This window comes from Papaver somniferum, chromosome 6, assembly GCF_003573695.1.
Source record: "Papaver somniferum cultivar HN1 chromosome 6, ASM357369v1, whole genome shotgun sequence".
In the NCBI taxonomy this organism is placed as follows: Eukaryota; Viridiplantae; Streptophyta; class Magnoliopsida; order Ranunculales; family Papaveraceae; genus Papaver; species Papaver somniferum.
Window position 1 is genome coordinate 122,382,764 of NC_039363.1, and position 72,089 is coordinate 122,454,852.

The window sequence follows — 72,089 nt, forward strand, 5'->3', positions numbered from 1 at the left end:
TTGAGACCTGAATGCCCTTTTGACCATTTAGCATGTAGACGAAATTTGATGGTTTTGTTGACTCATTTCTTTAGGTGAGTTAAGAAAAAAAACATAATCTCAGCTATTAGGATTCAGTCAAAAGAGGAGAATGCGTTGATGTGCATTTGGGTGATTTCCACCTCCTGTCAGGTGGGTTAGATTTCTTTTTCACCTTAAGTGCACTTTGTACCAAACATTCAAAATTTGCTTCTCCCTATGGGTTAGATTATTTTTCATGATAAATAAGTGGGTCTACTAAGTTGGGTTAGGCATGGGTGGAAGATGCTCTTTGGATAGCACCAAGCCACCCACTACTTAGAATATATCCTAGTTGAAAAATAAATTTCGTCTTTTAAAAATTTTGTGTGTAACATATTTATGATTAAATTTATAATTATATGGGAGTATCAAAAGCAATATCATGCAGGATTTAACCTTTTCTCTTTCCTCAAAATGAGGCCGTTGCGGTTGACTATGGTCAAGGAACCCAAAAATTTGCATATCACTTGAGCAATTGTGTTCTTGCTTAGAAGATTAGATTATGTTTGTTTTATTTACTCTTCACCAATCCTCCAAGAAGCATCGCCAAGCTAGATCACTGGATTTTTGAACCCATCAAACCTTCACTTGTCATACCCCCACACGATCTTCATCCAGTGGAAAAAGAAGCACCGCCATCACCATCCAATGCACGGAAGAATCCCACAACCACTCAATCACTTCCACCGTAATAAAAAAATCTCATGCCTGATTCACTTTCACAACCTTCTAGACCCCATAATCCTCCCCCTAACAATGATTACAGAAATACAAACACTCCACCTAAAGAATCCACTACCGATTTTATTATTCAAGGAAAAACTTCGGTATCATCAACATCCTCTTCTTTTTTTCTTTCATCTGCTTCAAACTTTGCAAAAGAAGATTTTCCACCTTCCCATGCTTTGTGCAGAACAGAAAGTTCCACTCAAATCTCCTTTTACTCACAAAAACAAAACCCTACTTTCCCATGTAAACCAAATCTCACTGTCAACAAAAGTAAGTCGAACCAACATCAAAAAGAGAATCATCGCGAAACTCAACTTTTCCAGCTTACCCAAAGAATGACGGAACTCATGCAAGCCCACCATAGCCAATGCCTAGATGTGCAAGTCCTAGCAGGAAACTTACCTTACACTTCCCTGAAGACTGCACTGAAAGATCTTTGGGCACCTCTCGCTTACAAACATGTCCAAACAATCCCTAACTCTAATGCTAAGGTGTTTCGAATCATTATGCATCATGTGAGTGATAAGGAGATGATTCTGGCTCATCGTCCATGGATTGGAGACAACCAGTTATTTTTGTTTGAAGACTATGGTAAGTACATATCACACCCTGATGCTTGTTTCATACTTGCTGTTTTCTGGATACAACTTCTGCATCTCCCTGTGTTCTTTGAAGATGAAACGTCTGTAAAACAACTTCTAACTGAAACTGGTAAAATTTTAGAGGTCGACCTAAACTGCAGACCCATCAGAGAAAAAGTAGAAATGGATCTAAGAAAACCCTTCATGCCTGGTATTTTATTAGATATAACAGGACCCACCTGGATTCAGTTTGCCTATGAGTTTCTACCAACTACATGTTTTCGATGTGGATTTCTGTGCCATGTTGCTAGGGATTTCCCAAATTTTGAGAGCACAGAACATGCCATTATGAGTACCCCATACCCTTTGTTTCCGTATCACAAGCTCAACAACAGGATGCGTGCAATCAATCCTCGCGCTAGGTTGTTAGCCAACAGAGTACCACCACTAGCAACACCACCAACCATGGCCAACAGGGCTCCACCACGACCATCACCACCATCTATGGCATCTGCAGGCGGAACATCATCATCCTCTCAGCCATCCTGCTATCAGCACAACCACCAAACTCAACCTACATCACAACAGCAGAATGAATGGCAGAGATTAACCGAGATGAACCAACCAGGTCCGAGCCAACCAGCAAAAAAGACGGTGATCAGGTCGATCCCATCCAGGCTGTCCAACATCACGACTCAACAAGGTCTTCACTGGACCCCCGGTCCCGCAGAAAACCCAACAATATGACATGGCATCTGAAAAGGCACCTTAAAATGGCACTGCGGTAACAGACATAGGAACTTGTGCAAGCACGCTGAGGGCGACACGTATTGCTGAAACCACTACAAAAACTCAAGAATGTCGGCACTGACACTGGACCCTCCATATTCTCTGAACCTCCCCTACAGGAGAAATTCCAGATCCGAACCTATTTTGGAGTACCTCTGACAAGTTATATTATTTCAGATGCAGGTACATCAGGCCCAACCCACTTAAACCAGCCATCTAAAATAAGGAAGGATCCAGCAAAACCCAATGAAACTACAATACCCATAAACCAAGCAAGCTTACCACCCAACTCCCAGATACCCCCAAAACCTTTGACTCATTTCTTCTCACCTCTCTACAGTCAACAACTTGAAACTTTTTTGAACAACAACAATGCTCAGGTTAATATAGTGATAACAAAGGAAGGAGGTATCCCACAAGTCCGAATAACCCACAATCATTTCATTACAACCACCCTAACAACACCCCCTCCCCCTCCACCTCTACCAATCTCAAGCTATCCTCCACCAACCTCAAACTCACCAACCCCTACAACACCCATCCAGACATATAGGAGGAAAGCTAGGCACCAAAGAAAAGGTATTCCCCTTCACCTAAACATCCCCAACACCCCGGACTTTGGTGCTTACCCACCACCCCAAAAGCTCAGAAAGTACATATCCATGACTTCCCTAAACCCTCTGTCCACCAGATATCTCCAACCCCAACATGAAATCCCAACTACCCGTACTCGGAAACAAGATCAACAAGATATCTCCACCCTGAAAAAACCGTCCGTCCCACTAAACCAATCAACACCATTCCAACACAACCACCACCCAAAACAACCAAACCAGCATGGCATCTTTCTCTAGAAGACGAGATTGACGAAGCTGCAGATTACTCGAACAAAGGAAAGCGAGTTGTTGGTATAATCCAACACTCGCCAAGCTTATGAATTGTCTATCTTGGAACTGTCAAGGTACTAACAACCCCTTGACAGTTCAAAAACTGCGCGAGCACATGCGCATCTTTAAACCTTCACTACTTTTTTTGTCTGAAACTTTGGCTTCTAGTGTTAGTGTCGTACGTTTACAACATATTTTTGGTTTAATGATTGCTATGTAGTTCCATGTATTGGACGACAAGGTGGTCTATGTTTAATGTGGCAAACACACCTTCAAGTCCAAATCATAGTAGCTAATCAAAATGTTGTTCATGCTTATATTATGCCATCTAATTCTAGCTCGTCTTGGTACTTCACTAGAATATATGGACCGCCTCACCAACCGACACGAAAAATTTTCTGGCTGGATTTCAACAACTTGGTGAAAACACAACAGCAACCTTGGCTATTGATGGGTTAATGAATTATTGACACAAGAAGAAAAAAAGGGAGGAAATCCATTAGCGTTTACTCAAATACAAAGCTTCTCCAAATTTTTCAACAACAATGGACTCATCGACCTGGGATTTCAAGGAGACCCATTCACTTGGTCCAATAGGCAAACAGGGCCGGATTTCATTCTAGAAAGACTAGACATAGGCATTTGCAACCAGTAAAGGCTTGACCTTCACCCCCATGCTCTAATCAAACATCTCCCAAGGATTGCGTCGGACCATGCACCAATACTGCTCATCCTACGATCACTGAAAAGACCAAGAACAAATAATTTCAAATTAGAACACCTCTGGTTCCTTCACCCACATTTCAAAAATGTTGTCAATGAAGCTTGGGCCAAAATCCACCACCACCTTTCTCCAGAGAATATACTCCAGAAGCTGTCACATACGGCAAGTGAACTACTAAAATGGAGCAAAACAACATTCGGGCATCTGCCAATATTGATTAAAGCTGCAGAACACAATATTGAGTTTATCCAACACAAATGTGCAATTTCGCTGGGGTTAGAACTAGATATTTGGCTTCAGAAAGAAAAGGAAGCTAAGAATACACATCTAGTTTTAACTCATGCCTTGGAGATGTACTGGAAACAAAGATCACGAATGCAGTGGCAACAACAAGGGGATCTCAACACAACTTACTTCCATACACAAGCAACCATTCATCGAAGAATTAATCATATACACCAGCTCCAACTCCCACAAGGTACTTGTACAGAAACACCTGAGGAGGTAAATGATTTAATACTTCATTTTTTTGACTCACAATACAGAGCACCGCCAACACAAATAGACATGCAATTGTTTGAGTGCATAGTCCCAAGAATATCATACAACCAATGTTCTATGCTACTTAAGGAGGTAACGCGAGAAGAGATTAAATCAGCAATGAAGTCAATTGGGTCATAAAAAGCATCGGGCCCTGACGGATACACAAGTAAGTTCTACAAAGCACTTTGGGAAACCACTGGTAACCAAATCTGTGAAATCGTGACCCATTTTTTTCAATCACAACCACCTTCAACACCCCATCAACCATACCAACATCACCCTCATACCCAAATTCCCAAACCCCGCCACACCTTCACATTTCAGACCCATAGGGTTATGTAATGTGACTTACAAAGTGATTGCAAAACTCCTAGTCACCAGACTAAGACCTATTCTCCAGTTCATCATAAGCCCATATCAAAGCGCGTTTGTGCCTAATCGTGTCATACATGACAACATATCCATAGTTGCTGAATTGTTTCATCACATCCGTTCTTCACCACTAACCAAGCACCCAAAAAATTCCATGAAACTGGACATAAAAAAAAGAGTATGATAGTTTGGATTGGCAATTCATCAGATTGGCATTTACTAAAATGAGATTTCCATCCACTTTTATTGAGTACATCATGACCTTTGTAACAACAGTCTCGTATTCAATAAACATCAACGGAATGCAACATGGGCATATTACACCAAATCGTGGCATGCGGCAAGGAGATCCACTATACCCATATATCTTCATCATTTGTGCCGAAGTACTCTCTACCAATCTGGGTCAGCTAGAAATGCAAGGGAAGTTAAAAGGCATGAAACTTTCAAACAATTCATCACCAATCCTACACCTAATGTATGTTGACGATTTGTTGATGACATGCACAACCAACTCTGCCACTTGCAGCTCAATTAATGGAATCTTGGAGGCTTACTCAAACTCAGCTGGCCAACACATAAACAAAGACAAGTCCACCATTATCCATCACCCAAAGATTTTTCCACACACTGTGCAATGGTTGCAATCATATTTGGGTACAACACCACCTCAGAGCCACCAATGTACTTAAGGGTACCGTTTAAAAAGGGTAGAAATTCTACTCACTTGTTTGCAGAGCTACTCAGCAGAACGGAACGCAAAGTACAAGGTTGGATTATGAAATGTGTGAACCAGGCAGGCAGATTGGTACTCATCAACACGGCACTAACCCCAACAGCAAATCACATCATGCAGACACAAATGCTGCCAGAACATGTACATCAAAACCTGGATAGAATCACAAGAAATTTTTTTTGGGACATGATCACCAGCATCGAAAATTTCATCCCATTGGATGGGATAAGCTTGCAAAACCAAAGGCTGATGGAGGAGCAGGAATCAGGAAAAGCAAAGAGCATAATCAGGTATTACAACTGAAAAGAGTCTGGAAACTCCATACAAAACACGGTGTGGAACACTATGTGTGAGGAGAAATATCTACACCAGCAACCAGTCCTAACACTTGATAAAGAGGAATGCAAAAAACAAACAGCCATCCCATACTGGAGGAGTTTAACTAACTTGGTTTCTTTTTTGCAGGAAATGTGCTTCACCAAAATAGGAAATGGCCAAAACACTCGCATAACAGACAAATGGATCCCACACCACACTGTCACACCAACCACAAATTTTTCTATCAATACCCTGGTGGAAGCACTCATGAAACCACACTCAAATAATTGGAATCATGAACTCATTTTCAGCACCTTCACCACCAACACAGCCCAATGCATCACCAATATCCACCTCCCTAAAAAACCAAAACCCGACCAACTCATTTGGCCATTCTCAAAATGTGGAAACTATACAGTTAAATCTGGTTACAATGCACTCATAAAACCCACCACCAATCAAACCCCAACCAATCACACATCTTCAACAAACAACACCACACCCCAACCACATCAATTCAAAAATGTGGACTACAATAACCTATGGAAAATGAATTGTCCACCCAAAATCAGGCTCTTCTTATGGAAAGTCATCCTAGAAGGATTATCAACCTTTGATAAACTTCATCACATCCAACTCATACCCAATGATACTTGTACCAGATGTAACAACCAAACAGAAACGGCACACCACATTTGTTTTCACTGCCCCAAGGCTACACAGGTTTGGAAAGTAATCTTTACTCATTTAGCTAGAAGACCAAATGCGGAGAGCAACAACACCAACAACACCAACACCACCAACATCAGCAGCAACAGGTCCTACAAGGAGCTACAAATGCAACAATATCTACATCAATGGGAAATTCAACAACAACAACAACGGCGAATATGAAAGAAATATTGGACACCAAGCTACCAACAAATACGGCGATGTTGTATGCCTTCACATTATGTCATTATGGCTAGCCAGAAACAAGCAGGTCTACAGGCAAAAGAAACAAACACCGTAGGAATCGGTGAGTATAATCTTGACAATGTTGGAGGAATATAAATGGGCACAAAACCACATCATCCCACTACATCCAATTGATGACTCAGCACAACAAAAGAAGACTACAACATACAGAACATCAACAATATGGATAGGTTGGGAACCACCACCACCAAAATGGATTAAAATCAATACGGACGGAGCGACTAAAGGAAATCCAGGACCAGCAGGAGCAGGATGCATATGTAGATACAACACCGGAAAAATTATTTTGATAATGGCGGCAGCACTAGGAATTACATCAGCAATCGCAGCAGAAACATAGGGGCTACTAATGGCGGCTAGAATAGAAACTCAACATCGATGGCCAAACGTATGGTTTAAAGCAGACTCAAAATCACTAATACCGCTGTACAACACCAACAGAGCGACAACCCATGGTATCTACAAGAAATGCTACAAGAAATCAACAGTCTAATATCTCAAATTCCTAGGACATCGATCATACATGTATACAGAGAAGGCAACCAAGAAGCGGACAAGGTGGCGGACGAAGCGGTGGAACACCAAAAGGCAAATCCTACAAATGCACAAACAAAATTATAGGACAACATATGCCCAAATTTCCTAACTACCATCTCCCTTGATGATAGAAATGGAATAAAATTTTCAAGAAATGTCAATATTGTAACTCACCTTTAAGTAATAAAATTACCAACTTCAAAAAAAAAGCAATATCACTTCTATATTGTTCAAAAGTTCTGGCAATTCAATTAACAACCCTGCAAAAACCACGCTTGCAATGCCTATAATGTAATACAATAGTATTGAAACAAATGGAAATTCCTGAACCTGCACTTCCACTCCATCACGCCTTTTCAGTCTCAAATTACAAGCCCTTTCTGGGTTCAGGGTTTTTTCAAATATCATTCCAACCTTTGGTTCTCCTTCATTCCCAAATTCAGTTCTCTTATCAAAAATTCTTTCTTCTGACTCAGGATTTTCTTCATTATCACAACATTCCAAAAAATGACAACCCGACATCCACCTTTCACTTCATACCTATCTCTTTATGCAACTGTTAATGGTGGATTTTAACAAAGGGTAAAATCGTAACCTTACATGTTCCTGATCCAGCAGTCAGACGAACATTGAAAATTATCTCTCATTAAAGCGTGAAAGCTCATGCCACACCTCTGATCGAGCGTACTGCCTCTCAGAATATCTTCAAAAGTCGTTGATCGAGTATATTACTTCTCGGAGCATATATATATGCAGTCTCTCAGCTGAGACCACAGCAAATTCCATTAACTGGGAAATTTCAGTAATCACTTCTGTAAAGAATCAAAATGATAGGACGGCTCCTAGATGTATTACTCACTAGTATAGAGCACTAACGTCTTCAAGACGTCGCAATGTTCCCTGACTTTACAGAATAAACAATCAAATCGAGTGTTATGCTTCAACTAGCTCATACCTCGGTTTTCGAATAATTATAATGCTCCTAGAAAGCATGCCTGCTAGTATAGAGCCATCAATTAATTATTTCTAGTCGCAAGATTCATCAATTGAATTCCTAGAAAATATTCTACGTTCTGTATAATACTTCGTTACTTCAATTTATGGCTCTTCCCAGCAGAATTCCATGGGTTAGTAATAAATATTCAACGTACGGGCATCTGAGACGCTATCGAGTAAGCCCCGACCAAAATGGTACAAGTGTACTCAGCAATAATGCACTAACAGGCACCTGAATGCACGAACGAGCATTCCAAAATACGAAGGAACGATGAACCTATGAAAAATAGGAAGAAAAATAATAATAAAAAAATATTAGCTAAGGCGCTAGGGGACTAGGCCCACTGGCCGGAGGACCACTGGCTGGCCAGTCACGCCGTGGCCAGTCCCACGCCCAATTCTATATTTTATTATATTTTTATTATTTTCCTTGATCTCATGAAAATGCCTTCATTTGAACAAATATCCTTCATTTTAAGGAAACTCCTCAGAGTCATGGTGTTTCCTCCGTATCAAAGAAACAATAAAAATTAGGAAAGGTGTCGCGGGACATAGCCGGTCCCACACTTCATAATTTCCTATTTTATTATTATTATTTCCTTCATCTTATGAAGTTTCCTCAGTTTCAGCAAAATCCTTGATTTCTTCATATTTTCTCAAAATGTTGCTCAAACGCATATCAGAAAATATCAAAATTCTCAGGACTGAGATACGAGCACTTTGATGACATGAGCATGTTACCTTGATCGTCCAAGTTTGGCTCTTTGGCTTGCAAGGAGCCGGTCCCGCATATTTTCATAATTTGACCTAATTTGTTCACATTAGGTTCAAACTCTTCCAAACGACTTGGAATTTCATGAAACGATCGTCAGTCGATCCCATGACCAATCAGGGCCGGTTTCATGACCCCTTGGTCGGTCCTTCATCTCTTTATAATTTATTAGGTTTTATCACCTAAGGTTCAGACGAACATTATTTTCATGAAGGATTAAACCGTCATTTAATCATCTTTTCACCAACTGGTCTTCAAGAGACTTTGGTATTTAGCTCACTTGAGCATCTGGGCGTTACATGGTCGACTCATCATCCCATGTAGACGGTCCCTCCTTCACTCCGTGGTTGATTTTTAATAAATCATCAATTGATCAGCAATTGATCAATATTAGGGTTTCGGATCTAAAGCTCTGCAAAACATAATTCTGAGCAGATTCAAACACTAATATTTTTTTGCTTTGATATCATGATCAACATTTTAATTAATTATACTCGTCCAGTTGCCGGTATTTCAATTAATATTTTTGGTTATGTTACCAACAATTCATCAAATGAGCAACATTTGCTCAGATGAGCAATATTTTCTCAAACTAAGGAATATTGGTTCAACTATCAATATTCAACAATTCATCGAATGAGCAATATTTTCTCACCTTAAGTATCAATATTTACTTGAGAATTATACCTCTGTCTCAACAGACACGTTCAATTCATGAGTCTTAGAACATTTGTAAATCACGTTCGACTCAGAAATACAAGGACTCATCGTCCCATAAAGTCAGCAACTGACTAACTAAACACACGTTTTCCTTGCAGACTCCACAATCACGAGACATCAATCATGTCATATGGGTGGATATTAAGTAGGATTTTGGTCTGGCGGTCTACGGCACGTGTGTTCATACACACGATGAGAATGTGAGAAAGTCGTGCAATCAGTTGAAGGAGTTAGCAAAGTAGTGGGTAGAAAATCAACCAAGTCTCCGCACGATGAGCAACTGGTTTTAACACGATTTCCACTTCCCCACTTTTTGACTCCAGCAACTGTCACACTTCATGGGATCAAGGTGTTTACAATTCTATAAATATGAATAGTCTCTGAATCATGATTGAAAAACAGACTCTCTTTGGTCGATAAGACAACCTTTCATCAAACAGGAAACAAGAGATTAACATCTCAACATCTGAGCAATTACTCTCAACATACCAAATTCAATCAATCAGAACTTATCTTATTTCTTCACGCAGAATACACAACACACCTACAATCTTCGATCATCATTGATGTCACACATTTCTCAGCTTCCCTCCTACGGATCGACCCATCCTCTCTTGTGACCGAATTGACTCTGGAACATCCATTGTCTTGGTTTAGGCCGGAGTCATACAGATTGATCTCTCGAACTTAAAGCACTTCCTTCTTGCAGTGCATATGTGTGAGGTTAAACATTTCGCTCGGTTCAAGGAGTATCCTCTGCACGGTCGTCTCCTCAATTCCATAAAAACCAGCAAATCGTTTTTCTCCATCTACAGATTGGCGACCACAGTGGGAGATAATTCTCTCGGTTGCAATCTCACATTTTTACAAGATGGCTGGTCTTAGGTCTGGGTTAGTTACAAATGAAAATGACACTAGCACTAACAACAATAACAATGATAGTATTCCAATAACCATTCTTGCTTCCAACAATAGTGGTGACATTACTCCTCCTCATCCCAACACTGGAAGTCATCCTCTTTTCGGCCGGCATCCCGAAGAAGTCCGAGAAAATCCACCTACCATAGGCGATCTCATGAAGGTGCAAGAAACTCTTGCCAAAAGTCAGACTGACATGACTGCAACACAGAAGGAGTTGTGCAATTATCTCAATACTCTCACTGACAAGATGTCAGAGAAAACTCAAAAAATGGAAAAGGAAAAGAAATATCTTTGGATGTTGATCCTGAAGTCATTCCAATTCATACGGTGAATGACAATGAAATCCGCAAAGCTGCAGACGATCCATCAGTGAAGGGATCATCAAATTTTATTACTCGGGAAGATTTGGAACGCCTCTTGGAGAACCGTGAAAAAGACAAGACACCACATGTACGTCGTCACCAGCCTCCGTACCTTGTCGCTACGCAAATAATTCCTCTTCCAAAAGGTTATACCTCTCCAACCTTCACTTTGTATGATGAAACAGACAATGCTCGAGAGCATGTCTCTCGGTTTCTGGAAGCATTGGGCGAACATGAGCATAATCATGTCGTCCGTCTGAAGGAATTTTCAAAATCCCTGAAAGGCAGGGCATATACCTGGTACAACAACATCGCGTCAGGTATCATCACTAGTTGGGAAAAAATTATTAACGCTTTCTACAGAAAGTACTTCTTCGTGTCAGAGCAAATTACTCTCTCTGATCTGAGAAGAATGTTTCAGAGGAGTAATGAACATCCCAATGACTATGTGAAAAGATTCAGAGTTCAAGCCTTGGATCGTCATGATCCAAACGTCACGGAGCAAGAACTTGTAGACTTGTGCATCAACGGAATGATTCCGGTCTACAGAGTTTTATTGGAAAATCTTCGTTTCCATACCTTTTCAGAACTTCATGAAGCGGCGAAGAGATCAGCGACTATTGCACCCACTTTACTGGAAAGAGAAAAAGCTACAAAAGCTGAGGAACCGCGAGAGACTCGAGATATCAGGAGTCTGATCAACAAGTAGTACAACCTCCATCCTTCCACAAATGTTGTTGTAGAAGGAAGCAAGCGGAAAGTCGAACTGCAGCGCAAGCCTGCATCTTCAGCTCCTCCAAAGGCACCAATAAAGGGTAATCAAACCCAGGACGCACAAGATCCAACTCAAAACGCAGATCCAGCTGAACCTGGCTTCCTTCTCTCCATTGAAGAGGTCATTGAACTGCTGGATTCTTGGATCCAAGACGGTGCAATCAAGCTGCCATATGTCAGAAAAGAACCAACTGAAGAGGAAATGGAGAACCCTCGCTATTGCCGTTTCCATAGGTTCATCAATCATCCCACCAGCGACTGCAGGGTCTTGAAGCGCATATTCAACGAAAAGGTCGAATCATGGGAACTTAACTTGGGGACTGAAGGAATACACAAGGACCCTCTTCCAGTCATAACTTTCTCCATCTCTGAACAACCATTCTGTTTGAGCGTGAAAAAAGTTTCTTCTGGTTTCGGTAATTTCATGTGTTGTGGGTGAGAAACGAGTCTAAACCCTAAACAATTTACTGTAAGGGAGTACTTTAGATTCGAGAGATCAATCTATACAAATCCGGCCTAAACCAAGAAATGGTCGTTCCAGACTTGATTCGGTCACAAAGTGAAGGAGAAGGGTTGGTTTGGGGAGGGAAGCGAAGAGAGTGTTGAGACCAGAATAGTTGATTGTGGAAGAGTAGTTGTTTTGACTTGTATCAGAAAGCGTAAGCTAACATATGGGAAAACTAACAGGTGATTTCTGATTGTTGTATGCTCTTGACCAAAACTTGTTGTTCGGTGGTAATAGGTAAGACCTATTTATACAAGTCGAAGTGAAACGTACTCTGGTATCGTAAGGAATAGAAACGGATGAGTAAATGGGAGGAGGTGGTAACCGGTAACACCTGGAATTGATGTTCCATAACGAAGGAAAACGTTTCACCATTACTCCCTGTATTTACTAACCGCCTCATTCTTATGACACTGTCTTCTAACGGGCGTAGTGTAGCCGCACGTTGTAAACCGCCAAACCAATACCCTAATGAGCATCTCTCAGTTTGTAACATGTGTTGATGTCTCGAGTGTTTTCATGGAAAACATGTAGCATGTTGTTGTTGTTTGGAAAGTTGAGCTTGGGAGACTTGTCGGCTCGGTGGTGACCCTCGACGGTCGAGATTTTGCATCTTGAGAGGAAGGGTAGCCGTTGATTATTGCAACCCTTCGTTTGGTAGCCAGCGGCATGAAAGCATGGCCGACATGGCTTTGACATGGTTAGGCGTGGCCAAGCTTGGATTTTGGCATAGTTTAGGCGCAGCCAAGAACTAGGGTTTTGGCATAGTTTGGGAGCGGCCAAAATTAGGGCTTGGCGTTGGGCCAAAGGTTGCCACGCGTTAGCTGGTGACCTTGGACGTCTAAGATCTGCATCTTAGATGGAAGGGTGGCCGTTGATTGTCGCAACCCTTCGTTTTGGCAGCCAACGACGTGGAGGAAAGGCTGGCATGGTTTTGGCACAGTGGTGCGGCTGGCACGGCATGCCATTGGCACATGTGGCATGGTTGGCATGCCTTGGCACGAAGATGTGGCTGGTACGGTATGCCATTGGCACATGTGGCATGGTTGGCATGCTTTGGCGCCAAGATGTGGCACGGCATGCTATTGGCACATGCGGCATGGTTGACATGCCTTGGCGCGGAGATGTGGTTGGCACGGCATGTCATTGGCACATGTGGTGCGGCTATCATGGTTGGCATGTGTTAGGCACAGCCAAGCTAGGATTTTGGCGTAGTTTAGGCGCGGCCAAAATGAGGGCTTGGTGTTGGGCCAAAGGTTACCATGCGTTAGCTGGCGCCCTTGGACGGCTAAGATCTACATCTCAGGTGGAAGGGTGGGCGTTGGTTGTTGCAACCCTTCGTCTTGGCAGCCAGCGGCATGAAGGCATGGTCGCATGGCTTTGGCACGGTTTAGGCGTGGCCAAGCTAGGATTTTGGCGTAGTTTAGGCGCAGCCAAAAACTAGGGTTTTGGCATAGTTTGGGCGCGACCAAAATTAGGGATTGGCGTTGGGCCAAAGGTTACCACGCGTTAGCTGGTGGCCTTGGACGGTTAAGATCTGTATCTCAAGTGGAAGGATGGTCGTTTATTGTTGCAACCCTTCATTTTGGCAGCCAGCGGCATGAAGGCATGGCCGGCATGGAGACGTGGATTGGCAGGGTGGCGCGTTGGCATGCCTTGGCGCGGAAATGTGGCTGGCACGGCATGCCATTGGCACATGTGGTGTGGCTGGCATGGTTGGCATGCCTTGGCGCGGAGGTGTGGCTGGCACGGCATGCCATTGGCACATGTGGTGCGGCTGGCATGGTTGGCATGCCTTAGCGCGGAGAAGTGGCTGGCACGGCATGCCATTGGCACATGTGGTGCGGATGGCATGGTTAGTATGCCTTGGCGTGGAGATGTGGCTGGCACGGCATGCCATTGGGACATGTGGTGCGGCTGGTATGGTTGGCATGCCTTGGCGCGGAGATGTGGCTGGCACGGCATGCCATTGGCACATGTGGTGCGGCTGGCATGGTTGACATGCCTTGGCGCGAAGATGTGGATGGAACGGTGGTGCGTCTGTCATGGTTGGCATGCCTTGGCTCGGAGATGTGGCTGGCACGACATACCATTGGCACATGTGGTGCGGCTGGCATGGTTGGCATACCTTGGCGCGGAGATGTGGCTGGCATGATTTTCCATTGGCACGGTGGTGCGGCTGGTATGGTTGGCATTCCTTGGCGCAGAGATGTGGCTGGCACGGCATGCCATTGGCACATGTGGTGCGGCTGGCATGGTTGGTATGCCTTGGCGCGGAGACATGGCTGGCATGGTTTGACATTGGCACGGTGGTGCGGCTGGCATGGTTGGCATGCCTTGGCGCGGAGACGTGGCTGGCATGGTTTGCCATTGGCACGGTGGCGTGGGAATTAGGGTTTAGTATGGTCAATACTAAGGGTTCTGTCGTGGAACATGGCACATGTATAAAACAAAGGTACCCTGATAATTCTTACGTAGGCATGTTGAATGATTCAATAAATGCGCGAGTGGTCGTAGTGATGTCATGTCAGATGTAATGTTTTATGATTTTAACCCTAAGTTAAAAACCACCATCAACACAGTCAAAGAAGCAGTTCAGTCGTTGATCGAACATGTCTACGAATTGCTTTTATCTGTCGAAGGCTCAAATGGGAGACATGTTCACGGCTTTGAATCATATAGTATCTGAGAAACGTCTACTGATCCCAGAAGTACCTCCTGATCCTCCAGCCACTGACAAAGAAATGTATGACTTGGGACTGCTCACCACAGTGCATCTCAAAGGAAATGAATTCAAAAGAGTGTTTGTTGATGTTGGCATAGCCATCGACATCATTCCTTTGAAAACTCTCAGAGCTGCTGGCATTACTCGACAAGAATCTACGCATGCTCCCATGTCAATCAGAGATCATGAAGGTACACTCAGATATGCATACGGCTACATCACCCTCAAGGTCAGAGAAAACTCGGTCTGCACTGAGACCAAGTTTTATATAATCCGGGAAGATCCAAGATATGACATGATTCTTGGATGACCTTGGATTCATGATGGAAAGGTGACTGTAATGCCTTCGGTTGAAGAAAGCTCTGATTCGGAAGAAATAGAAGATACTCCATCATTCTAGCATCTGGAGGAAGTTAAAGCCTTGGTGGAATTAACATAGAAACCTGGAGAAAGTGCACACTCTTTCATCAAAAGGTTCCGTACTCAGGCAAGTCTAATTCCCCTTCATGCGCCTATATTACCAATGTTTAATCATGTTGCCCTGGTACGGGGACTTCTTTCCACTGACAATTTAGACGTCGCAAAGTGCTATGAGTGGATAGCCTCACTGCAACAATATTACACCAAATGGTTGAATACAGAGCTTCTTCAAACTGAGCATTCTATCAAAAGGTTTATTGCTGAAGACATGGCTGAGCATGACAGACAATACTCTGGATACTCCCCTTTGCATGAGTGTCATCCATGGAATCCCACCGCACGAGGAATTCCGAATCAACAGAAGATATTCAAGGCGCGGACGACTAAGCCTAATAAATTCCATGAAGAAGACCTAGTTCTCATAGCAACTAAGCGCAACCTTCATTCTGCAAGAAAATCCAATTGGGAAGGACCTTTCGTGGTTGCTAAATCCATAGTTTGAGGATACTACAGTATGATCAACACGGATGGCGGGTCCGTGCCAATGATACACGAGAATTGTCTTAAAGCATTTGACACCTGAAGTTATTGGACATTTGAGGTACTATGCGTTTGAACATTCATGACGTCTGGATTTGGCATTTAGGATTTTATTTCATTGTATTTCAATTTATCCAAAACGTTTGCAATACTTGCATTCAATATTTGAATTCAACAATTTATCAAAATTCAGTTCATCTTACTTAAAGAAAATCTCTATCAAATCCAAAAGAAAATCCTCAATCATCTACCAGTCCAAAACCCATCAAAAAATAAAAACCAAAATAAAACCTCACATCTCTCAGAAGTTTATAAGTTCAAGAGATTATGAAAAGGAAATCAAAGAAAGATTTTCGCTCCTCTGCATCCTTCAAGACTTGTAAAGCCGCCTTCTCCATGTTCAGCTCTTCAGTTAGCTTAGCAATCTTGGTTTCCTTCTCCATCACAATATCATTGGGAAAGGGTATGTTATTCTCGCATGATTCCTTGATAGCATTTATCTTCTTACGAAGCCAATTCACGTTGAATCCAAGTCTCTCAGAATTCTCCTAGTTGAACTCCCAATCAAAGAGTACATCTGGAGTAACCGTATTTATGGACCTAGCGCATATATCAATTACAACACGAAAGATAACACTTACTTGCATTGTTAAAGAATAAGCACGCTTGGGATCTCTGGTAACGATGATGTGAACAAATTTCCTCCATATGTTCTCGTACAAGCTGGCATATCCAATAGGAACACTGAATCCACCAACTAGTTCGTGGTATGGGAGTGATGCATCAAATGGAGGGTCAAAAGCAATCCCTGCGCTCGGGTATTCATGCATCACTATACGATTCTCAATTACTATAGCAACTTCTGAAGTCAGGCCGACAGTTTCTTCTACTTGTGGTTCGGCTTCTTCCGCCACTGAAGCTACAACAGTTGAAGTCTCAGTCTCTTTAACAACATCAACAAAAAAAACATCAACAACAACTCCCTCACGAATTTGAAGTGCATATATGTTCGTTTCTTCATCAATAACCTCAGGGTTGCTCAGGTCATCATTATCTGCTCCTTCATTCTCAACTTCGGTATTTGGCACCTAATACGAAGATTACATGAGATTAGAGCCATCCAAGCATGAAACTGAAGGAAATCATAAAATTTAGCATGTAAGTGAACTAATTATATTTAAGTTCTTTATTTTACATGCTAGACATCAGCAAAGAACATGAAAGTCATAAAAACACGTTCTACAACAAGCTCATCTGAGAGGATTTTACACTGCCTTGTACAAAAAGACGAACTGGGAGCAATTGGTGAAGAATATAAGGTCGAGTTATATACCATTCTCTTCTTATGAATTTTATATACAACATATCAAAATTTCATAGCAATTGGATGAACGAGTAAAACGATATGGTCAAAACATTGGACTACATGATAGCTGAAAATCTTCTGAAAGTCTCCTGGAAGTTCACTGTTTTGTCGATTTCGACCCCTAAACGTGCTCAAAACTTAAAAATCTTTTTTCCGTAAAGCTTGGAAATTTTCTAGGCATGATGATTCATAGGTAGAACACAAAAATACGACATCAGATGAAGATTTTATGGCGTTTTTGCTAAAGGGCTGAATTCTGAAATTTCCAGTGACGTATTTCGACAAAAAATTTTGTATATTCACATGAATTCTCATTCATCCATTCATAAATCACGAAATTTATGCTTATATGGATAAAATGCAAGAGAAATACTTACTTGGGTGGTTTCTGAAACGTTCAAAGAACCTGAATTGCCCGTATCAACATCAAGAGCACCGTTGCTTTCATTCGGTTTTGAGCTCTGGAATTTTTCTTTATTGCCATTTTCCGAAGATGTACGAACATCACCGGTATTCTCCACTTCTATGGCGACATCCTCCTAGATATATTCTCAAAAATTAGTATTTTATATTCAAAGCATCATAATTGGTTATACAAAGAAATACTTACGGCCTCTTCTTCATCACTCAAGTCAGAAACTGTTTGCCCAGCAGCAGAGAACTGAAGACCATCAATACTCGATGGAGTGAAGTTTTGCTACGGAATAACAAATATCGGTTTTCTAATCCTAATAATACGGATGAGAAAAAGTCACAGCAAGAGAAGTACTGACAACTCACCAAAGAAACAACTGGGGACTTTATGGTATTGGACCACAATTTATAATTCTTGCTCCTGCCTTTATCCGCCATGAACGGTTGCTTCAGTTTCTGAGAGGTCTACATCGACTCGAGGTCTTACATTATAACCGTCCTGTGAAATTTTTTGATGCAATAATAAAAACATAATTATCATAATTTTATGAAGATTATGCAAAGAATACTTACTTGTGAACATCCTGGAGATGTTTTCCGTTTATCACCACCAGGGAAATGCTTCAGACTTGGTCGAGTAGCAATCATCTCAACAGAAGGAGGCTCCTTCACCAAAGGTTGATTCACCGTCACGAAATCGAGTAAATGCCCGAGTTGTTGATCCCAAAAGTTTATGTAACCTGGAGTTACATATGTAATTCGCTCGGAGCTAGGGAACAAGTATTCACTTCCTTCCACATGTGTGTGGTCTAAGCGGGTCATGAGTTATTCGACCGATGGTTTCCTTCTTTGAAAAAGTCGGAACACACTGATCCATACCCATTTGTCGAGCGGCCCTATCAATATTGTATTCTTCCACCGAGAATTCTCCATGTATTGTTGATATCAGGTAACCAGGAGTGCAACTCAGGATAAAAGACCTCTCGTCGTCGCTCAAATCAGCACCAGATTTCAAAGTCATACTCTCTTCAACATTGAAATTTGTCAACTGAGAAATATAAGGAGGAATCGACACCCATGGACGGAAGTTGAATTCAGATTCACAGTATAACACATCGACGAAACGAGTCTTGAGTCGGGGCTGCTTTATAGACCAGCGCATGATCCTGGCATTGTCCCTCTCAGAGAAAACATGACAAGCATCAGCGTTCAGTCCTTACAAGATAATACGTGGAATGGGTGCATAATTTTTGAAACGTACCCACGTCAAAGCTTGAAGAAACATCGTATTGGCATAGCATTCAATCTTCATAAAGCCATTCGAGACGCTGGAGTCTATAATCAAGGAGTCTCAGTTAGAGTACAAAGAACCCAAGAATAGACTACCTATTGGGAGTTGCTCACCCTGAGCCATCTTAATGGCAAAAGGAATCACGAACGACTTCAACAAATTTCCAGCATCTTCAAATACATCTCTAGACAGCCATAAACACAAGAAAGCATCAATAGATAACATACCGTCAACAAGACAGTCAATAGGAGTATCTCTCGGCCACCAATATATTAACCAATGAGCGTAACAACCTTTGGTACCGGATACCTTGTTGATCTCCTCCATTGCATCTGTCAAGATGTTAGAGATTGTTGTTTCCTCTACTGAGAGACTTTCAGGAAGGTTACCTGTGATCGGAAGATGCAGCAAAGCAACTACATCCTCTAAAGTGATGGTAAACTCTCCCCATCTGCATATGAAAGTGTGAGTCGGAATACACCAGCGAGCAAGTAGAGCTACAATACTTCGCGCATCATGAAAAATGAACAAGTCTCCAGATGCTTGGATAGCCCTTGTTACTTGTGCATCATGCAGCATGGCTCGAACACGAGGAAAACCCAGCATATACCTCGCACATCCAGAAATTTTTTCTAAAGGCCGTCGAGAAATCTTGAATTCTATGATTGACGCAGAAAAATATTCTCGTTCAAGACAGAACCGAATGGTTGCCTGAGGAGTCACCAATTTTTTTTGAGTAACCTCTTTAGGATCTATCAGAAGATGAAATGCTGGAGTTCTGAGGCGCTTTTCAGGCCCTTGATCCACAAAGAACACATCCTCTATATTTGAAACATTCTTGATTCCAGGTGTTTCATCTTCTTCTTCACCAATAGAAGTTTAATCAATGCATGTATCATCTCTGTAGATATCATTTTTTTGAGAGTCAGACATCCTTGCGAAGTAGCTGTAACATGCACACAATACTCTACTTCAGTATATCGTCCATACATGATGCAAAACTAAACAAAGCAATGAAATCTCGCAATAAGACGATGGAAACGCTCACGTTAGCATCTACAAAATGGTAATTCTTAAATCTTACCTCTTTACAATTCCACTAGCGCAATGATTGTGATATAAGAGTTAACAGCCCCAAAATTTGCTCGTTCCTTAAAACCTGCAAGAACGAACGAAACCTTATTATTTGAAAGTTGAAACCTGATTTTCCTTAAAATCATGAACATAATGTTCAAACTGTGAACAACCACAACTGAGTTATAAAACTCACACCAAGACAGTATTTCATCGTAAATATATTTTCTAACTTCAAAGGTTGCTCGAAACCTATATTTTGATTTTAACAAAGTAATGAAAAACGTGAATTATTCATGTAAGATTTTCAAAAAAAAAAATTTAACGTGAGCAAACCAAACTCACGTAAGTAAAATATGCCATATATTTTTCATGGAATATGTCACGGTTTCATAAAAAATAAAAAATAAAAAAAAAATAAAAACTTTTTTCCTTCATATGATCGTCTGTCTTCGAAACGAAGGTTTATGCTAATTCTTTGAAAATCTCACGCCTTTAAGATAAATTTTGGTTCTCATGAAAGCTCATAAAAAAAAATTTATCATTAGACGCAGGTCTATTTAAAATAAAATCTATTATAAATCAGGGAGTATTGCTAGTTTCTTAAACTAACGATCGAACGAACGTACGTTCCTAAAACAAGGGTTTTTTCATAAAACTCACGTCCAAAATTTTGTATATACACATGTGCTTTTTATGACGAACAACTCATGAACAAACATCAAACTTTGAAGAAAAAAAATCACGTACCTGTCGGCGCCGGCCGGACGGTGGCTGCTCCGGCTGGACGGTGGAAACTCCGGCGAAATTTTTTGCTTCTCCCTGCTGGCGTGAAAGTGATGAAGATATGAAGGTTCTGGTCGTGTGAAGGAGGAATAACAAAAAAAGGTATTTATCCCTTTTATACCAAATTTTGTTTCCAAAACCTAATTCCATAAGGATTTCCTTTCTTGGGCCGGGCCAGTGAATCCTAAATCGGTCAAGGTTCCATCACCAAATCAGCAGTGCTACACCAATTCTTGCTTGTCAAAGGGTACTCTATTACGCTACTGGAGTCTTTGTTCAAATCATGGCTCGTTCATACAGTCAAAAATCCGGTAACATTCTATCTTAAGTTCAATTACTTATTTCGTCTGTAATTAAAAATCACCATTATGTGCTGACTGAGGAACATGAATGTCCCTCACTAAGCAGGGGACTTAATGTTGATGGTGGATTTTTAACAAAGGGTAAAATTGTAACCTTACATATCCTTGATCCAGCAGTCAGACGAACATTAAAAATTATCTCTCATTAAAGCGTGAAAGCTAATGCCACACCTCTGATCGAGCGTACTGCCTCTCAGAATATCTTCAAAAGTCGTTGATCGAGTATATTACTTCTCAGAGCATATATATATGCAGTCTCTCAGCTGAGACCACAACATATTCCATTAACTGGGCAATTTCAGTAATTACTTCTGTAAAGAATCAAAATGATTGGACGGCTCCTAGATTTATTACTCACTAGTATAGAGCACTAACGTCTTCAGGACGTCGTAATGTTCCCTGATTTTACAGAATAAACAATAAAATCGAGCGTTATGCTTCAACTAGCTCATACCTCGATTTTCGAATAAGTATAATGCTCCTACACATCATGCTTGCTAGTATAGAGCCATCAATTAATTATTTCTAGTCGCAAGATTCAACAATTGGATTCCTAGAAAATATTCTACATTTTGTATAATATTCCGTTACTTCAATTTATGGCTCTTCCTAGTAGAATTCCATGGATTAGTAATAAATATTCAACGTACGGGCATCTGAGCCTCTATCGAGTAAGCCCGACCAAAATGGTGCAAGTGTACTCAGCAATAATGCACTAACGAGCACCTGAATGCACGAACGAGCATTCCGAAATACGAGGAACGATAAACCTATGCAAAATAAGAAGAAAAATACTAATAATAAAATATTAACTAAGGCGCTAGGGGACTGGGCCCACTGGCCGGCTAGTCACGCTGTGGCCAGTCCCACGCCCAATTCTATATTTTATTATATTTTTTATTATTTTCCTTGATCTCATGAAAATCCCTTCATTTGAACAAATATCCTTCATTTTAAGAAAACTCCCCAGTTTCATGGTGTTTCCTCCGTATCAAAGAAATAATAAAAATTAGGAAAGGTGTCGCGGGACCAAGCCTACTAGCAGGTCGGTCATGCCCTAGTTATGGTTGGTCCCACACCTTGCATTCTTTATTATTTTATTATTATTTCCTTCATCTCATGAAATTCCTTGATTTCATGATATTTCCTTCACATCAAGGAAAAGATATAAAATCAGGGAAAACTCGCGGGACCGGACCCCAGCCGGCCGACCATGCCCTAGTGGCCGGTCCCACACACCATTATTTTATTATTATTAATATTTTTTGCTTCTTTCATCTCATGAAAACTCCTTTACTTCAAAGAAATTCCTTAGTTTCAACAAATTCCTTGATTTCATGATATTTCCCTAAAATCATGAAAATAATATAAAATTAAGAAAAGTGCCATGGGACCAGGCTCATTGGCTGGCCGACCATGCCTTGACCATGGTCGGTCCCACACTTCATGATTTCATATTTTATTATTATTGTTTCCTTCATCTTATGAAGTTTCCTCAGTTTCAGCAAAATCCTTGATTTCTTCATATTTTCTCAAAATGTTGCTCAAACGTATATCAGAAAATATCTAAATTCTCAGGACCGAGATACGAGCACTTTGATGACATGAGCATGTTACCTTGACCGACCAAGGTTGTCTCTTTGGCTTGCAAGGAGACGGTCCCACATATTTTCATAATTTGATCTAATTTGTTCACATTAGGTTCAAACTCTTCCAAACGACTTGGAATTTCATGAAACGATCGTCAGTCGATCCCATGACCAACCAGGGACGGTTTCATGACCCCTTGGTCAGTCCTTCATCTCTTCATAATTTATTAGGTTTTATCACCTAAGGTTCAGACGAACATTATTTTAATGAAGGATTAAACCGGAATTTAATCATCTTTTCACCAACTGGTCTTCAAGAGACTTTGGTATTTAGCTCACTTGAGCATCTGGGCGTTACATGGTCGAACAATCCATCGAATGAGCAATATTTTCTCACCTTAATTATCAACATTTACTCGAGAATTATACCTCTGTCTTAACAGACACGTTCAATTCATGAGTCTTAGAACATTTGCAAATCACGTTCGACTCAGCAATACAAGGACTCATTGGCCCATAAAGTCAGCAACTGACTAACTAAATACACGTCTGCCTTGTAGACTCCACAATCATGAGACATCAATCGTGTCACATGGGGGGATATTAACTAGGGTTTTGGTATGGCGGTCTACGGCACGTATTTTCATACACACGATTTGAATGTGAGCAAGTCGTGCAATTAGTTGAAGGAGTTAGCAAAGTAGTGGGTAGAAAATCAACCAAGTATCTGCACGATAAGCAACTGTCACACTCTTTGACTCCAGCAACTGTCACACTTCATGGGATAAAGGTGTTTACAATTCTAGCAATATGAATAAGTCTCTGAATCATGATTGAAAAACAGTCTCTCTTTGGTCGATAAGACAACCTTTCGTCAAACAGGCAACAAGAGATTAACATCTCAACGTCTGAGAAATTACTCTCAACAGAGAAAATTCAATCAATCAGAACTTATCTTATTTCTTCGCGCAGAATACACAACACACCTACAATCTTCGATCACCATTGATCTCACACATTTCTCAGCTTTTCTCATACGGATCGACCCATCCTCTCTTGTGACCGTATTGACTCTGGAACGGCCATTGTCTTGGTTTAGTCTGGAGTCCTACAGATTGATCTCCCGAACTTAAAGCACTCCCTTCTTGCAGTGTATCTGTGTGAGGTTAAATATTTCTCTCGGTTCAAGGAGTCTCCTCCGCACGGTCGTCTCCTCAATTATGTAAAAACCAGGAAATCGTTTTCCCCATCTACATCAACACTACCTACAAAAATATATCCAAACTTCTTGCTCAAAGATTTAAACCTCTCATACCTAAACTCATCTCCCCTTTCAATATGCCTTCATTCATGGCAAATAAATTTCTGATAACGTAGCCATTGCACATTAGCTTATCCATCATATGAATACCAGACATGGAAAAAAAGGAGCTAAAGGCATTATGGGTATCAAAATTGAAATGGCAGAAGATTTTGACAGAGTCAGCTGGGAATTCCTTATTAAAATTATGGCTGAAATGGGTTTCAGTCCCCAGTGGTGTAACCTGATTATGCAATGTATCTCCACTACTAATATTGTTGTTTTGGTGAATGATTCTCCTGGAAAATTCTTCAAACCCATTAGAGGACTTAGACAAGGTGCTTCTCTCTTCCCTTACATGTTCCTTTTCTGCGTGGAGGCCCTTTCTAGATATCTTATGCATGCTAAAACTCAAAACATGATTCATGGTGTTAAATTAAGTGTTGATGCCCATGTTATTATCCACCTTCTCTTTGCTGATGATTGTATAATTTTTTGTAAAGATAACATGGAGGAATGCATCAATCTTATCAAGGTGTTTTAGGATTTTAGTCAATCTTCTAGGCAAATGAGAAATTTTACTAAGTCTGATATCTTTTTCAATGAAAACACTCCTCCTGACATTGCTAATAGCATAAGCCATCTCATGAAAGTTCAGAAGATTGCTATCAAGGATAAATATCTGGGCTCCCCTCTCTTCACCAACAAAAGCAAAGTGCAAGCCTTCAAACCTTGCATAGATAAATTAAAATTCAAACTAAATTGATGGAAAGATACTCTATCAACTGCTTCAAGTATTTACCAAATGAACTGCTTCAAGATTCCAAAGGCCACTTGTAAGGAGATAAATGATATTCAGAGAGATTTTTTTTGGAATAAGAATCAAGATAAACTTAAAGGTCTATAATACATAGCTTGGGATGTTGTTAACAAACCAAAAAAACTTGGAGGCTTGGGTTTCAAGAATATGGAATATTTTAATAATGCCATGATCACCAGAATAGCTTGGAGACTAATTACTGAACCTTATTCATTATGGAGCTGCTCTATGAAGGCTGCTCATTTCCTAAACCATGAAGTCATAAGGATGGATACCAAACCCAAACCTTCTAATTCTTGGATATGGAAAGGTATTCTTGAAGGCATTACTAATATCCAAAAGTACTACATTTGGAAGATTGAGAATGGTAATCTAATTCACATTTGGGAGGATATATGGTTTGATGGTCAAATTGACACCCTTCCAAAACCACCCAACTGTCATTCTAACCTTAACACTGTCAATTAACTACTCAACACCAATGGTGATTGGGATCTTGATATTTTAGCTTTATGGTTCACCGAGGATGTTCAAAAGTCTATTCAACTTACTCAACACAACATTAATATTGAAGACAAAATAACCTAGAGATTTTCTAACAAAGGGGTATTCTCTGTGAAGTCTCAATATGATAAGCAAATTGCTGATAAGTATGCCAACGATGTTCTCACTTCTCCTTGGGATAAAATCTGGAAACTTGATAATTCTCCAGCTATTGAGTTATTCATATGAAAACGTGCTCATGGCATTTTTCCAATCAATCATAAGAATGCCAATATTATGACATATATTGATCTAATCTGTAATATATGCAAGAGTGCTCAGGAAGATATTACTCATGTCCTCGTCTCCTGCTCTGCTGCTTCTGACATCTGGGAAAAATCATATAGGAATACTCATCAGTTATCCAGTAACTTATGTTATTTCCATGATTGGCTCAATAGCTGGCTCACTACTTACAACCCTAATACCAGACTACTAGCTGGAATGCAGCTTTTGCTACTATTTGCTGGTACATATGAAAAGCCAGATGTGATCTGGTTTTCAGGAATATTACCCTTTTAGGCTTATTCCTATGCATATACCGAAAAAACATGTTTGGCATACCAGGTTGAAAAAGTGGGGGTCTAACAACACCACCCAATATTTCTCTTAGCAATCTGTATGGACAAACTCGAATATACTTTTAAGAGAATCAACAAGACTCAATCAATTAAAAGTACATCAACGAGTTTATATCTCTCTCTTGATTTGATTTACTCAAGCAGGAACTGCGAGTTCTAACCAAATGCAAGGAATAACTTGGATGGTACCAAAGACCAATATCCAAGGATCAATGAATGACAATCAACAACCAAAGGTTGGATTACTCTAATTGATGATCTAACGTACAACATGTATTATTTCAATTATAAAGATAAAACAATATAATGCGTAAATTCAAATAACACAGACACCAAAGATTTTGTTAACGAGGAAACCGCAAATGCATAAAAACCCCGGGACCTAGTCCAGATTGAATACACATTATATTAAGCCGCTACAGACACTAGACTACTCCAAGCTAACTTCGGACTGGACTGTAGTTGAACCCCAATCAATCTCCCTCTGATACAAAGTACAGTTTCACTCCCTACGCCTCTGATCCCAGCAGGATACTGCGTACTTGATTCCCTTAGCTGATCTCACCCACAACTAAGAGTTGCTACGACCCAAAATCGCAGGCTTTGACAATGAACAAATCTGTCTCACACAGACAAGTCTATCAAAGGATCAATCTGTCTCCCACAAATAAACCCTAAAGGTTTTGTTCTGTTTTTTTATAATAATCAAGGTGAACAGGAACCAATTGATAATCCGGTCTTATATTCCCGAAGAACAGCCTAGAGTTATCAATCACCTCACAACAATCTTAATCGTATGGTAGCGAAACAAGATGTTGCGGAATCACAAACAATAAGATGAAGATGTTTGTGATTACTTTTTATATCTTGCCTATCAGAGATATCAATCTCAATCCAATCAATCCAATTGTACTCGTACGATAGAAGATGCAAGATCAGATCACACAACTACGATAAAAGTAGTATCGGTCTGGCTTCACAATCCCAATGAAGTCTTTAAGTCGTTAACCTGGTTTTAGAAGAAGAAAACCAAAGGTTCAAGGAGAATCGATTCTAGCACGTAAACTAGTATCACACGTAAGGTGTGGGGATTAGTTTTGCACAATACTAGATGTCTCTTTTATATAGTCTTTCAAATCAGGGTTTGCAATCAATGTTAGCTTAGTAACAAAGCATTCAATATTCACCGTTAGATGAAAACCTGATTTAGATTCAAGCTAATATTTCTCAACCGTTAGATCGAAAATTTAGATTGTTACACACACTTGAAAATGCACGCTTCTAGGTTTGTTAACCGTACCTTAACGTATGCACTTGTTGGTTCAACAATAGTTAACCAAAGGGTTAGCCATATGAGAATTTCATATGAACCATGTTCTTCTTCACCATAACTAGTTCAAATGACTTCAAATTAACTAGTTAGAGAGTTGTTTAATTGCAAGGAAATCTTATGTACTACACAAGACACAATTGAAGCAAAGATGATTTGATTTACTTGAATCAGTTCATGAACTTTTATAGATACGGTTTGCAAACTGCATTCCTTAGTATTTTTAAGTTTAAGTTCAGAAATCATCTTCAGATATATAACCTTCTAAAGTTCGCAGACTAGGTTCGCGGACTTAAGTTACCGGGCAGAGTTTACAAACTCCAGCAGAAATTCTCGGGTATGAGAACTTCGCCGGTTCGCGGACTGAGTTTGCGGACTTGGCTCACGCCATTATTCTGGTTCTCTTGATCAACAAAGTTCGCAAACTTTGGTTCAAGGTATATGACTTATACATAAATGTGTTTCTATAACAATGCTTATGTCCACCATTGGTTATGTAATATAAAATCTCATTTAAATCATTGACACATTCTTAGAGGACGTTATATAGTTGTTACACAATTTCTGTTCAAAGCAATTTTCAAGATAATTGAAACATATCATGACTTTCATCACATGGTAAAGATAAACTTGATCGAAACGAAAACCAACACATATTTTGAGATATAGATAGGCGAGGTATACTCAGCTCGAAATACCAAATGTGTATAATCAAAGTCTATAATATATAACATACGACTTCTTGTCTCAAAGAGTAGGAGATAGAGTAGATAGACTTTTGAGTGATAGATAAGTTCAAGTCATCACATACCTTTTTGTCGAGAAGTTCCACCGGTTCCTTGAGTAGTTCTTCTACTTGTATGATGAATCTCCATGAAGTCCTTGAGCTCAACTACACTTTTTATCCTAGTCCGAGACTTAGATATAATAGACTAGAAATAAAGACTTATAGTTTTGATCACTAACATTGACAAACATGCTTGAGATAGCAACACATGCGAGTTCGACCGAGCAATGCTCTAACAATCTCCCCCTTTGTCAATTTTAGTGACAAAAATATCAATACATATGGAATAAAAAAAGATAAAAAAAACTTTAGTCGCTCCTATTCCACATGTCTAATCTTCAACATTCCTGGAAATCTTCGCCACTTTCAAGTACTCCAATGATCCCAAAGGTTGTAAGTTTAGCATCACCGCTGTTGAAGATCCGTAGCTATAACAATGAGAAAACATAGTTCTCGATTATTGTTATACAGTGTCATAGTATTATTACACAGCGTTAAAGTTCAATTGTATCATAACTTTAATAATAATACTATGTATCACTCCCCCTTAGTCAATACTCCATCTCACATTGAAACCACTCCCCCTTAGTCAATACTCCATCTCACATGGAAACCACTCCCCCTTACATAATGATCCGAAAACCATATGTATTTGTAGTATGAACTATATATTAATTCTCCCTCTTTTTGTCAATAAAATTGGTAAAGGTACAAGAACAGGATCATAATGAAATTTTCGAGAGACATTTTATGACAAAAGGAAAAAAATACATACCAACAAATTTAGATGCAATCATAAAGCCGAAGATAAATGCATTCATCAAGGAGTTTAAAGATACAAGATAACCCCTCTAAAATTCCACAGCTGCACACCCCTCAAGATATGACCATTAAGAGCACCTCCTCAAGATATGACCATTAAGCACAAGTTCAAAAGAACTCTCCCCCATTTGATGTCATTCCCGAAAGAACAACAAGAGCGACCTTAATTTCAGAAGAAAAGAAGGATTTTGGAACAAAAATGACACTAGCAAGACAAAAACAACTCTACAGAAACTGAACTGGAGTAAACCTACTGGAGTTTCAAACTCAATTTCCCAAAAGGTAGATATAAGCATAGGGACAAGAGTTATAGAAACGTTTTAATGAACCAAAACAATACCAATAGACTGCCGCAAGTGTTGAAACATAGAAGTGTCTAATGGTTTGGTAAGAATATCAGCCAATTGTTGTTCGGAAGGCACAAATTCCATATTTATGATACCATTTTCATAGAGCTCACGAATAAAATGGTACCTTATGTCAATGTGCTTTGTTCTTGAGTGCTCAACGGGATTCTCAGTGATTCGAATCGCACTAGAGTTATCACAAAAGATCTTCATTATTCCAGTATCAACTCCATAATCAGCTAGCATTTGTTTCATCCATAGGAGTTTAGTACAACATGATCCAGCAGCAATATATTCTGCCTCACATGTAGACAGGATTAAGAATTTTGCTTCTTGCTATGCCAAGCTACAAGATTTAGCCCTACGTAGTAGAAACCCCCTGATGTACTTTTTTTTGTCTTCTACACATCCTTCCCAATCAACATCTGAATAAGCAGATACATCAGTGTTAGTAACAAAAGTGTAAGATAAAAAATACCCGACAGTGTGATTAATATATCGAATGATCCTTTTTGCAGCTGCAAGATGAGATTCCTTTGGATTTGCCTTAAACCTGGCACAACAACCAACACTGAAAGAAATATCAGTTCTAGTGGATGTAAGATACAAAAGGCTAATAATAATAGATCGATACAACTTTTGATCCACTTTTGCTCCTTTATCATCTCTATGTAGTTTACCAGTAGTGGGCATCGGTGTCAATTTTGGGGAAGACTTATCCAGACCGAACCTTGTCACAATATCTCGAGCATACTTCTCTTGGGATAAGTAAATTCCATCCTTATGTTGTTGAATTTTTAATCCTAAGAAGAATTTCAATTCACCAACATTGCTCATTTCAAATTCTTTAGCAAGAGAAACTTGAAAATCCTTTGCAAGTTTCTCAGAAGTTGAACCATAGATGATATCATCTACATAGACTTGAGCAATGACAACATCTTTCCCACTCCATTTGGTAAACAAAATTTTATCAGCTCCGCCTCTTGAAAAACCTTTTCTAATGAGAGAAGTGGTAAGTTTTTCAAACCAGGCTCTAGGTGCTTGTTTCAACCCATACAATTCATTTTTGAGTTTTAGCACATGATCTGGGAAATCAGGATTTTCAAACCCCTTAGGTTGAGCGACATAGACTTCCTCCTTTAAAATTCCGTTTAGGAATGCGGATTTTATATCCATTTGAGACAGATTAACCTTCAGAAAACAAGCATGAGCTAACAATGGACTCAAGGCGTTCCACGGGAGTAAAGCTCTCGTCAAAGTCAATCCCTTCAATCTGTGAATATCCTTGAGCGACAAGTTTAGCTTTGTTTTTGACAATCGTGCCAAATTCATCAGACTTATTCTTGAATATCCATTTGGTACCAACAATATTGATATTGGAGGGACAAGGTACAAGTTCCCACACATCTTGTCTTTGAAATTGATTTAACTCTTCATGCATTGCATTCACCCAAAAGCGACCGTTCAGAGCTTCATCAATATTCCTTGGTTCTATTTGTGAAAGATAACAACCAAAATTGCACATATTTTGAAGTTGTCCTCTTGTTTTGGCTGTAGAATCTCTTCATCCAATAATACTGTTGGGATCATGATTCCTTTGAACCCAGAGATGTCATGGAGGGACACATTCTTGTTCGTCAGGAATGGCTTGATCAGTGCTCTTCTCCCCGTCATTAGAAATGTCAGGATCAGTAACCGTTGGGATAACTTCGACTGATTCTGGAATTTCTTTGAATTTCTCAATTGTCTCGGTTGGAGGAAATTCAGCAGGAGGATTATCATGATGAAAGTTATTAATGTCGTCGATGATAACATTAGCAGATTCCATCATGACTTGTGTTCTGAGATTAAACACCCGAAAACCACGACTATCAGAAGCATAGCCAAGAAAGATACCTTCATCACTTCTGGTGTCGAATTTCCCTTTCTGTTCTCGATCTTTCAAAATATAGCACTTACTTCCAAACAGCTTGAGATAGTGGAGGTTGGGTTTCCTTCCGTACCACAAATCATAAGGAGTGTTAAGGGTTTTAGACCGTAAATACACACGGTTGATCAAGTAAAATGCTGTAAAAATAGCTTCTCCCCAAAATCTTAATGGTAAGTTTTTGTTATGGAACACTACCCTGGCCATTTCCTGAAAATTCCTATTCTTTCTTTCAGCAACTCAATTAGCTTGAGGAGTGATAGGTGGTGAGTATTGTTGAATGATCCCCAGTTCGTCACTAATTTAAATACCTCGGTGTCTTTGAATTGAGTTCCACAATCGCTTCTAATTTTCTTTAGTTTGCGACCTTGTTCGTTCTGGATCCTTTTAACAATAATCTTGAATTCACCAAGAGTTTCATTCTTATGAGATAAAAATGCAACCCAAGTGAATATGGTGTAATCATCTACCATAAATAAAGCATACTTTTTACCAGCAACAATGGGTTGTTGAATTGGTCCGAAGAGATCCATATGAATTAAATCAAGTGGAGCTTTAGTGAGAATATCTCGAGATGATTTGTGGTGAACTTTCGTTTGCTTACCCTTTTGACAGGCACCACATACACTTTCAATATTTACATTGATTTTGGGAATGCCTCTAACAAGTTATTTGTTAATGAACTTAGTTAGAAGACGATAATTGATGTGACCAAAACGCTCATGCCAAAGATGTGTAGATTCCACCTTAGTCAAATTACAACGGTTGCTAAACTGAGTATCAAGTAGATAACAGTTGTTTTTACCACGAGTTCCTTGAAAAATTACTTTTCCAGTTTTGTCTACAATATCACATCCATTTCCATTGAAGACAACTCGATGGCCTTCTCACAAATTTGACTAATCGAAAGAAGATTAGCAGTCATACCTTTTATGTATATTACATCATGGATTTTTGGAACACCGGGCAGTTTGATCGTTCCCTTCTTGATGATGTATCAACAATTCCCATCTCCAAACGTTACAAGACCTCCTTCATAGTCAATATACGAAACAAACCATGTGAGATCACCTGTCATATGTCTACTACATCCACCATCAAGACACCATTGAAAAGGAGACGTAGATCTTAAAGCAAAGGCACCCATACTATTAATACTTCCCTGTTTAGAGTTTCCTGATAGTTTTGTATGTCCTTTCAGAGCATCAAAAAGTTTTTTAGTTTTCTTACAAAGATTACTTGCAACATTCAGACTCTTTTGAAACGACATACAAACTTGTTGAAGGTGATCGGAAGAATCACAACAACAATACGGGACAAAACCTTGAACTTTGTCTGAGTGGTTCCTAGTCATATCAGTTTTCACAATAACCGGTCGTTGATTACTATCTGATTTACGACTATTCTTTAAAGAAGAACAACTGGAGTTTCTCAGATTCACCAAGGGACTATTACCAGATATCAAATCCTTAAGAATTGCAGTTTCTGCAACAAGACCAGAGTTGATCCGGATTTGTTCATCCAACCCTTTTTGAAGAGTAACCAATTTATCAGACTTTCTTCTACGGTTGGTTTTTAAACCTGGTGAAGCGTCAATTGCGATTTTATGGTCCATATAGTCAGATCACTACAAACACAGACTTTTTGACGTCTTGAACGTGTTTTCCAGCTCTGATACCAATTGAAAAAGCGGGGGTCTAACAACACCATCCAATATTTCGCTTAGCAATCTGTATGGTCAAACTCGAGTATACTTTTAAGAGAATCAACAAGACTCAATCATTTAAAAGTACATCAACGAGTTTATATCTCTCTCTTGATTTGATTTACTCAAGCAGGAACTGCGAGTTCTAACCAAATGCAAGGAATAACTTGGATGGTACCAAAGACCAATATCCAAGGATCAATGAATGACAATCAACAACCAAAGGTTGGATTACTCTAATTGATGATCGAACGCACAACCTGTATTATTTCAATTATAAAGATAAAACAATATAATACGGAAATTGAAATAATACAGACACCAGAAATTTTGTTAACGAGGAAACTGCAAATGAAGAAAAACCCCGGGACCTGATCCAGATTGAACACACACTGTATTAAGCCGCTACATACACTAGCTTACTCCAAGCTAACTTCAGACTGGACTGTAGTTGAACCCCGATCAATCTCCCACTGATCCAAAGTACAGTTATACTCCCTACGCCTCTGATCCCAAAAGGATACTGCGCACTTGATTCCTTAGCTGATCTCACCCACAACTAAGAGTTGCTACGACCCAAAATCGCAGGCTTTGACAATAAACAAATCTGCCTCACACAGACAAGTCTATCAAAGGATCAATCTCTCTCCCACAGATAAACCCTAAAGGTTTTGTTCCGTGTTTTGATAATTATCAAGGTGAACAGGAACCAATTGATAATTCGGTCTTATATTCCCGAAGAACAGCCTAGAATTATCAATCATCTCACAACAATCTTAATCGTATGGTAGCGACACAAGATGTTGCGGAATCATAAACAATGAGACGAAGATGTTTGTGATTACTTTTTATATCTTTCCTATCGTAGATATCAATCTCAAGCCAATCAATCTGATTGTACTCGTACGATAGAAGATTCAAGATCAGATCACACAACTACGATAAAAGTAGTATCGGTCTGGCTTCACAATCCCAATGAAGTCTTTAAGTCGTTAACCTGGTTTTAGAAGAAGAAAACCAAAGGTTAAAAGAGAATCGACTCTAGCACGCAAAATACTATCACACGTAAGGTGTGGGGATTAGTTTTGCACAATACTAGATGTCTCCTTTATATAGTCTTTCAAATCAGGGTTTGAACTCAATGTTAGCTTAGTAACAAAGCATTCAACATTCACCGTTAGATGAAAACCTGATTTATATTCAAGCTAATATTTCTCAACCGTTAGATCGAAAACTTAGCTTGTTACACACACTTGACAATGCACGCTTCTAGGTTTGTTAACCGTACCCAAACGTATGCACTTGTTGGTTCAACAAAAATTAACCAAAAGGTTAGCCATATGAGCATTTCATATCAACTATGTTCTTCTTCACCATAACTAGTTCGAATGACTTCAAATGAACTAGTCAGAGAGTTGTTCAATTGCAAGGAAATCTTATGTACTACATAAGACACAATTGAAGCAAAGATGATTTGATTCACTTGAATCGGTTCATGAACTTTTATAGCCACGGTTTGCAAACTGCATTCCTTAGTATTTTTAAGTTTAAGTTCAGAAATCATCTTCAGATATATAACCTTCTCAAGTTTGCAGACTAGGTTCGCGGACTTAAGTTACCGGGCAGAGTTTACAAACTCCATCAGAAATTCTCGGGTATGAGAACTTCGCCGGTTCGCGGACTGGGTTCGCGGAATGAGTTCGCGGACTTAGCTTCACGCAAGTAGTTGTTAAATCCAGCAGAAATTCTCGGGTTTGAGAACTTCGGCAGTTCGCGGACTGAGCTCGGGGACTGGGCTCACGCCATTCTTCTGGTCCTCTTGATCAACAAGGTTAGCAAAATTTGGTTCAAGCAATAGGACTTATACATAAATGTGTTTCCACAACAATGCTTATGTCCACCATTGGTTATGTAATCTAAGATCTCATTTCAATCATTGAAACATTCTTAGAGGAGGTTATATAGTTGTTACACCGTTTCTCGTCAAAGCAATTTTCAAGATGATTGAAACATATCATGACTTTCGTCACATGGTAAAGATAAACTTGATCGAAGTGAAAAGCTTACCAACACATATTTTGAGATATAGATACGCGAGGTATACTCGGCTCGAAATACCAAATGTGTATAATCAAAGTCTATATATATAGCATACGACTTCTTGTATCAAAGAGTATGAGATAGAGTAGATAGACTTTTGAGTGATAGATAAGTTCAAGTCTTCACATACCTTTTTGTCGAGAAGTTCCACCGGTTCCTTGAGTAGTTCTTCTACTTGTATGATGAATCGCCATGAATTCCTTGAGCTCAACTATACTTTCTATCCTAGTCCGAGACTTAGCTATAATAGACTAGAAATCAAGACTTATAGTTTTGATCACTAACATTGACAGACATGCTTGAGATAACAACGCATGTGAGTTCGACCGAGCAATGCTCTAACACAGGTGGCATGGCAAACCAATTGCGCCACTATGGGAAAACCACTAAGAGATAGACTTTATAGCGAGCGATATTATGAATAACGCCAGTGATAATCACTCTATCGCCGACGTTATTGACTCTAGCGCCTACGGCTAGTTCTTTATCGCTATAAATATGTAACTTTCAAACTCAAAACTTACCCCAAATTTTTCTATTTTTCTCAATTTATTCTATATTTCTCAGTCTAATTTAGTTGTTCTATTTTCTCCAAATGGCACAATTAACCCAAATTGATTCGGTAACACAACTTGATTTCTCTGGAGTAGTACTTGAATGTGTCGTTAAGAAGATATGTGATAATTATAAATAAATAGGTAAGAAGCAAAGAAGTCTTCAAGTTTTGGATATTAACCAAGTCAAAACCGCAACTAAGAAAAGGCAAAGAAAAGTTCAAGGCAAGGAAAATCAAGGCAAAACAAATTTGAAGTCAAAGAAGAAGATAAACAAAGGAGACTCCATTCATGAGCGCATTAGAAGATAAACAAGATGAAGAACATTGTCCCAAATTTTTGTTTTTAAAGTATTTCCAATTATTGTCTAGTTTTATGTCTTGTAAAATGACTATTAATATTATATGGAAATTTAACGAATTTAAAAATTTGATGAATATTGTTAAAAGTCAATATTAACTCTATTCTTAATCCAATGTTGTTGAATATTGTTGAAACTTACAATTAATAATTTAAAAAAATATTAAACTTAAAGCATAATAACTTAGAAAATTAAGGAATTAAAACATAAGAACTTAAAACGTAAACTTAGACAATTGAGAAATTACAACACAAATGTTGGATAACATTTGGGCAAACATCTTAAAATATCGAAACGGTGATCAAAACGGAATTTTTTTTCCGTAGATGCGACGATATTCCTTACGAAACCTTTGTCGAAGTGCAATCATGGTTTCACCATCCGCACGACACCTTTGTTGAAATTCCATCCTGCTATCACCATCCCTTAAAGTTGGACCTTGTTGCTGAAGTAAAGCAACATACCTAGTAACTCCCTGATTGATTGTAGTGAAGCGCTGATTCAACTCTGACATATCACGATTGTTGAGGTTCATTGGTTGTTCTTGAAATTTCTCAAAAATCCTTTGCCACAATAATTGGGGATGAAATTCATTATGAGTAAGATAAATATAATTCCTGCAAATACATTCATCTTCCGCGGTAGTAAATTTTGGTTTTCGTCTCATAAATTGACGTCTCCTAATTTGACTTCTCATAATTTCACTTTCCACATTGGCACGATCAACAACTCTTCGATTTGCGGCAACACGTTGGTTTGCTTCGAACTCAGCAATGTTCATATTATCAGCTATGTTCTCTGAGGAACTCAGCAATTCTAGAAAGGTTTGGAAATTCTGGTGTGAGTTGAAATGAGATTGAAATTAGGTATTTATAGAGGGGGAAAATAGTAGTCGTTGGATGAAGATCTGATAAGCGATGATCAGAGAGTCGAGCGATAACTTGACTAGCGCTGGCGCTTTAAAGACCAGCGAGCGCGGGCTTGACAGCTATGGACACTCTATCGCTCGTTGGAAACTCTATCGTATATGCCTATATGTTATTCCTGGAATATAGGCATATGGATTTGGCAGTTTGGCATACCCATAGTGGGTGCATATATGCCAAATATCAGCGTTTGGCATGTGCATAGGAATAGGCCTTACAGATAGTACTGTCTTGAAAATAACTCAACATATTTGCTCTTTTAATAGAGTGATAAATAATCCAGGGAACATTCTGAACAATATGTACTATTAGGATGCCAACAATGAACACCTTGCAAGAAATGCTGGCTTATAAGCATTCATAAGGAAAAATTTGGAATCACTATTAACATTAGTATTTTGGAAGTAAATACTAACAATTCTAATGGTGATTTACCTTATTATACTAACTTTTTCTTAATTGCTATGTCCTTTTCAGGCCAATGTGTGGGAGAAAGGAACTACAAGGACACAACAATTGGACTCAACAGAGCAGCCAGAACATACAGAGGAGCTCATCTAGCACTGGAATGGGGCAAAGATTGCAGAAATCCAACATAAACTTTACAAAAGAAGATGATGAAACTTTACAGGCCATTAAGAAGGGTTACCAGATGGAGGTTCAAGAAAGATTTCAAGTAGGATTCAACCAAACTCATGGAGGGAATTTTGAAGCTATTGATTTTTTCTTAGGCACCTTAATTAAAGTAGCTCCTCATCATAACCTCTCGGCGATTAGATTAGCAAAAATTGGAAATGCCTAAGGGTGCACACGGTACGGTTCGACTTGGTTCTTGACGAGACCGAGTACCTGTACCTCCCTAGCCTCGGTTCCAAAATTTTGGACCGGTACCTGTACCTTGTACCTCGGTTCCGGTTCCATTCGGTACCAGGTACGGTACCGGTTCCAATCGGTTCTTTTCCAGACAGAAATATGTCTTTTTCTCTGACAATCTAAGTACATGTTTTTTACCTGTTTTTCAATATATTAAGTAATAACTCATACTTAGAACAAAGCAACAATTAATAAGTAGCTATATTACTAGCAAACCAAACAAACAAAGTCTTGAAAACCTGAGTAGCAGTAGGCAGTAGCAGTGTAGCACACAAACTGACAATCTCACAATCACACACACTAAAGTCTGGGAAATCCTAAAAAACAACAATTAGCAGTAGACAGTAGCCACAGACACACACACTAAGTCTTGAAAATGAGAAAATCTGAAAAAAGAACAACTAGAAGTGCATCTAGTGATGCAGTAGTCTTGAATCTTGATCTTCTAATCCATATCAGCAACACTTGTGGTGTCATCAGTGTTGATAGGACCAAGTAACGCTGCCAAACAAATAATAGTAGTTAGTAACTCAATATCATCTCAGCTTGCATCACAACTCATTTAACCCATCAACATACATAACAACTCTTCATTAGACTCAATTCATTAATCAGCTAAACATCCTAGAATGATCAACATCCAGAAGACCAAACTTCAATTCATAATTAAGATGAGAACTACAAAACCACCACCAAAACAAATTAACACCCTAATTTCTCAAATTAACTACACAGATCAAGATACACATTACCAGATCAATAACAAAACATGAACCTGAATTAAGGCAAGTACTAGCTTGTTATTAGCAATTCAGCTAAACTTTCAATCCAAAGATTTTGCAGCTCATACTCAAAATCAAGATAACATCTGGATCTTCTCAACATCATTCAATTGATCAATTCTCATCCAAACAAATCCAAAAACAAAACCCTAACCCTAAAGTCACAAATTCAGTAACATAAAACAGAGCATAGCATCACAATTCAATGAAACACACATCAATTAGATAAGATCTCAATCTTTCAAACATTAAACAACAAAACTAAAGCAAAACCCAGATTTTATTTAACACCCTAATTTCATTAACAAAAATAATGAAAAATCAAAAGAAAAGATTAAGAAGATAGAATTCTTACCAAATCCAAGCCAAATCAATCAACTCTTGCAAATCTGATGAACAAGTCTTAATTACAAATCTGAAAAATCAAAAGATTAAAGGTAGAATTATTAGATTCAGATTCTCAGAAGATTCAGAATTATTACAAATCTCAATTACAAAACCCTAGGTTCAGTTCGCTTACCCTTTGAATAAACACTTGAGATTCAAAGTAGGTTCAGTTCGCTTACAAATCTTAATTACTTACCGTTTGAATCAACACTTACCCTTTGAATCAACACTTGTAATGGAGAAGAGAAGATTGTCGCTCGTCTCTGTTAATCAACATTTGTAATGGAGAAGATTGTCGCTCGTCCCTTCTCAGACAGAGAGGAGACGGAAAAAAGAAGAAGAAGAAAATGAGAAGAGAAACAGAAACCCTATAATGTTCGATTATATACCCCCTCTAATCTAACGGCTAATACTGATCCCTTATCCCCTAAATCTAACGGCTATAATCATTCAGGACATTCGGTCCGGTACGGCACGGTACTTGTACAGGACCGTGTACCTGTACCCCCAGACCTCGGTTCCTATTTTTTGGACCGGTACCTGTACCTTGTACCTCGGTTCGGTCCAAAACCAAGTACGGTTCCACCGGTTCCGGTTCGGTCCATTGGTCCGGCTCGGTTCCTGTGCACCCTTAGAAATGCCTAACCTCCAACAGTTTTTTGATACTCTCCGGCCAGTTCATGTTTAGACTGCTGAGACAAATATTTATAACTCTCAACCAATTGTGGTTGTTCAGCATGATGTTAGTCTTAGCTTATCTTAGCACCGTTATGTATCTTAGAGTTAGTCTTCCCTTTTTCGGGCACTCTCTCTATTAAAAAAAAGCTACATAGCTAGACATGAGATACCTCTCTGTTAAAAAAAAACTACTCCCTCCGTCTCTTATATATAGGCGGAGAAGTAGAATTCTCTTAGAATAAATTCTTTTTTTGTTTTTATAAATTTATCTAATGTTGCCTAATTTATTCTCATCAATTTCAATATATTTATCTAGAAAATATGAAAAATATCAATAAAATAAAATTTTTTATTTATATCCCATTAAAATATTAAAATAATATAATTCTTCTCGAAAATTACCACCTTTACATGAGATACCAATTGATAATCAGAAGACCAACCATAAAAACTTTTTAGACTTTTGGGCAAGTGGGGTCAAAAAGTTTATTTTTCTTGCATTTAAGTCCCTGTTTGTTTGTTTGGGCAAACGAAAAGGTCAAACAAAAAAGACAAATCTCTGGATACTGAGCACTGCACAGACGAGCTCTTGCTAACAAAAAGAAAATGGTAGGAAAAAGCAGCAAAAATGGGTTTCAGTTTTTCCACCAAAAACCTCTCATACACCACACCAGTAGAGACTCTGCACTGGTGAAGAAAAGGATAGTGAGAGACTCAATAGAGACAGAAAATGGGAAGAGGGTTGGAAACCAGAGAAATTATCAACATGAAAGAGAGAGTAGACGAAGATGAAGAAGAAGAGGAAGAGCAGATTTGCAGGATTTGTTATGCCCTGGTGATTCTGAAAACCCACTTCAGTACCCTTGTGCTTGTTCTGGGAGTATGAAATTTCTTCACCCAAAATGTTTCCTCCGCTGGATGAAGCAACGCATCACTCCTAAATGCGAGGTTCACTCTTTCTCTATCTCAATCAATTTGTTACTTAGGGTTTTATACTTTTATTTTAGTCCGACAAAAAAAACACACACAAAACTAAATATAGAAATTTGATGAAACAAGGGATTTTGCCTTGTATTTTTTTTATGTAGATTGTAGACTAATGTTGCTAGTATGATTTTTACAGGTGTGCAAACATAAATATTCTGTATATCGTGTTTATGCTGAGAATACTCCAACAAGACTACCTCTCAGAGAGTTTGTGGGTGGGATTGCAATGAAAGCATGCCATGTTCTGCACTTCTATCTGCGGTTCAACTCCATGTGGCTCCCTTAATTGCATTTTGGACATGGCGTTTGAGTTTAGTAAGGAGCCTTTCTGAAATTCAGGGATTAGTTCATAGTCATATGTCTCCTTCAACAGTTATGATGGACTGGTTGTATGGATCTGTAATCAATGTCTTCTATATGATCTGGGTGTGTGTCTTTGCTTTAATAATGGGAATAGATAATCATATTCATATTGCTCATGAAATTGGTGAAGGTGCTGGGGAACCGCAAGCTATTGCTGGTGTAAGAAATGAGGATCATGTGGCACTGGGGTTAAGATTGTTGGTAATATTGTTGGTAGCTCCTCTTCTTCGTATTTTTCGAAGAGTGGTGGTGATTGCTATCTCCATGTTTGATGTTCCTCTACGACGTACTGGTGCTTTTCTGGTCGCGATTATCTTATTTGTAAGTTCCAATCCTTTTTACCATTCTATTTACATTAGTGGTACCAGGAATGTCAGCTTTAATTGATAATATATGAGTTGCTTCCTAGTGGTTCAACATAAATGATGAACCAAACAATTATTGCACCAGATTGTAAACTTACCTCACTGGAAAAGTTCAAAAAATTTCATGATAAGTTAGGCATATGACATATAGTACAAATATAGATATATCAAGTTCTAATATGGTGAATGATACTGTTATACGTTTAAGATCACTTCCAGTTATAACAATTACAAAGAAGAAGTATTCAATTATCTCAAACCACTGCTGGTTTATTATGTGAGCTTCTATTATCTTTGTTGGACCAGACATTGAGCTCGACATGTTTTCGCATTTATCTAAGTCTTGTAAGTTGTATCATTGTGACCTAAGTCTCACTTTCCGTTTCTTTTTCGCTTATTTCAGTATGAACCTTTTTCTGCATCCATCAAGTATACTTATGTGCAATTCTGTGACTGTTCACAAATCTTTTGTCTGAGGATTTCATACATTATATTACTATAATTACACTCTCTCTTTCTCTCTTTGCAGTATATGATTGCCAACGGTGTGCTGATATTGGTGCCGTTCTCGTTAGGACGAATTATTCTGCATTGTCTTTCATGGCTTTTCTTTGTGGCTTCGTCGATTTTCATGCTTTTTATAGAGTCAGCACTCTATATAGGAAATAACTCAGTGAAGAACGCATCACATGTCGTTACAAATTTGTCTGCTGAAATTCAGAATGATTGCCTGCTTTCATGTGCTACAAAAGTGGTTGTTGAAACCCTGGCTGCAAACAGTATTGGACCAGGAGAAGCCTCAAGCAGCGTATGCAAGCCACTTTCAATGTACCAAAGCTCAGACCTATAAGATGGTATTACTCTTGCAACTGGATATACGATTGTTGTGTCTTTGGTCTTCGTTTGCTCTGGTATCCCTATCAGAACTGTTGCATCAAAGATATGCTACTATGTGAGGGTATTCCTGAGAATTATAATATATCCATTCTTTCTGATAATTCATCTTGGAGTCGTTCCTTTGGTGTATGGTTGGTGGCTGGATGTTTGTACCATTACGATGCTTGGGAACTCATTTTCTGATAGGGTAGAATTCTTTTTGAAATTCCCTTTATTAAGTTCTTCGATGCATTGGGCGGTAGGAATCATATACATGTTCCAGATACACATTTCTACTAGCCTTCTTCAAAGGGTATCATTCTTTAGCCTATTTGATGAAATTGACTTCCTTACTGTGTAATCACCAGTTTCTTGTGTAGTAATTTTTGATGATATATTACCTTTAACTATTTGTTCAGGTTTTGCGTAAAGAAGTTCTAGAGTTTCTTCAGAATTTAGCAGATCCAATCAGCATCATTTTACATGGACTTACGAATGAGGTGCATTTGCAAGCTAGTCGATTCCTGTTCTCAATTGCCGTTAATGGCATTTTGATGATATATCTAGTATATTTACCGGTTACACTGGCCATTTGGTTAGCACCAACCATCTTCCCTCTGCATATTTCGTAAGTTGCCACCTACTACTTGTGTACCACATTTCTACTTCTTATTTTGTGTTTGCTGCGGCTGGTAACACTAAACCAGGTTCTATCCAAATTGCAGTGTATCTGAGCCATTCACAGAGATTCCTGTAGTCATGCTTCTGCTCCAGTTATGCTTACCTTATGCAATTGAACTGCGGGAAACAGTTGCCGATCTAATCCATCAGTGGGTTACCTCAGTTTGCTGTGTACTTGGCTTAAGTGATTTCTTGTGTTCGAGACCTGGGGACATTGGCGGGAAGGACAATGTGAAAGTGGAAACGGAGCAGGACGAAGTGCATGATGGAATTGCTGCTCAAGATCCAAAAGAAAGTACTTTCACCTCACAGAATTTTGATGGTGTTGAAAACTGTGCAAGTGATCCGAGTGATAATGGGTAAGTGATTTTAACTGTGTAATCTCTGTTTATGATTTTGAGTAGCAGAAAAAAAATTAGTTTTATGATTTATCATATTCACGTTCCGAATACGATATGCCAAAATATATTCATAGTGAAATATCTAAGATGTTAAGTAATTTCTTTTGAAATGTCAAATTTGGTGATATATTATTTTCAAGCACCTGGTACTGTATCTTGTCTTCGGTACCAAATTTAAGCTTAAATCTTCTGCTGGATCTCTCAACTATTTGCAGCTATGCTTTGGTACTCCGTGTTGTGTTGTTGGTTGTACTGGCATGGATAACGTGGCTCCTCTTCAGTTCATCTTTGACTATCGTATCCCTACCACTAGGACATGTACTGTTCAGTTTCTTTTCTAATCTCCCAATAACTCATGGCATCGAGTGCAATGGTAATGTAATTGTAGAGACTGTAGTTTCTGCTCAGTTCCATGCTTATTACTGTTATTAACTAAACTTCTTACTTCTTTCCTTAGATCTGTATGCCTTCTTTATTGCAAATATTTCCATCTGGACTTCTTTCACTGGAGCAAGATACTTCATCAGGCACTTTAAACTTAAAGCAGGGATAACGCCTTTACGGTTCAGGGATTTCTGCAAGTTGTTTTGCATTATCGTTGAGAGTTGTGTTATATTATCACTTTGGGTATGGGATTGATTCCACAGATATTTTCTATTTCTCTCTGAGCAATGAGCATTCTATTTAAAATCCGACTTCTAATGTTGATACCTGTCTTTTGGTTTCAGATCATTGTTATTCCAGTGTTAATAGGGCTTTTATTTGAGTTTTCATTCATGGTGCCAGTTGGAGCATTGGTGGTTAAAGGCCCACCTTTGCTCTTGTGTCAGGATTGGGCAGTGGGGTTCTTCTTCTTTAAGCTGGGAGAACATTGGTATGTGCTGTAACTCTTTACTGCGTGTATCACTTTCAAATAGCATCTAGTGATGGACCCTTAGGATGGAGGTGCACATAGTGTCACGGCGAAAATGTGATCGACATATTCCATGAGTGGGACAAACTGGGGTTTATGTCTAATTGATTCATCAAAGAAGCGTCTCGAGCATGAAACTCTAGAATTTGCCTACATAGATATACACAGCTCTTAGAAGCCTCTCTGAATATTAAAAAAACTTATAAAGTCTGAGATTACTAATTCAGAGACAAGTTTTCGCTGGGTTCAAAATTTGCTTTCGCTTCAAGTTACTTGAATTTTGGCAAGGAACTGTTATCTTCTAACATTTGTATCGACTGTTTTTCGTTATACAGGTGTTGCTGAACCATAAAATTGTTCTGGTAGATGAAAGCTGGCGGACTAAGTTGGAGAGGATGAAACATCATGATTTCTTGAAGCTTCCAGGGAGTTGGATGCTGCAGGAGATATTGATCCCAATCGTTATGAATCTGCTAATGTCTCTCTGTCTTCCCTACGTTTTCGCAAGATGGATAGTCCCCTCGCTTGGTTTTTCGCTAACAGTAAGCTCAACTGTCAATCGGTTTACTTGGATAGCCTATGTGACCATAATTGTACTGTTTTCCTGTGCCAAAAGATTTCCAGTTTGGATCACCAGCCTTCACAATTCAGTGCGAGATGACCTTTATTCCAGTTTGGGGCTACAAAATTTTGGTGAAGCAGCAATAGAGTGCGAAAATGAGATTGGTAAGTTGGTGAGATGGATTTCACAGTCTCACGGACGCTAATGTGTGGGATACACTTAGATTTAATGTCACCTAGGAAGTATCTTAAAACTCAAAAGCGAGCTGTTTAGCTGTTATGTTATTTTGTTTTCTTGGCAGAGCTTCTTTTGTTACTGGCAGCAACTTTGAGAGAGAATCAAGTGATTCAATTGCCTTAAACTGTGAAATAAGCTCCACAGTGTTGCTTGTAAATACTCGGAAGAGGGGCTTGGCTTAGCGAGTAGGATTTTCTTTACTACTATAGAAAGGAAGGTTTCGGTTCATATTTTAAAGTTTTATCTAATAACATGTCGTACTAGAGTACTGCAAAACGCAATTTAGACATGAATTCTAGTGTATTTGCAATCTTCAGTCTCTGGCATGTCTGCTGGGGAGCCACTGATTCTGATGCGATATTATGTATAGCTTGGATTGGGTGTTAGACCTGGTCTTTTTGTGCATTTCTTGATTAATGACATATTTTTCAGACAATTGGTCATTTGCTGTAGATATTTTCTGGTCATGCTAATATTGTATATCTCAGAATCGATATGGAGGAATTTTTCCTTGATCAAGTTCCTTATATCCACAATCCAGCCAGAATGAAATAATCGGTTTAGATGATTGGTTCCAAACTTCCAATACGGTCTGCAAATGTGTATTGTGTTGGTTCTATTGTCGCATTGGATCCTAATACCGTCCTCGCCACATATTTGTAAACAGTAAGTTCTTGCATCCCAACTAAAATTAGAAACAGCTTGAATTGGATGCTAGATCATTCCGTTACTCGCATATTCAGCCACTTTGGCTTGTCTTGCTATAAAAATACCCCATCTGAAAGACACAAAAATTGTGGGATTTAAATGCCCTTTTGACCATTTAGCGTATAGACAAAATTTGATGGTTACACTTCCAATGGATGATTTTATCGACTTCTTTAGGGTGAGTTGGCAAAACACACAATCTTACCTATTGGTGGGGCAAAAAGAATACGGGCTCGAGGAGATTTTATGGGACTAGCCTCTGCAAACCTATGCAATCAGGAGGCTTGTGTTTGAGAGATGCTAGAAAATTTAACTTAGCATTGGCTACGAAGGTAGCATGATGAGTAGTAGTTCAGGAACCCAATTCACTTTGGTAAAAAACTTTGTAACCCGTTTATATTTTAGAAAGAAAAGTCCCTTAAAAGCCAAATCACTAGATAAAGGATCTTGGATTTGAAAGTGTTTATGTTAGGCCTAGAGCTTATTAACAAGTACCGTATATGGGAAGTAGGGAATGGTTTAGATATCAATGTTCGGGAAGACGGCTGAATCGCGGGCTTAAGTGGTAACCTAATGCAATATAATATTCAAAGTAATGAATCTATAACACTTGTGGCACATCTCGTTGATCCTGTCACTAAAAAGTGAAATTTCTCTGTTATAAACTCTATCTTTCCTTCAGACATAGCATCTTTGATCTGTAAAATCTATTTGTTTCTAGACAAATTAAATAAACAAAAACAAAACAAGCTTAGATGAACTCTAACAAAATCAGAAAATTATATAGTTAAATCAGTGTATGATAAGCTTAATGAAAGAGGTTTAGATGTGGTTAGCCTTCTCTTCTGGAAACTTTCTGGAAAACTTTACGGAAACTAAACATATCTCAAAAAATAAATGTTTTCTTTTGGAAATGCATCTAAAATGCTTTGTCCACTAATACAAAATTATATGGAAAAGTAAAAGATATTGATCCTTCTTGCCCAATGTGTGGAGAAGAACTGAAAACAACAAAACATCTACTCTTTTACTATAGATATACAAAATATGTAAGGGAACAAGAACCTAATCCAATTAGAATTCAATTTGATCTGACAGTCAGTATTCCCGGCTTATGTAAACAATGGTTTCATAACAGGTGCTGAAATTGTAGGGATTAAAGGGCAAACAAACACCGCACCACTTGTAGGGGAAATCCATATAGAATTATCCCTTCAAGAAACTAGATCTTTGGATCGACGTAGAATGAACGATAATAAGATGCAAATAAAAGAAGCAATAAGTAAAGAACACAAGACTTAACGTGGTTCGACAATATGCCTACGTCCACAACTGGCTACGACTTCCTCTTGATTATTACAGAACCACCAAACAGAGAATTACACACTTAACGACTGACAAAGCAATCTACAAGCTATGATCCAACAAGGTTGATCATAAACCCTAAAGAAACTCTGATGAACAAACGATCTTTTACTCCGAATAATGTCTTCAATCAACCTGAGATAATATCTATCTCATAACTGAGGCTCCTTTATAACTGATGTCTCCAACACCAACGATGTGTACTCTCTTAACTGGACAGAATATATATACCAAGGAGGATCCCTTCCTGAACGAAGGCCTCCTCCGAAACGACGATCTCCTCCTGAAATGAACACCTCTTTGTAAACAAACAAGGCGATCTTCTCGTCACCCGACGATGCTTTATACAGCTTCGTAACAAATACTTCTTCAACGAACTATTCTTTCTCAGACCATAACAATGTACTCTCTCAAGACCAATCGTGTATCTTTCAACACCAGAGAATGGTCTATCTCTCTCACTAAACTCCACCCTAAAAGGTGGGATGGATTCCCTTGAAACCTTAGAGAACTACATTGTGTATCCTCTAATTATCTCTTGAAAACCATACATTTGTATCACTATATAAGCCCCCTTATATAGTAGTCACAAACTTGGCATCTAAGTGAACTTAGCTTCCAAGTATCTTCTTAAAGATGGAAACCATGAATAAGCTTTACTAATTAAATTGGGAGACTGATTAGGAAACACTTACTCAACAAGAAACCCCTCAATAGGTTTCCTTAGCAGGCTTCGGAACTTTCCAAACCCAAAGGCGGGTTTCGGAATTTTCCAGAACCTTCTAGAAACTTCGAAAATACTTCAACAAAAGTCGTATCTCAACCTAGAAAGGAATGGAAAAAATGAAAAAGTTAGATTTCAACGAAGCTCATTTTGCCATCATCATAGACTTCTTAATAGATCGTAGGGGATATTAGAAACAATTTGTAATGCAGCCCAAGTAAGTATTTAATGGGTTGTTATGTGGTTTAATGAATTAAATGATTTTTACATTTCAAGTCCTTGTGTGTATGTCGAAATTCTAAAAATTTCACATCGGAAAGTCATTTACGGCTAGGAAAGTTTCTTATCATAACTTATTATCCCAGCCGTAACGCAGACACAGGTGATTCTGTACTGAATTTACGGTTACAAGCTCCTAGTTTCCTAATAATAACTATTGCTTACAACTGGGAGATAATAAGTTTTCATCCGATAGTCCTCACTTACGGCTTGGATGTAGTATTTGTCCCATCCGTAAGCAGACTTTACGGCTGGGTGGACCTTATTTTCCAGCCGTAACTGCAGAAATAAACTTAAGTTTTTAACGAATTAGAATAAACAAGTTTGTAATGGGAGTTAAGTATGAGGTTTTCCTGGCTATTTGAGGATATGTTTCATCGTATTTGTTAGAGCACTGCTCGGTCGAACTCGCAAGCGGTGTTATCTCAAGCTTGTTTGTCAAGTTTAGTTATCAAAACTATAAGTCTTGATTTCTAGTCTACTTATAGCTAAGTCTCGGATTAGGATAGTAAGTGTAGTAGCATTAGAATTCACGGCGTTCATCGATTGAACAAGAAGAACTACTAAGGGGAGCTTGTGGAACTTCATCAACAAAAGGTATGTGGATACTTGAATTCATCTATCACTCAAAAGTCTATTTACTCTGTCTATTTGAGACAAAAGTCATGTAACTATATAGACTTCGATTATACACATTTGATATTTCGAGATGAGTTTAACTTGCTTACATATTTCTCGAAATATGTGTTGGTAAGATTTCGCTTTAACCAAGTTCATCTTATATTATTGGCGAAAGTCAAAAGATGATCATGTGAAAATCTCCTTGTAACATCTTACATGATTTGTGTGAGACAATCATTTGATGTAGAATCAGAATGTTTCGTACTGATCATTCGACCACTTGAAAATTGATTTGAAGCTAATAGTTTGTGTGAGACAGCTATTGTCGTCTTCCAAGAATGTTTCAATGATTGAAATGGGAGTTTAGAACAATTAACCATGATTGGATATAGCACAGTATGCGTACTTGTATGCTAACTGCTGCAAGTTATTCCAAGTCCGGGAACCATAGTATGCATACCCGTATGCGTACTGGTTGGTTAATGAAAGTCCGAGAACTTAGTATGGATACCGGTATGATACTGGCATGAGTTTCAAGTTCCGGAAATTCAACTGAATTTGGAAGGTATGCTTACCCGTTAGCATACTGGCGAACCCAAACTTAGTCCGGCTACTTAGGCATGCGTAGCCGTTTGCATACTTGAGTAGGTTATGTTTTAAAATCGGTTTGTTCATGAACTAATATATTTATATAATAAGGAATGTAATCTTTTGCAAACCGTGGCTATAATGTTCATGAATTGATTCGAGTGAATCGTAATCGATTTTGCTTCAATTGTGTCTTGTATACTTCTATAAGAATATAAACAATTGAACAACTCTATTACTAGTTTCATTTGAGTCATTTGAACTAGTTATGGTTAATATGAGTAAGGTTGATATGAAAGTGTTCATATGGCTAACTTCGGTTAACTATTGTTGAGTCAACAAGGTGCACACATTTAGGTACGGTTACTCATATCTAAATAAAGTCACTTTTCATTTATGCGTTACAAGCTAAGTTCGACCTAACAGTTGAAAGATATTAGCTTGAGTCTAATCAGGTTTTCATCTAACGGTGAATATCAAGGTAACATTGATTGCAAACCCCGATTTGAAGACTATATAAGGGATAACTCTAGAAACTGGGAAACCTAATCCCCACACCTCCTGTGTGATACTAGTTGCGACTATAATCGGTTCCCCTTTAACCTTAGGTTTTTAAACTGTAGGTTAACGACTTGAATATTTCATTGGGATTGTGAAGCCAGACCCAACTATTTTCTCTGTAGTTGCATGTTCTAATCTTGTTGTTTTCTATCGTATTGAGTACTAGCTTCTCTAAGATTTGCTCGAGATTTAATCTCCGATAGGCAAGATAAAAAGTAGTCACAAACATCTTCGTCTCATCGTTTGTGATTCCACAATATCTTGTTTTGCTACCATACGATTAAGATTATTGTGAGGTAATTGATATTTCTAGGTTATCTTTCAGGAATATATGTCCAGTATATCAATTGGTTCTTGTTCACCTTGATTTATCAAAAGACGGAACAAAACTCATAGGTATTTTTGTGAGAGACAGATTTATCTATTCAATAGACTTTTCTGTGTGAGACAGATTGGTTTATCAAGTCTTCGACTTTGGTTCGTAGCAACTCTTAGTTGTGGGTGAGATCAGATAAGGGAATCAAGTGCGCAGAATCCAGCGTGGTTCTAGAGGAGCAAAGAACGTGATTGTACCTTGATCAATGTGAGATTTGTTAGGGATCAACTACATTCCAGTCCAAAGTTAACTTGGAGTAGGCTAGTGTCTGTAGCGGCCTAATACAATGTGGTGTTCAAATCTAAACTACGTCCCGGGGTTTTTATGCATTTGCGGTTTCCTCGTTAACAAAATTTCTAGTGTCCGTGTTATTTCTTTCCGCATTATATTTGTTTATATAATTGAAATATCACAGGTTGTGCGTAAGTTCAATCAATTGTGAATCCAACCTTTGGTTGTTGATTATATTGATTGACACTTGGATATTGGTTTTTGATACGTCCAATTTATTTCTTATATTCAACCGGGCTCACAAATTCATATTTGTTTGATTGCATATTGAATTGAGAAATAGAGATACAACCCTTGTATGTACTTTTCTTAAGATTGAGTCTGACTGTCTAGTTGATTCTCTTGAAAGTATATTGGAGTTAGTCCATACAGATTGCTAAGCGAAATATTAGGTGTAGTTGTTAGACCCTCGCTTTTTCAACTGGTATCAGAGAAGGCAAACACGTTTAAGACCTCATAAGTCTGTGTTCGTAGCAATATGACTTTATGGATACTAGTGCTATCTCTGGTAAATGCATTACCAGAAGTAAAAATTATGTTTCTATGAAATCTATTAAAGAGAAAAAATTGTCAATCTCGAATATAGATGAACATTATGCTCCAACAAAATGTATTGATAGATGTTATCCTGATTATTTTACCGACGAGTCTGACTCTGAAGTTGAAAAGGAAACAGCTAAACAGAGTGTGATTTTAAAACTTATTAGAATCCAGGATGATAAAATCAATCGGTTGAAACACAAAGTCAATATGCTTATTTGTACGGTAACTGATCGTGACTCTCAATTAAAGGTTCTCCATGAAGAAAACTCCTTAGTTTGTTCTTCACGAACCTTAATAGAGGCTAAACTCAAAGAGAATGCCTTGGGTATTGAACAAATTTTGAGTAAACTCTCTATTCAAGGATGTTCTGAAGTGTCAGATTTTAACTCAACTGAGGCTTCAGTTCCAAAAGCTAAATCGCAATCCCTTCCTATTGGAAAAGATGTGACTGGTTACTCCTCTAATCAAGGAATCTCCATATCACACGGAAGGAAGAAATCTCCTAACGATGGTGTTAAATTTTTCACTATAATCACTTTGGTGATCATAAAGTGTGTCTCTTTTGTGATTCAAAAGGACATGTTGAACGTAAGAGCAAATCTAAGATGAGTGACAATTCTATTGTTCAACTTCAACACACCTTAGATTCAATTCTCAAAGGTGTAACTGACATTTCACTACAAAGAAAACGACCAAAAGCTACTTGACCAATGGTAGTGGCCTATTCAAATCTTTAGTTGCCTATCACTTTATGCAATTAATGTTAGTTGCCCAGCCTTAGTCGCGTAACAGGTTGTTGTGTTATGTTTAAAGCAACAAGCGCGTAATGGTTAGTTGGTCGCCATGTCTAAAGCTACTAGTTTGGCTAATCAGCCAATAGTCGTCACCTAATAGGTAAATCCACTAATTTGTGTAGTCGTCAGGCTATTAGCGAAAACATTAAAGCAATTGATTTTTTGTTAATTGTTTGGTTGATTTTGCATCTAAAATTTTTCCAAGTGCCTTACAACATTAGACTAAAACATACACAATTGTTTTTTAGTGGCTTAACTTTGAGAGCCACTTGTATATCTAAATAGTTAAATCAACAAACATACTTTAATTAAATGCCATATTTTTTAGCGTAATTTTTGCGATTAATAATATTTTGTTTCCTAATTGGTAGATCGGTGCCTTTATTATCATTTAGCTAATTGCCTTATTTACTGCCATAATTTTGCGGTTAATAAAATATTTATTTTCAATTTGGTAGACCGATGTCTTTGCTATTATTTTATTAATTGCCTTATTTTCGGCCATAATTTTTGCGGTTAATTTTATAGATCTACATAAATGAAATTTCAATTAAAGGGGATTTTTTAATTAGCAACCACGAAACAATTTTCTGTTGATTTTTGGAAAAATACCAAATAATAAATATATAAAATAGTTATATATTTAAAAAAAAACAGATCATTATATTGAGCCGTGGAACGGTTACACCAAAAACAAATTCTTTATAAATCTGTAATACGCAACGATTACAAATTACCGAAATAAATAAATAAATAATAAAATGACATCAATACATTAAGTAGAAGAAACCTTCTTCAGTTGTAGGCGCGCGGCTCTTTGGAAAGCAGGAGTAATGACTATCCAAAATCTAGATGCGATATCCAAGCCTAGGAAATGTCATGAACAACATTGTATCACGAATATATAAAATGAGCGAGGGATTAAAGAATTCATAACCTTAATAACTACGACTATAGTACCATAAAGGTCCGATGCATAAAATAGTCACCATGCCGGTTAACAGATTTGCTTTCGACATAGTGTATTATATTCAGCACCAAAAGATAGATGAGCAAGTGTTATATTAGCTCTCCACAAAACGAAGCCCGTAAAAAGCATTCAACTCTAATCATGTTCGATTCATTTTCCAAATCTTCAACGAGGAAACTCACATCTGCATTGAAGATACTTGGATACTCTCTTTGTTAACAACAACATGGATATTGTGCTTGAAAGTCATCTAGCCAGTGGACATGCAAACCATCAAACAACACAAACAATCGAAAAATGGAAAAATAAAAAATAAAATAAAAGATTTAGGGTCCCAAGCAGTAATCACCAATCTTAAAGTAGTTTCATCTTATTCCAAATAACTTGCAAGTTCCTCAGTTGAAATGGTAGAGTATAACATTCAGGTAACTTCGAACTCCTGATACAATTGTTGAAGTTCACATCATCCATGAATAGCTTTGTGTTCCTGTAAGCATCCTACAACAATGAAAATAACATTATGTTATTGTCGAGCTTCCTCCAAAACTCAAGCAGAACTGCTGGTCATTTTACACGGTTATGCATAATATAAACAAAATGTATAAGCAGTGAGGTGTATCCACTCTCTCTATCTAATAACTCCCGCTTGCAAGAACAGAAAAGTCACAGTGGGAAACACAACACAAGTAGTTCTGAACCATGTGGTTCGTAATGTAAACTGGTAATAATTGACTATATGACTATATCTGGTTCAGGGAGAACATATCAATAGATCATATTGTGCCCAAGGTGTCTCTTCCCCCCACAAAGAAAATGTCATCAGAGCGGGCACTAGCTGTCACATAACTACAAACTAAGTGGGAAATAAACAAAATCAAACACAAAACCATGACAGGTCTAATTGAAAAATAAGGGCGTTATGCAATTACAAGAAAGTAATTTCATTCCCAGTAACTAGTTATCCTGGGATTCTTATATGACTCTCGGAAACCAGCGTACACGCTTAACTTGTGAGCAGATAAAAGCAGTAATGGACTTGTGAAGAAACAAGGAACAAATTGTTACCTTACATTTTGGCACAAGGTTTATCGCTTTCGGTTAAGTTTCAACTACCTATACGGTTTTTGAGTTGTATCCAAAGCCCTAGTTCGGACAACACTCTCTTGACTACTAAAGAACTAGAAATCAAAACAACTAGTCGTATTTAACTTAAAACTTAAATGTGTGATCACAATAAATATATTTTATGTAAGTGCACATGAAATATCCCTATGTATAGCATCTATTAATCATAGCAATATGGTGGAATGCATTAGATCCAGTCCATGGCATTTACCAAATTTTCATGTTAAATTGATTGAAAAGATAAAATAATTAAAAAAAATAATAATTAAAAAGTAAACAATGAAACAAGGAAAAAAAGAAGGTAATTCGGAAATACTAAAGAGGACATTATTGTTGTCGGTATTCGGTGATGGTATCAAGTTGTTGTTTATCTTTTTTCCTTCTGGTGTAGCATCATCGCCACGTTTCGCATATGGAAAGCATCTACCTTCTCTTTTATTCCCAGTTATGTGGAAATACTAAGGGAACGAATGTTGTGCTCTAGGTTCACCTGTACAATACATACAATATCCAAAAGGCTTTTATTAAAAGAGAAAACAAAAAATCTCTCAATCAAAATAAGATAGCAAATCAAAAAATCAAGTTTCAATGACAATATGTTAAATATCGCATACTTAGTTTATCCTTTTCGTTACTTCGCATTAGGGTTTGTTTGTGATTGATTGGAGTTTCTGTGGTTTTGGTGTTCGTGGTGGAATCGTTGAACAGGTGGGAGTTCTTAGATTTGTACTAACAATGGGAAAAATGATAGAGTTTGCTTGTTAGGGTTTTCGCGAAGCTCCTGCATCTTCGATCTTGCAGAAGAGGCGGTGGCAGATCTAGGGAAGAAAGGAAGTTGAGGCGGATAGAAAGTGAGACGTGAAGATGGGCTCTCTTTTTCTTTCTCTTTCTTTTTTGAAGTTTAATACAACTTAGTGCATCAACTGTTTGATGCTCAGCGAATAAACATCCGTCACGTTAGAATAACCATAACTTTGACTTTCTCCTCTATCATTCGAACCGTCTATCTCACGGCCATCTCGACGGCCAAAAGTTCGCCAACTACATAATTTCTCCACTATGCGACCTTGTTTGCAGAGGTCCAAAATTTGGATGGGATTTGACATTTTATTTTCACGCGTGTATATGTATTAGTAATTACAAAAAGAAAAGATATATGTAATTTTTTGTTATTCTCATTTTTGATGTATTTGGTAATCATGTATTTAATTTTATAACATTAATGAAATCAAGATGTTTTTCTTCAAAAAAAAAAAAAGAAAAAAAAGAAAAAGTAATTACAAAAAATACAAGAAAAAAAAATTGAAGCATGTTCCTACAATTATTTTATAGCAAATGCTTCAGAATAACAATAAGTAAAAGCTACCAGCTAAATTTCTTTAGTCTTTAATTTTTTGTATTTGAAGCATACTAATCTTGATATACTTCAAATATTGATTCAACTTATTACAATGTTATACAATGATGAGTATAATCTATTCCAAGATAAATTCATGTTTGGTTGAAATTTCAAGACCGGCTTTAGCAATAGTACCAAAATCCTTATCTGATAGCTTTTCGAGGAAAGAGTCAATATTCTAAATCCTAAAAATTTCATTTTTTTATGCCGACGAAGAGTTAGATTCCGCGAGAAATCTGAAAGACTCCATTGTATCCAATTTCACACGTTATCTGTTAAACTACTGAATATTCATTCACGTCATTTAGTGTCACCTGTTATCCATTAATATCGTCAAATGTCGCTCTGTCTCTCACCAAATCGTCTTTTACCGTTTATCAATCGACTTGATCGGACAACTTTTTCTTGGAATTACCTATTTACAAATTTCAAAGCATATTTGATGGGAAAAAACAAAAGTCTAGAAACGGATAAAATTACCTTGGAAGAATAAATTTTTGTAAATATTAGTGTGCTTAATATAAGCAAAGAAAACCTAAAATACGTTTAGAATCGACTATATGTACGTTTTTTTATGAATATTTAATTTAATCGAATGAATTTTGGTGATTTTTATTGAATGAAATGAAATTGAGATAACTCGAATTTTATTTGTGGATAATTAGTGAATGCGAGTATTACCTAGTGATATTGAGTGGAAACTGAGTGGAATTGGTTTGAATTAGGTGGATAATTAGCTAAGTGATGTCAAGTAGGATGTAGTAATTTTGATGGAATGGAGTGAAATTAAGTAAAATAAAATTCAGTGGATAACTATAAAAAATAGTATAATCTAGAGATATTGAGTGAAAATTTAGTACAATGTAATTGAACTAGATGGAATTAGGTGGATAATCAGACTTAGTGATATTGAGTACGATCTCAATATTATTTACTATTTTCGTCTCTCAGTGTCAGTGTCGGCTCAGCATAGTGCTTTCGCTGTTAGTGTCCTCGAAGCTCTATAACCTCGTATATCTAGCAAGAATGCAAATATTGATCCTTTGAGTGGACGCGGTGTAATGATAAAAAGATAATTTAAGTATGAAATCTTCGTTATAATAATTAAATTTTAATATAAATAATCAACCAAAAAAATATTAACATTATTTGGTCCTGTGTTAAATTTTAATCGACCTTTTTTTCTTTTGGGAATTTGAGTTTGGCCAAGCCTTCCAAATTTGCTTCTAGGACACTTAAAAAATAATCCTTACGCGCTCTCATCAAACTAATCCACCAGAAAAACTTATAACTGATAATAAACTTCTCCCAAACTACATTGATTTTTACAGTTTTTTCCAATCAACTTCTTCGGGTGTCCATCCACCTCGCTAAATTTAATCTGTATTCATTGAATATATCGATATCGGTCGACCTCACTCAATTTTCCTCGATTTCGTAGGGGTTTATATAGATACCCTTTCATTTAAACTGAATTTTCATCTGCTTTCCTTAACTTCACTTTTTATTCATCAATCCTAGTATCTCACCAAACGTTGGTCGGCATCCACTCCATCGGTTCCTCTAATCATCCATTATTTTAACCGAATGTCCATAGGTTCATATGATTATCTTTCTATTAAAATATATTGAATTTTCATTAACTTTACTTAATTTTACTTCTTATCAGTCGTCTTACCAATATTTATCGGTGTTACACAATTTGTATAGTTATCTATCATTTAACCGAATGTCCACTGACCTTAGTCAGTGTCACCCGTTATCAATCAATCTTTTCCGATATGACTCTAACTCAAATCAATTTATCTTTGATTCCATGGAATTACATGATTATTCAAACCGAACTTTCATCAACTCACTTGATTTGACTTGTTATGTGTCATCTTACCCGATATCGGTAGGCCTTACAACTCAATCCCCCCGGATTCTGTCGGTGAACGTTTCTCTCGTAGTCTTAGAGAGATTGTGAGGTGACTCCTAACCATTTTCGATCGATTTGATCAAATACCATTAAAATCTCCAAATTAAATTCAGATTATGATGCTGGACTTCGTAGTCTTAGAGAGATTATTAAGTGATGCTGTAAATTGGAAATCAGGGGTTGACGGTATGTGCTTTTTTTGTTTTCTGACATTCCATATTTCTATTTACAATCGCTTATTTCCTGTTTAACAAAACTAATCTGAGAGTTTTCTCTCAGATTTGGTTAATTCGTGTTTGGTGAACTCGATTTCTGTTTATGTTTCAGATGGAGTTTGGAATCTTAATGAGGTTATTTGAAAGAGTGTAAGAAGATTAACCGAAGAATTTTATGAGGTAATAATCGCTATATTGAGTCATGATTTAGCTAATTGATCTTGGTCTTGCCTGTTTGGTTCATAATTTGAATCTCACTTTTGGTTTGTAGTGATGGAGTTTACCATACTTTCCTTTGTATTGTATATGTGTGATTAGTGAATTTTTTTGTGAAGTGCATACCGGTAATTGATAAATGATAAAATTCTCAAAACTTCTTGTGTAAAGATCAATATTCGAGGTACTTGGATGAGCCTTATTACTTTACTTCTCTGGCTCCCATTCTCACTCTTGTTTCTTTTAAGTAGTGTAATTTGTTAAATTTTTTTTTTTTTTTGCTTTGTCTTTCTTTTTGCGTTTGAAAGACGAGTTTATATACTTGGGATGAATTCTTCTTCATTCATTTATCCTTTTCTTATATTATATGTTTGGGTGACAGCTTCTTACTAAGGGACGGAAAATATACAACAAGTATCTGAACTTTGGATAGGTAAGTAGAGTCCTACCTTGCATTTTTGTTTTCATTTGTTTCTTTGAGCTCCAAACACAATTTTGGTTTGCGCCAATAATTTTTGCACCCCGTATAGATGGGCTTGGCTGTTGTACCTTCTCATCCTCTTGAATTTCATATCTTCTTAAACACTTTGATGCTGAAAAACTTGACGCCCATTTGGATCAAACCCGCTCTGATGAGATATTAGATATTGAGATGTTTTGAAGCTCTGGTACCATGTTAGAAATTTTTATTTTTATAAAGAACTTTGAAACACTCGTGTAATACTTTTGGATGTATATGAGCATAGTGATGTTGCTTGTATAAGCAAGACTTTGTAACTTGAACTTTCTCTTGTATTACTCTGATTCATGCTTGCTTACAAATGTTGATACGAATGCTATCTATAGGATACAAGAAGCGACTTCCTTTAACTCTAGAAGTCTCTCTAACTAACTATTCTAACACTCTCTTTAGAAGGCTCTAGACACTAACATTTCTTTTACATTAAGGTACTGACATCTTTAGCTCTAGAATTCTCTTATGTGGATATGTCTGCAAAATCATAGTTCACAGTTAAAAAAGGATCTATTGGCCTTTTAACGAACACACAGAAAATATGATGTTAAATTTTAGAAGCCAAATGGAAGCTCAAAACTAATTGTCCGCATTACTAAAGTTGAGTTTGTAGTACTTAATTAATGATCAAAAGCTTCCATGATTTAGGTTTAAGTTAATGATCAAAGGCTCTGTAATTTCATGGTTTAATCTTACGACTTGCATACATATATATCTAAATAAAGGCCAATTCCTTTTTGGGATCGAACTCCTGATTTCAACCAATTTCTTTTTTTTGGTGTGTCAACGATTTTCTTTTTTATAGGAATTCCTTTTTAAGAGTTTCACGTTTTTTTTTTTAATTATTGTTATTTACTTAACTGTTTGGATGTGAGTTTTGTCCACCCTTAATAAAGTACAGTTAAGTATAGGTGTAAACACGGTGTAATTAAATAATTCAAATTTAAATTCTAACATAAGTATTGTCCACCTACTTTTTTTTCAACACCGTTACTAACGGACAGTTAAGTATTTGATGTGTCCAAATTGTAACCAAATCTTAATTATTACAACCAATGGAGTTGTGCCAAGTGCCCTCACCATAGCTTCTGCATTAGAAAAGGTCTTTCTAGGCCAATAGAAAGCAAGGGTTTCATCACCATTTAATGTGATAGCTTTATTTGTCAAGGCCTTTAAGGGGGAATATTTTCACCACTTCAGTATGAAACTATAGCATATTTTGTTTATTAAGCTATAGTTACAAAGGAGCATCTTTGTTAACTTTTGGCGATGGAAGTTCTGGCCTTGGCCTTCATTATTCTTAAAACAAACATAGTTTTCTTACGATTGGCTTGGCAATTGTTAAGAAACTGATTTTTTATTGATGCGGAGTGTTTCTATATGCAGTCGATACATTTTCTTAACACACTTAATTACTAAATTTCTCTGCAACAACCTCATGTGTACAAATTAAATTGTGACCACAATAATATGTCTGTACTATTGATTATACGGGCTCAGCAACAAGGCTCTGGTACACCAACAGCTTAGTCACTCTCGCATTAATCACTCCTCTTAAGTTAAGCTGCTAACGTGCTTGAGTTGGTTCCCAAAAGTATCTCAATGTATATGCCTACTGTAGTTGGCATGGTTAGTTCCCAAAGGTTTAATCAACTAGGTTTACTGGTAGTTGCGTTACTCTAGTGGCTGAATAGAGGATTAGACAACTAATATCTTGTCGTTGGTTTTTCCAAGTGGTGGAATGTATAGAACTACTAGTGCATTTGTTTAGTTGGCACACATTTATTGGTAACGGGTTTTGGAATCTGTAGTTGCTTAACGTTTAGTGGCTTAAATAAAAACGCACCCCAAGTTGCCTTTCCTAGTGGCTTAAACTATTAAGGCAACTAAAGTTTTCTGCTGTTGAAAACTTTTAGTAGCCTTTGGTCAGTTTTTTTGTAGTGTTTGTATGTATAAACCAATTGGTATTAGTACTCACCCTGTGAATCCTTCCAGGAAAGTCAGTTCTGTTTGTTCCTCGAATGTTCAAGATCACAAAATCCATCTTAACACAAATCGTTCAAGAAGAATTCAAGGATCTTCTCTGGTTAAAAATGGAGATTTTGTTGTTCTTGATGTGAAAAGGTACCAGAAGAAAGCAAAAATGGAGATATGAAAGACAACCTGAATTTGATAATTGAAGGATACAAAGATCTCATCAACAGGCTTTCGAATCCCTCTAGACAAAATTCTTCAGGTAAGAATCCATACTATGCGTCGTATCTTGATGATAGTAAGTTTTATGATAACTTTTCAAATCAAAAAACTTTTCCTCAAAGTTTAGGAAAAATAGGTTTCACGGTGAACAACATTCATTTGATGAGCGAAAAGTTCACACTTGTGCTAATTAATTACAAGGATTGAATGCTTACCCATAAAAATCATGTTGAGTAAGATTTTCCAATAATTAGGTATACTTTTGGCAAAATGCTTTTTAATTAGTCGAGCTATTTTATTATGGTCCTTAGCTAAACTATTGTCTACATACATCACTGCCTAAGTATTGTTTGTGTCTCAAGAATCTCTTCGGGTTTTTTTCTTATTGTTTTAGTTTCGAAGAAGTTTTTTTTTTTGCAACTAAGTTTCCTACTACTCTTGTGCTTTAAATTATTTCTCTGTGGAGACATAAAATTTATTGAGCCAAAAATTTGTGAAAGAAAATCTTCACGTAGCAAAATTATACTATTTTGTCTTACCTTGTAAAAAGGTATGTTTCGTTTTTTTTTTTTTTGGGTTCAGATTGTGTTTGTATGGGTACCCATGACTTACTTGTCACGAACTGTCTTTAGAAACCCTGAAAGTTACCGTCCCTAAGAAACCATTTAAATACCAAACCTATTGAGTCACGTACTCATACTCTAGGTTATTGTGTTTTTGTCAAGAATGTCTTCACCTTCTCACACTAGTGGTTTTTCAAGAGGTTTTCTTGATAAAGGTATTGGTTTCGAGTTAAAAGGGAGGAAGAAAAGAACCCTAGTAGAACATGATGATCAAAATCCTGGTGCCTCGTGCTGCTATGCCTATACTCATCAAGATTTTGAGAATGAGGATATGGTTTCTGTTGAAGTGGTTCGTGATTTTCTTAAACACTTTGAGGAAGCAAAACTGCAACTCGTTGATACTATGAAGGGTCTTGATGTGTTGAGGATTGAGTTGAAAAAGGTTAATTCAGAACTTTTCTCATGAAGACACATGTTAAAGATCTTCTCAATGAGGATCTCTTCTCTGAAGAAGCAATGGATGTTGACAACCACAAGCTCAAAAGACTCAAGACTCGTGAGGGTTCCAGAAGTGATCTTTGATTTTCGTTCATGATCGGTTTTGTTGGTCTAGGAGTCTTTTATTTTTTACTTATTTTGGTTTGTTGTTTTTATTTTGTCTAGGAAATTTCTTATGAGAATTTATTCTTGTGTTTTAAGAAGGATAACTAGGGTTTGGAATTGCAATTATTGTGAGTACATATATATAGCTATTGCCAACGATTTTTATCTTGCAATGTTTTTAGATTTATTTATTTAAATTCTAAAGTTTATTTGGAAGATGATCTTGCAGTATTAATCTTTATTGATTTTATATTTTGCAAAAATTGTTATGGGATATGTGTGTTTGCGTTCGTGAACTATGATTGTCCCATATACGTCAAAAATTTAAGCCTACTATGTCATTATGCAAATATTGATGGAAGATAAGATGAACTTTTGATTGCAACTATTAAGTCTATTATATGTTTTTATGCAAATATTGATGAAAAATAGAATGAATCTTTGTATACTCCACAGTATTGATCTTTCCCTGATTCACTTATATGTGAAAGTACTGAGTGGCTCCGTAAGTTCTCTTATGTTGAGCATTTCCGATTAAATTGATCATGGGATCTCTTGTGGTTAATTTAATTGAGTTTTCTGGATACAAGTTCATGTTCATGTGATTTGTTAATGTCCAAAGAAATCCTTCTTTTCTTGTAAAAGTGAGGTTTCTCTTGTTGTTCTTTCGGAAATGACATTTTACGGGGGTGAGTTCTTAATTGAACTTGTGCTTAATTATCTTTGTGGGGAGTGCGGATATGGAATATTGTGGGAGTTTTCTTGTATATTTATAAACTCCTTAATGAACACAATAAGTTTCTTCTATATGAAATCATCGAAACAAAGTTGATATGTTCTCTTTTAGTCATGAAGAATCTCTATAAGAATTTCATTATGATCCCACTAATTTTCGCACCTTTGCCAATTTATATTAACAAAAAGGGGGATAATTAATGTGTACTTCACACTACAGATACATATAGTTTACGGATCATTATGTAAGGGGGGGTGGTTTTCATATGAGATGAAGTATTGACTAAGGGGGAGTGATACATATCACCATAGTATTGTTGTCAAAATTGTGATACGATTGCTCTTTGATGTTGTGTAATGATACTATAACATTGTATAACAATGGTCGTGAGCTACTATTTTCTCATTGTTATAGCTACGAATATTCAACAACTATGATGCTGAGTTGAACACGTTCAGAATCACTGGAGTACTTGGAGGTGACGAAGATTTCGAGTAATGTTCAAGAACTAAGGAAATCAATCATTTGGATGAGAAGCTACAAAGTTTATTTATTTTGTAATCCATATGTATTGATAGTTTTGTCACTAAAATTGACAAAGGGGGATATTGTTAGAGCACTTCTCGGTCGAACTCGCAATCGCTGCTATCTCAAGCTTGTTTGTCAAGTTTAGTTGCCAAAAATAGAAGTCTTGGTTTCTAGTTTACTTATAGCTAAGACTCGGACTAGGATAGTAAGTATAGTTGAGTATTAGACTTCACGATGTTCATCGATTGAAGACGAAGAACTACTAAGGGGAGCTTGTGGAACTTCATCAACAAAAGGTATGTGGAGAGTTGAACTCATCTATCACTCAAAAGTCTATCTACTGTATCTCCTATTTGAGACAAAGGTCGTATAGCTATATAGACTTCGATTATACACATTTGATATTTCGAGCTGAGTTTAACTCGCTTACATATTTTTCGAAATATGTGTTGGTAAGCATTCGCTTTAACCAAGTTCATCTTATATTCTTGACGAAAGTCAAAAGATGATCATGTGAAAATCGCCTTGTAACATCTTACATGATTTGTGTGAGATCGTCATTTGATATAGACTCGGAATGTTTCGTATTGATCATTATATCACTTGAAAATTTCTTTGGAGCTAATAGTTTGTGTGAGACAGCTATTGTCGTCTTCCAAGAATGTTTCAACGATTGAAACGGGAGTTTAAAACAATTAACCATGATTGGATATAGCACAGTATCTATAGAACAGTATGCGTACTTGTTTGCTAACTGTTGCAAGTTATTCCAAGTCCGGGAACCATAGTATGCATAACCGTATGCATACTGGTTGGTTAATGAAAGTCTCGAAACTTAGTATGCGTACTGGCGTGAGTTTCAAGTTCCAGAAATTCAACTGAGTTTGGAAGGTATTAGAGCTGGCAAACGGGCGGGCCGGGGCTGACTTGTGACCAACCCGCGGGTTACGGGTTAATACAAGCCTAAGTTTGCGGGTTGAAATTCTTCACGGGTGGTCATTTCTCCAACCCGCGCCCGTCCCGGGTAAAGCTTGCGGGTTCACGGGAGCTCACGGGTTAGCTGGTTTTTGTTGATTCAACTCGCCAGAAATCGGTTTCTGGGCTATTTCCAGCCACATTCAGGCCATCTAAAGCTCCTTCCCAACCTAAGTACTTAATTTAACATTCATCATTTCATCTAATTCATTTGATATTTCGATTCAAAAACTAAAAATTGCAAAACTAAACTACTTTTGCATTTAAAGGATTAAAGGAACACAAATACTAGTCATTAGTAGTTTAATACTTTAGTTACAGTACTTCATCAGTTCATGATGATATTTTCAACAAAGAAAAAAATCCTCCGAGACTGTAGCAATACCATTGTTTGTAATTTGTATCACCAAGTGCGACAATAAAGATATTAATAACCACTTCCTGCACAAAATATATATTGTGTGGTTAATCAAAAAAAGTGTTAACTGTCCAAAAAAACATCTCCAATCTCTTTTCTATGCAATATTTGGAGACACTGATAAGTGATAAATAATTGTCTGTCCAAAAAACATTCTCATATTCCATGTCTATCTTTGAGTTGCTCCAACTATTCAATATAAATCTGTAATTTCAAGAAAAAATAACCAAAAAAAAGAAAAGATTCGAGTCAAAAACATGGAATTTGCATAATTAACCCGCTTTATATTGAGGAAGTACGCATACTAATTAGACGCATAAGAACTTACTTCCTCCACATCCTCCACTGCCCCATCCTCCACTGCATCAGGTTCAAATCCTAATACATCTTCTTCAATAATCCCATTGTTCTCATCCATATCTTCTTTTCCTACATGGATAAAAACAACCAATGTTATATATAAGATTTAGACATTCAACTAAAAAAAAATATTACTGATTTGCTTACCAATTCCATATTCCCAATCACGAGTTGTTATCAATGCCTCAACATTTTCAGGTAATAAGGAACTGCGAAATCGATCAATTACCCTTCCTCCAATGCTAAATGCAGATTCTGAAGCGACAGTTGAAATAGGAATTGACAAAATATCCCCTGCCATTCTTGAAAGTACCGAAAATCGTTGTTCATGGTTCTTCCAATAGTTTAGGATGTCGAGTGGTGAATTTAGACAACCCCTGTACGACTCGCCAAGATATTCATCTAACTCTGACAAGTCAATAAGTACATCACCACCACGTTCCTGTGTTGCAACATATTCCTGCATGAAACAACCTATAAGTGAGTGAACTATGAATATATGAGTCTTAAAAGTCTTAGAAACAAGTTAACACCATCACATATTACATCAACAGTTGACAATAATTCAAAAGACAAACAGTATTCTACTACAAGGTTTTTAAGATGAAAAGCAATAATTCAAAAGACTAAAATCTTTGGAATATAACTGGGCACCACTAACATGAATTAGAGTTAAGTAAGCTTTAAAATTACCTGAAAAAAATCACTCCCTTCTTCGGCAGCAGAATTCCCACCATTTTGAATACCCAAATTCTGAGTTGCACAACTATTGAAAGCTCTTGAACTTAACAAGGTGTAATACTCATTAAAAAGTGCTGTCATATTACTACGCACTTTATTAACTTCACGTTCTAATTCTCTCACCTCAGGATACAACTTGGAGTAAGTAAATTTCACAAAATTCATTTTCGATCTAGGATCTAACACAACTTCCATAGCCAATATAGGACTCAACTCCTTCCAATAACTACCAAATTTTGGTTGCATCTCTTTTACCATGTTCCTAATGAATTCAATATCATTTCTACTTTCTTTCTTTAGTAACACCTGAACCTGACAAATTCTTTCAAAATACAGATTGGAAGTAGGATGCTTACTACCAGAAAATATCTTTGTGAGATCATGAAACACCTTGAGAAACTTTGTGACTACTTCAATTTGTTCCCATTCTTCATCAGTTGGACAGTCTTCATAGTCTGAATCTACCAACTTCAAATGAGAGAAAACTGGCTTATACAGGATACAACTATCTAACATAAGATAAGTTGAATTCCACCTGTATAAAACAAACATTCAGTGAGTATATAATAAACATTAATACAATTATCTAACTTTCTAAGTTATAACAAAATAGAAGTGGAATCCCACCTTGTCTTTACGTCTTGACGAATACCCCTTTTTATTCCAGACATTCCTAAAGTATCAACAATGTCCAAGAACTTTTGTTTTCTTACTTGGGACTTTTTAAGGGACTTCACTGACGCTCTTATCTTAAGCACGGCTGGATCAATCTTCTTAAGTCCTTCTTTTACAATAAGAGCTAAGATATGAGCACAACAACGCACATGAAAGAATTTTCCATCGTTCAACAAGATCTTCTTTGCAACAAGTCTACTCTTCATAATTCCAGCACAAGCTCCGTTATTTGCAACATTATCCAAGGTGATGTTGGATACCTTGTCTTCAATTCCCCAATCTTCTATCATAGCAAATAACTTAGCAGAAAGGTGTTCACCTGTTTTGAGGTAGTAGAAAGGAGAAAAGTTAACATGAATTTATATTGAAGATAAAGAAATAAAAGTAAGTGCTTTACCTGTATGAGGTGGTGGAAGAGCACGGAAATTCAGAAGCTTCTTTTGCAACACCCAATCTTGATCAAGATAGTGCACAGTTAAGCTTATATATCCAGTAGTTGTTACAGAAGTCCACATGTCTGATGTTAGACATATCCTACCTGTAAGGGTGATTCATACACATTAGCACATCATATTAATCAATCACTCATACATAAAAGTATAAATAAAACATATGGGTCATTAGGATTTGAAATTTTGAATCATACCTGGAGCAAGTTTCAATCTGTTGCGAATAACTTCTTTTTGTGCTTTATGTTTCTTTACTACATCGGCTTTCCCAGTATTCCTTGATATTGGTTTAGCATCCTCATTTAAATAAGTACATATATCCCTAAATTCTTTCCACTCCACCAAAGCAAATGGAACATTTCTTGCAATGAGTAATGCTGAAAACAGATCTCGTAATTTCATCTGATCAACTTTGCGTACGCGGGTAGACAACTGGCCATTGTTTGCAGATAATATCCTCTTCCCTACGTCCATAGACTGACGGTTAGGGCACTTATGCCTTTTCATGGCTGAGGTTTTACCTTTTTGGCTTTCATATTTATATCCTACATTACAAGACTTGCACACTCCCTTCTTTGTTCCATCTTTATATTTAACAAGTTTAAAAAATTCCCAAACTTGGGATCTAAGTTTATTTTTCTTTCCACGTGAAACTGGTGCAGGACATGCAGGTGCACAACCAACAGTTGGATCCTCATTCACAGAATCTAGCATCTCAACATCATCATCCTCACCATCACTACTCATAACATCATTATAATGGTCTTGTAACTCTTGTTCTTGTACACTTGACATACTGGAATGGATGGAGCCACAAAGAACAGGTCAAGAGTTATTCAGAAACGTGAAAAATGCATAAACAAAAAATATAAGCAAAACATCTCATTTACAAATTACAAGTAACAAGGTACATCATACATGTAAAGAAATTCCAACAAAACTATTACAGTACATGTATTTGCAAGTAACCTAAAAACAATAGCACAAAATTAAAGCTAAACACATCAGAGAGAGTGACTAATTAGAGCTAATTGAAAATCACCAAATACCAATGCTTCTGCACCCCTAATTTGCTAGTATCCAATTCACTTTAAGTGCCAGATTCAAAATTCAACAAGTTTAACATTTATTACAAACAGAAACAAGTATCATTCTTGCAAGTTGCATCTAACAAACAAATCCCCTAAATCTCTGTAAAGAATACTAATGAGTAATGAAACAATCATAAAAATACTTTTGTCATTTTAATCATACAAGTCTAATATGTAAACACACTCAATGACTCAATGTGCTGCAGCTATGAGCTTTACCATGAACATCCAAACATGATAAAATGTGCCAAAGTGATTATAATGCAGACGGCTATTTATAGTTCATTAATTTTGGACCGGGAGGCAAGAAAATACATTAAAAACATATGCAGTTTCACTTACTTAACGGGAAGTTCCACGAGGATAAAATGAGAACAAGGCCAAGGGGTTCAGGTACTACTTCTCCCGGGGCTGGAAAAAAGAGCAATGGTATTCTTCCCTGCAACCCAAACACACGATCAGATGATGATTGTGTACAGACTACAAAAAGAATGAAAATTATCATAAAAGATAAAGAAGTAAAATTTTATTTGATTTAAATTTACAGAATGTACTTAAAGACTTAGGGGACATCCACTTATCCAAACTGCTTAAAGCAAAATTTAAAGATTTCACTAGAACTCCAATCTACAAGAAAAAAAGGATAAAAGTACAACACTGGTTTAAATGTAGAAAAATGCTGGTAATATGAATGATACTTCGAAAAAGAACAACTGAATTTTAATTTTACTAAATGAATCAAAAACTGTACTAAAATTGTACTAAAATTTTAATTTTAATTTTATATAAAATAACATAAAAAATCCAATCAAAAATACCCTTTTTTTTACCGATCATGAAATTAAGAAAATATCTACTCAAGAAGTGTTTACCGATCTTCAGTTCTTCACAATCACAACAGTACTAAGAATATTAAAGATTTCTTGGGATTCCTATGTAAAACCCTAGATTCCTAGAAGAAGAAAATAAAGAAGAAAACAAATAGGAAAATCTGATTACCTGCTAGCCTTTAATCTTTAGATCAAAGTACTACCTGCCTTTGATGGACGACGACTTTTTCCGGTAACTGTTCAGTAATCAGATTTTTCAATTTGTTGTTCTGTGAAGTTCTGTCCGTCAGGAGGTTAGATTTTTTACAAAGTTTGTGAAGGCCTAGTTTTGTATTTTGGTGAAGATCTAGGTAGTTGCAGGAAACTATGTTACAAAGTTCTGTCCGTCAGGAGACTCAGCAGGGAAGAAGAAAAAAAGAGGAAGAAGAAGATGAAGGCCTAGGGTTTTTTCGATTTTATATGAGGGTTGAGGGAACTGGATATTGTGACACGTAACAGCTAATTGTGTGTTGTGTCATTGTGTTTGTGTGACACGCGGCCTAGTGAACTGAGACGGGTTACCCGCGGGTTTCATGGGACGGGACGGGCCAACCCGTTTCTTCACAAGCCACTAATTATACAACCCGCGCCCATCTTGTTTAGTTAGATCTGGGACGGGTGCGGGTTTTTACGGGACGGGACGGGCCAACCCGCGGGTTTTGGATCGGATTGCCAGCTCTAGAAGGTATGCGTACCCGTTCGCATACTGGCGAACCGAAACTTAGTCCGGCTACTTAGGTATGCGTACCCATTTGCATACTTAAGTAGGTTATGTTCTAAAATCGGTTTGTTCATGAACTGATACATTTATATAATAAGGAATGCAGTCTTTTACAAACCGTGACTATAATGTTCATGAATTGATTCGAGTGAATCATAATCGATTTTGCTTCAATTGTGTCTTGTATACTCCTATAAGAATATAAACAATTGAACAACTCTAGATCTAGTTTCATTTGAGTCATTTGAACTAGTTCTGGTTAAGATGAATAAGGTTTATATGAAAGTGTTCATATGGCTAACTTCGGTTAACTATTGTTGAGCCAACAAGGTACACACATTTTGGTACGGTTACTCATATCTAAATGAAGGTACATTCCATTTGTGTATAACAAGCTAAGTTCGATCTAACATTTGAAAGATATTAGCTTGAGTCTAATCGGGTTTTCATCTAACGGTGAATATTGAATGCTTTGCTATCAAGGTAACATTGATTGCAAACCCTGATTTTAAGACTATATAAGGGAGAACTCTAGCAACTGGGAAACCTAATCCCCACACATCTTGTGTGATACTAGTTGCAACTAGAGTCGATTCTCCTTAACCTTATGTTTTTCCAAAACCCTGTATGTTAATGACTTGAAGACTTCATTGGGATTGTGAAGCGAGACCCAACTATTTTCTCTGTAGTTGCGTGTTCTGATCTTCATGTTTTCTATCGTATTGAGTACTATCTTCTCTAAGGTTTGCTTGAGATTTAATCTCCGATAGGCAAGATAAAAAGTAGTCACAAACATCTTCATCTCATTGTTTGTGATTCCACAATATCTTGTTTCGCTACCATACGATTAAGATTATTGTGAGGTGATTGATATTTCTAGGCTATTCTTCGGGAATATAAGTCTGGTATATCAATTGGTTCCTGTTCACCTTGATTTATCAAAAGACGGAACAAAACTCATAGGTATTTCTGTGGGAGACTGATTAATCTATTCAATAGACTTTTCTGTGTAAGACGAATTAGTTTATCAAGTCTTCGAATTTGGGTCGTAGCACTCTTATTTTTGGGTGAGATCAGCTAAGGGAATCAAGTGCGCAGAATCCGACGTGGTTCTAGAGGCGTAAGGAATGCGATTGTACCTTGATCATCCTGAGATTGGTTAGGGCGCAACTACATTCCAGTCCGAAGTTAACTTGGAGTTGGCTAGTTTCTGTAGCGGCTTAATACAATGTGGTGTTCAAATATGGACTACGTCCCGGCGTTTTTCTGCATTTGGGGTTTCCCCGTTAACAAAATTTCTGGTGTCTGTGTTATTTCTTTTCCGCATTTTTTTTTATGTAATTGAAATATCACAGGTTGTGCGTAAGTTCAATCAATTATGAATCCAACATTTGGTTGTTGATTAATTGATTGACATTTGGATATTGGTTTTTGATACCATCCAAGTAATTTCTTATATTCAATCGGGCTCGCAAATTCCTATTTGTTTGATTGCAGATTGAATTGAAAAATATAGTATAACTCTTTGATGTACTTTTCTTAATATTTAGTCTGACTGTCTAGTTGATTCTGCTGAAAGTATATTGGATTTAGTTCATACAGATTGCTAAGCGGAATATTGAGTGTGGTTGTTAGACCCCCGCTTTTTCAGTATTCTTCTAAGGTTTCCAAAAAAGCTAAAAAAAATAAATCAACCTTCTTCTTCTTCTAAATCTCAAAACAAATAAAATACTCCCACCGTTTCTAGAAAAGTGTTACTTTCACTTTATCATTTTAGCTTAAAAATAGGCCAAATTGAAAAAATGAAAGTAACACTTTTATAGAAATGGAAGGAGTAACATTCAAAAAATAAATCAAAAAATTAAGCTAATTGAATCGTTAATCTTGACTAGTGATGTCAAATTCATTAAGACTAATTAAATGGACGGCATACTAGCCATCACCAAAATTTGTTGGATAAGGGGTTATGGAGATTACTGCTTCATGGTCCTATTTTGACATTTTGTGAGCCCCATAAATTCTTTGTTTGCAACCCAGTAATAGGGTTCTTTCTTTAACCCGAGACTGCTTAAACATATTCTGTAAAACGGCGGTGTTATTCAACTCCCTATCCTCCACTTCCCTATTCTCCTCCCTACAATTTAAACCCCACATTAGGGGAATGGTGAACCCCACCTGAACCTGAATGCGAATTGATAGACACATTTATGTGTCTCAATTGTACGTATTGTTAGTGCTCGATTTTGTATTTATTTTGTTATTTTATGTCTTTGTAGGTATTTATAGAGAAATAAGCTCTTGCGGCGAAATTGGCTCGAAAAGTGGTGTTTTACACCCCCAGGATAAAGTACTAAAGGCACCCCAGAAAAAATTTGGAAAAACCCCAGAAAAATTACTAAAGGCACCCCATGGGAATGTGTTATTCGGACTCCAGCAACGGATAAGGGGCGACCACTGGATAAGGGGCGTCCTTCTTCTAAAATTCAAATTTCACTTTTGGCGGGAAAATTTCCTTCTTCACTTGCAGATTTTTGATTGAAGTTTTGAACGTGTTCTAGGGAGATTCAATGGTTGATTTTTGGTAGGAAGTTGTGATATGGCCTAGCAAACACGTTGTGGGCTTTTGGTTCGATCAGAATTAGCTAGAATCGGCTAGGCAATCCACGAGTTGCAAACAGGGAAAACACATACAGGGAGAAGATATCCACGGGTTCTGGAAGAATTTGTACGTGTTCTGATGATGTGTAATGACTTGAACGACTTGTTGTAGCGTGACAAAGATAAACAGGGATAGTTTTCACGTAATTGACAGCTGCAGATACGTAATCGAGATAAAAAAAGGAAAGAAAAATATATCGTTTACTGCCGAGTAATG

At 37.5% G+C, this 72,089-nt stretch overlaps 2 protein-coding genes and 1 long non-coding RNA gene across 6 annotated transcripts; 1 reads left to right on the forward strand and 2 right to left on the reverse strand.

Moving 5' to 3' along the window:
* Window positions 1–38,319: 38,319 nt before the first annotated feature.
* On the reverse strand, window positions 38,320–39,328 carry LOC113289397. Its single transcript, XR_003330999.1, has 3 exons — window positions 39,232–39,328; window positions 38,985–39,044; window positions 38,320–38,348 (listed from the first exon to the last, which is right to left on the reverse strand). It is a non-coding gene; the product is annotated as an uncharacterized LOC113289397 (long non-coding RNA).
* A 916-nt stretch (window positions 39,329–40,244) lies between these two features.
* LOC113289109 (probable E3 ubiquitin ligase SUD1) lies at window positions 40,245–45,515 on the forward strand. Of its 4 annotated transcripts, XM_026538285.1 has the most exons (10): window positions 40,245–40,642; window positions 40,818–40,996; window positions 41,175–41,365; window positions 41,939–42,263; window positions 42,705–42,913; window positions 43,011–43,325; window positions 43,583–43,740; window positions 43,825–43,994; window positions 44,096–44,241; window positions 44,616–45,515. In XM_026538285.1, the coding sequence occupies exons 4-10, from the start codon at window positions 42,099–42,101 to the stop codon at window positions 44,623–44,625; spliced, it is 1,173 nt and encodes a 390-aa protein (XP_026394070.1). In that variant the 5' UTR covers window positions 40,245–40,642; window positions 40,818–40,996; window positions 41,175–41,365; window positions 41,939–42,098; the 3' UTR covers window positions 44,626–45,515. The 4 variants fall into 4 exon arrangements, with proteins under 4 accessions (XP_026394070.1, XP_026394071.1, XP_026394072.1 ...); XM_026538286.1 differs by having other exon boundaries at window positions 40,818–41,365; window positions 41,939–42,598; XM_026538287.1 differs by having other exon boundaries at window positions 40,818–41,365; window positions 41,939–42,493.
* Window positions 45,516–64,686: 19,171 nt separating this feature from the next.
* LOC113291418 (zinc finger BED domain-containing protein RICESLEEPER 2-like) lies at window positions 64,687–67,328 on the reverse strand. The gene is made up of 7 exons (XM_026540955.1): window positions 66,848–67,328; window positions 66,482–66,622; window positions 66,037–66,208; window positions 65,665–65,944; window positions 65,362–65,544; window positions 64,982–65,128; window positions 64,687–64,737 (listed from the first exon to the last, which is right to left on the reverse strand). The coding sequence occupies exons 1-7, from the start codon at window positions 67,326–67,328 to the stop codon at window positions 64,687–64,689; spliced, it is 1,455 nt and encodes a 484-aa protein (XP_026396740.1).
* Window positions 67,329–72,089: the final 4,761 nt, after the last annotated feature.

Excerpts from the sequence above, each read along its gene's own strand:
- LOC113289109 (XM_026538284.1), top strand. The coding sequence starts at position 42,099 with ATGTCGTTACAAATTTGTCTGCTGAAATTCAGAATGATTGCCTGCTTT. Across the intron at positions 43,326-43,582 it reads AGTGATCCGAGTGATAATGG|CTATGCTTTGGTACTCCGTG; the intron begins GTAAGTGATTTT and ends AACTATTTGCAG. Across the intron at positions 43,741-43,824 it reads TCATGGCATCGAGTGCAATG|ATCTGTATGCCTTCTTTATT; the intron begins GTAATGTAATTG and ends TTCTTTCCTTAG.
- LOC113291418 (XM_026540955.1), bottom strand. The coding sequence starts at position 67,328 with ATGTCAAGTGTACAAGAACAAGAGTTACAAGACCATTATAATGATGTT. Across the intron at positions 66,209-66,481 it reads TCTTCCACCACCTCATACAG|CTCTTATTGTAAAAGAAGGA; the intron begins GTAAAGCACTTA and ends CTCATATCTTAG. Across the intron at positions 64,738-64,981 it reads ACCATGAACAACGATTTTCG|GAAAAGAAGATATGGATGAG; the intron begins GTACTTTCAAGA and ends TTATCCATGTAG.